General features: G+C 36.9%; 2 protein-coding genes across 2 annotated transcripts; one reads left to right on the top strand and one right to left on the bottom strand.

The window, feature by feature from the left end:
• The first annotated feature begins 6,580 nt into the window (after positions 1-6,580).
• Positions 6,581-6,946, top strand: LOC149181487 (uncharacterized). Its single transcript, XM_089414231.1, has one exon. The coding sequence runs from the start codon at positions 6,581-6,583 to the stop codon at positions 6,944-6,946; it is 366 nt and encodes a 121-aa protein (XP_089270357.1).
• Positions 6,947-40,170: 33,224 nt separating this feature from the next.
• On the bottom strand, positions 40,171-44,276 carry LOC149181486 (putative pectate lyase 5). Its single transcript, XM_089418325.1, has 5 exons — positions 43,751-44,276; positions 41,228-41,864; positions 41,029-41,132; positions 40,767-40,905; positions 40,171-40,674 (listed from the first exon to the last, which is right to left on the bottom strand). The coding sequence occupies exons 1-5, from the start codon at positions 43,951-43,953 to the stop codon at positions 40,453-40,455; spliced, it is 1,305 nt and encodes a 434-aa protein (XP_089274451.1). The 5' UTR covers positions 43,954-44,276; the 3' UTR covers positions 40,171-40,452.
• Between the last annotated feature and the right edge of the window lie 27,813 nt (positions 44,277-72,089).

The raw sequence follows: 72,089 nt of genomic DNA, 5'->3' as shown, positions 1-72,089 counted from the left end.
CATCTCTCTGATAGTTCTTGGTTCCACTTGGATATTTCATGATCTCTTACACATCCTTGGGCGAATTCAGGGAGGCAAGTGTCAAATGAGCAGCTTCTAGAAGATTCTCAGGGTCTCCACCTAGAAAACTGTTTGTGCCATTTGTCTGCTCTCACTCATCACACCCTACAGAAGGGCTTTCCAGTATGCATCATACTTTTTGCATGTGGCAAGTGAGATGAATCGCACCCTTAGCACTGGGCAGTCTGTATGATCCTGCTTTGACCAGTTCTGAGTAGTTTTTTATGGAGAACTTTTGGGAGATGATGTAATCAGCTGACCTTGCTCCTTTAGGGTATGAAACAACAATTTTAGGGACTTAGAAGCCCTTGTTTTATGGACATATGTGATTGGGGTTGCAGTGCCCAAATATGTCTATAACAACCTTGGTGTGGAAAATATATTAGTATTACTTTAAAAGTATTTTCACTAACCAAATATTTGATGGGATGTCCACTGGAATATTAGATTGTGCAATACCTATGTCATTCTTAAACAAATCATTATGATGCATGGGTTGTACAATCTTCTACTTACCCTAGAAAATCCCTAAGAGTCATTTTTCATGAATTACATGTCAATTTTTCCTTGCACCAAGCATGGTAACAATTGCGTGTTTGGGGTTATCGATTGATTTTCTAAGATGGTTATTTTGGAACCATGCAAGAAGAGTATAAGAGCCAAAGCCACTGCTAAAATATTTTTTGAGTATGTATGGGTTCATTTTAGGCTACCTCAGGTTGTTATTTCAAATAGGGTCAATAGGCTTCTCAATGACTTTTGGTCTATCATGTGGTCTTTGATGGATACCAAGTTGACCAAATTGACCACCTTTCATCCCCAAATAGATTAACAAGCATAAGTGGTCAATAAGATGTTTTTGCATGTCTTAAGATGTTTGTTTCTAAGATAGCTATCTGTCTTAGTGGGACTAGTAGCTCTGAATGGACACTAGTTTTCCTGATAACAACTACTCGTTTAACTAATGTACCAATATATATATCCTCTCTCTTGAGAATAAGGAAATAAAACATTAGATTCATGAGCTCATCTAAAAGTGCCACACTCGACTGAGTTCCTCACATTTTGGGAAACTAGTTGTGTTGGTGCAAAAGAAGGATGTTACACAGAGACTCTATATTGACTATACAACCCTAGAAAATAAAAAATAAAAACAAATAATAATAATAAATAATCGATTTATTTTTTATGGTCGACTAGAGAGACGAAAGGAGCCGGAGGAACAGAGCTAGGGTTTGAAGCAGAAGAGCAGTGTTGGGCACCATGGAGAGGCGAGAGGGGGGGAGTACCATTCCTTCCTACAGTCACGCAGTATCTAATAGATTCAAGAAACCTCTGGAGGCTGAAGAAGAGGTTTCCGGAGAAAGGAAACAGACAAACAAAGGCACTCAGGGGCAGGAAAATATGCAGGAAGGAGCTAGTAAAGGAAAGCATATAGAAGGAGAGAACCAGAATGTTGATACCAGAAAGCGGACTGGTCCTTGCAAACCTAAGGCAACCATCACACCCTGAGTGGTGTTAAGTGATCCAGCGATACAAGCGCATCGGGAACACATGGTGAACTATGCAGTAATTTGTAAATTCATGGGGTTATGGCCTACGGAGAAGGCTTTACAGGCATGGATGAAGAATCATTGGAAACCTAAGGGGGATATAGAGTTGCACCTTGGATCCAAGGGTTTCTTCACTGTAGTTTTTACAAACATTGAGGATAAAGACAAAGTGTTTGAAGGAGGGCCATACTTCTATGCAGCTGCAGGCCTCTATATGCGGCCTTGGGTAATGAATTTTGTTCCGGAGCGTGAAACATTCACATCGGTCCTGGTGTGGGTTAGGCTCTACTCCCTACCACTGGATTATTGGTAGCTAGAATCATTAAAAGCAATAGGAAATAAACTAGGGAATTTTGTGAAAATATCAGAGGCCACTATGCGGGGGAAGTATACCTCCTTTTCCCGCATATGTGTAGAGATGGACCTCTTTGGAGCGCTACTGGATGAAGTAATTCTGGAAGTTTTTGATGAAGAATGGGTGCAAGTGGTGGACTATGAGCATATCCCTTTCAGATGCCGAAAACGTCATGAACATGGGAATCTATACAGAGATTGCCCCTTAAACAGAATGGAATATAGAACTAAAGCTACCTCAGAGAAAGATACTGAAGGCTTTATCAAAGTGGGAAATAAAGGTAAAGAAGTAAGAAGGTATCAAAAAAATCCCAATGAGGAAAAACAGCTAAATCAAAATAGTTACAAGGTATTAGGAGAAGAAGAGGAGCAAAATAAAGCAAACCAGACTTTGGAGAACAACCCTGTAGAGAAGGAAAAGGAAGACAGCATGGAGGACACATAGGAAAACAATCAACAAAAGGAGGATCTGCTGAACACTTTGGAACTAGATAGGGACCAAGAGATGACCCCTAGCGAGGTGGGAACAGAGGACCATGAACTGCAAGATATTCTCGAAAGGGAGCATCTAGATTTGGAAAAGTTTCTGGAGCAAGGAACCACCAAAGGAATGGATTCACTACCACAAGAGGAGTTCAATAGGGTGCAACAACTATTTCTATGGAGAACCCAGGCGAAAGGTTCGGGAGTCAAAAGAAGCCATGAAAGTCAGAGCAATGAAGGAGTGAAAACAATGAAGGCAGCACCAGGATTAGCTCCTAGGAACCCAGGCAGGAAAAGAGGCAGGAAGAAACAGAATGAGCTGCTACTAGAGTGTGGAAAACTCATGATTGACTCAGGTAAGATGAAAGACCTAACCAGTTACTCATTTACAAATCTTTCTCAATGAAGCTTACAACATGGAATATCAGGGGTCTAGGAAATAAAAGGAAACAAAGAAATCTCAGCAATAGAATGAAAGAGGAAAAACCAAACATGATTTTCATCTAGGAAACAAAATGTTCAATTGGAAAAATAAGAGAAAAACATAGCAAATGGTTGATTAATTATGAATATCTAGAAGTTAAAGTAGATAAAACAGCAGGAGGAATTCTTACAGTCTGGAACCCTCTGAAAACAACAAGAAACTATCTCTCAATGGTTATTCAACCATTGGGGGACAAGGAAGTCTACTTGATCACAATTTTTTATGCACCACAGAAGCCTGAGGACAAACTTAGGCTTCTTACCTTACTTGAAGATCTAAGAAAGAGACATGCGGGCATTCCCTGGATTTTAGGAGGGGACTTTAATATGATCAGATCCCTTTCGGAAAAAAAAAGGAGGAACTAGATCTCTAGGCAGAGATTCCATAGAATTTTAAAATTATATAAACAATATGAGGCTAGTTGATACAGAAACAAGTAATTGAATCTTTACTTGGAATAATAAAAGGGGAGGCGAGTCCCAGGTGGCTTCAAAACTCGATAGATTTATCATCTCAGAGGACCTTTCCCTTACAAGTCTTGACCTGTCAGTAAGGATACTCCCTTTTGGTGGTTCAGATCATTGGCCTGTGCAACTTGAAGCATCCTCTGTAGGAACTCCAAGAAACAGACCTTTCAAGTTTGAAAACATTTGGCTTACCCATCCAGACTTTATCAGCAATATTGAAAAGTGGTGGACAGAGGATATACATGTTCAGGGCACTAAAATGTTCCTCCTACATAAAAGATTTAAACATATCAAATACAAGCTTAAAGATTGGAATAAGAATGAGTTTGGCAACATTTTTGAAACCAAAAAATTTGTTGAATAGAAGCTTCATGAAATCAACCAGATCCTAATTACAAATGGCTTCAACGAGGGAAGGAAGACACAAGCAGAACACCTTCAACAGGAATGGGAAGAATTATGCATGCAAGAGGAGATATTCTGGAAACATAAATCAAGGGTACAATGGTTAAAAGAAGGAGAAAGGAACACAAGGTTCTTTCACAAATCTACCATGGATCACAGGTCTCATAACAAAATCTCAGTCATCAAAGATGCTCAAGGAAAACAACTCAATACCCACAAAGAAATAGAAGCAGCGCTGGTTCAACATTTCCAAGGCATTGCCGAGGAGCCTCTCTTAGATAGATCACAGTTCATCAAGGACATAACAAAGCACATTCCGAAGCTTGTGACAAAGGAGGATAATTACAATCTTAACAAGCCTGTGAATGAAGAAGAGGTCAGTGAAGTTATTAAAGAGATGCAAAATGGGAAGGCGCCAGGTCCAGATGGATTCAATGTTGACTTCTTCAAAGCATGTTGGGGTATAGTCAAGTAGGATATTCTTGATGTGGTGGAGGATTCAAGGAAAAACAGAACTGTATTGAAGGCCCTCAATACCTCTTTCATATCCTTGATTCCCAAGCAGGATAATGCTATGACACCAGACAGATTCAGACCAATAGCATTATGCAATGTGGTGTACAAAATCATTTCCAAAATAATAGCCAATAGGCTGAAGCCCCTTCTTCCGACTCTTGTTTCTGTGGAACAAACTAGGTATGTGGAAGGCAGACAAATTCTCGACAACATCATTCAAGCTCACGAGGTGGTTCACTCACTTAAAAGCAAGAGGCAGGCAGGTATGATCATGCAACTTGACCTAGAAAAGGCTTATGATAAGCTAAGCTGGACTTACATCAAGAGTGTTCTTATAGCCTATGGCTTTGATCATAATTGGGTACGATGGGTTATGGCCCTAGTAACTACCTCAAGTTTTTTGATTCGGGTAAATGGCTCGCCTTCCAAATCCTTTATCCCTTCTAGAGGTCTCAGACAAGGGGATTCACTGTCACCATTCCTCTTTATTCTCATGATGGAAGGGCTTGGAAAAGCTATCAATTTAGCCAAAGCAGAAGGCAGAATCCAGGGTCTCAAACTCACCATGAATGGAGATGCTTTAACACATCAACAATTTGTGGATGATACCATGCTGCAGGGTATACCTACGGTGAAGGAAGCTCTAGCATTCAAACATATCCTGAAAGTCTTTGCATTGGCTACAGGCACCGAGGTAAGCCTTACCAAATCAAATATTTTCTTTTTTAACACTGACAATGCTATTCAGAGAAATATATCTAGAATTTTAGGCTTCCAAAGAGATTTGTTACCATCCAAATATTTGGGAGTACCGTTAATAGACAAACCCCTGAGCAAGACAGTTTGGGAATAGGAAACCAATAAGCTTCAGGACAAAGTTTGGAAATGGACTAATAGGTCTTTAAACTTAGCTAGAAGGCTAGTGTTCACAAAAGTTGTCCTACAAACTATCCCCATTTTTATGTTTTTAGCCCTTCTAGCTCCCAAAGGGATCATGCAGCAATGTAGAAATATCCAAAGAGACTTTATTTGGGGAAAAGGGGAGGAAAAAATAAAATGGGCCTTGGTGGCCTGGGAAAAGATTTGTAAACCCAAAACCCATGGTGGTTTGGGGTTGGATGACCCTGAAGTGCTAAACAGAGTTCTGGGGGCTAAACTATGGTGGAGATGGCCAAAAGATTCGGCTTCCCCTTGGGCCCAAATTTTGATGGAACAAAGCTTGGGAAAACAAAGCCATTATGCAGAAACATAGTTTCTGGGAAATCAAAGATGGAAACCTGGCTTGGTTCTGGGAAGATAACTGGTAACAGGAACCTAAACTGTTAACAGAAGAATTTGCCAATCTCAAGAATGATACTGATAACAAGGGGCTACATAGGGTAAAAGACTTCTGGGTTCCGAAAAGAAGGGAAGACAAATGGAGATCATGGAAGAACCTGGTTTACAGTGAGGACTCCCCGTTAAAGGCACAAGCAGAAGCTTTATTGGACATCCTGGAACAAAGAAAGATTTTGACTTCACCAGATACAGACCAGCTGAGATGGGGCAATAATAATGAAGGTAACTTTAACCTCAAAGAGGCCAAACTTAAAGCCCTAGGACTTGACATCCCAAACCGTGATGGGGTATGGAAAAACCAAAGTTGGATGAAAATCAAACTGTTCACGTGGTTAGTGCAGCATAAAAAGATTTTAACCTGGGAGAATCTCAGGAAAAGAGGGGTATATGGTCCATCCAGATGCCAACTATGTGAATCACAAGAAGAAACCATGAACCACCTACTCAACATCTGCCCATTCACTTCCACCTTGTGGAACGAAGTAGCTTCAATATTCAAACAAATAGATAGGGACTTGGGTAGCATAACCGGCACTCTGAAGAAGTGGAGGAGAAATTTCTCTGACAATGAAATAATCAACAAAGCTTGGGCATTAATTCTAGGCTTTCTGATATGGGATGTCTGGAAAGAACACAACAACAGAATTTTCAAGAACAGGAAAGATTCTCCCCAGAACATCATGGCTCAGATATTAAGACAGCTCAAGGAGACAGTAGGGACCATCATTAAAAACCCCCCTGATGAACAACCTAAAGATAAGGATGTACAGATCCTTCTGCAGTTGGGTCTTCAGGGGCTTATCCCATAGGGTAAAAACAGGAAGATAAGTCATATAATTTATGATAAGGAATTCTGGCAACCTCCCCCTCAGGGATTCTTAAAATTCAATATTGATGGGGCCTCTAAAGGAAACCCGGGTATGGCGGGATATGGAGGAGTGATAAGAGATGAAAATGGTTACATAAAAACCCTCTTTCATATCCATTTGGGAAAAGCCACTAAAAATATGGCAGAGCTTATGGTCTTTGACCAAAGTCTAGAAATATCGAAGAACTCAAATCTTCAGAATACCATAATTGAAGCTGACTCCGAATTGATTATTAATTCGGTTAAGAGAATTTGGTATGGTTCTGCTCCAGATAATGTCTCAAAACATTGGCGGCTTCTGCAAGTTTATCAATGGATTCATTCTCACTTGAAGAACATGAAGACTATAAGTTTTACTCATGTGCGCCGTACTACCAACAAAGTGGCAGACTTTCGTGCCAATGAGGGTGTGCGCTGAATGAAAAGTAATAAAATTTATGATTGGATAGAGATACCCCAAGGCAGATTGAGGGATGAGTGTCTCAGACAGATGAATGCAGACAGGGAGCTCTATCTAAGCAGGGAAAACTAAAAGTATGTTGTCGAGAGGTGTCAGGGGAAGTTCGATCTTCTATAGTGAAGCAGTGCATGGTTATCGGGGTTGCGGAAGGGAACTTGTAACCAGAAATTGTAATTCACACCTTACACTTTTTATGAAATCGGATTTCTCTACCGAAGATTTAGCTCTGCCGGGTTTTACTTTAACGTACTTGCAGTTAAGGAGATTAGCGACGATCCTAGTGATTTCGAAAGGCAAGTTGCAAGGTGGTTAGCTTGCATGTCGGACCTGAACTGAAACTAAACTATGGCAGTTTTTATATTCGGGTCTGGATAAAATGTTATCCTTCGTGCATGTCTCGCCTCGAGGTTGGAATCTGTGAATTTCAGGCGGTTTACATGCGTGAAGTTTATTCCCTAATTCGGACCTGAAATCCGTATAGGTTGGCTTCTATTTCCTCATCGGGTCCATTTTAAGCATCAAGGAATATACTCTTTTTTGCTCCAATATGTGCCTCATCCGTCAAATCTTTGAAGATGGATCGGACGGTCTAGGCTTCTATTTTATTTTTGAAGTTCTCGTAGTCATGTTTGTGCGCCCTTGGCCCATTTGTTTTGCCTTTGGATCGGCGCCCTAAGCCCTAAGCAGATATTTAAAGCTTTGACCCTCAGGTCCTTTGGGCTCTTTGTAACATATGTAATTTGGTTTTCTACTTCAATTGAATAGAAGGAATGACTCTTGCTTTAGCAAAAAAAATAATAATAATAAATAATAAAATAATAAAAATAAATAAAAGAAAATTTATTAAGAATAAATACCCAATCCCCTAGATGGAAAATCTTCTTAATCATCTTAAAGGTGCTAATTTATTTAGTAAGATCAATCTAAACTTACGATACCAATAGGTTCAAATTGAAAAAAATGATGTATGGAAGACAAACTTTAAGTATCAATTGGGCATTTTTGAGTGGTTGGTTGTGCCCTTTGGATTGAATAATTCTCTAGCAACATGCATGAGGATGATGGATAATATCTTGTATCCATTCACAAATTATTTTGTTCTTTTATATTTGGATAGCATCCTCATCTTCAACAAAATTGGGAAGATTATTTGCAACACATTGTATACGTCCTAAACACCCTGTGAAAACACAAGTTGTATGCCATCTAGAGAAGTTATCATTTTTCATGAAGAGAATTCAATATTTATGATACATTGTGGATGAGCATGGGGTTCTTGTGGACCCAAGCAAGATCCAAGTTATTTGGGATTAGCCAGCCTCATTGACTCTAAAAAATCTCCAAGGTTTGTTGGGCCTTACTAACTTCTATTGAAGGTTTGTGTTGGGGTTCTCTTATATTGCTTGACCCTTAAGTTAAATGACTAAGGGTGAAGCTAAAGAAAATTCTCCTAGTCTAAGTCACAACAAAAATCATTTGAAGATTTGAAACACTACCTATATTCCACACCAATACTCACCTTGATAGACCTACAACAACCATTTTATGTTGAGAAAATACCTCCAACTATGTTATCGATGTAGTTCTTACTCAACTGGGACATCTAATAGCCTATCATAGTGAAACACTCTCTGATACTATCTATATATATGCCACTTATGACAAGGAGATTTACTCCATCATGCAAGCATGACAACAATGGAAGAATTATATTATTGGGAAGAAAATTATCATCAACACTGACCACAAGCCTCTACAATTCATGTAGAGAAAAGGAAACTTACAAAATGATTGCGATAAAAAATGATCCGCATACCTACAACAGTTCAACTTGAACATCAATTATAAGAAGGGTTACACCAACCATGTTGCAAAATACCTTAGTCAAACCCAGTTGTGGTGTTAACCATAGTTCTTAACTCTCTTGGGCATGAAACCTATAACTAAGCATAATTATACAATAACTTTGAGTTCACTGCTACATACCAAATGTTGATTGCTAGAAAACAAGTTATAGACTTCCACATCTAGGATGTTCTCTTTTCCTACTTAGGCCACCTTTATGTTCCTTCTAGAGAGCTACCAAGCTAATATGTGAGGCATAATACAATTAGGTGATAGGGCACCTTTGTTATCGGGAAAACTAGTGTCTATTTAGAACTGCTAGTCCCACTAAGATGGGTAGCTATCTTAGAAACAAACAAACTAAAGTTACTTTTATTTTCCTTTACGAGAGATAGATGAGAAAGAAGCAGAGAGTACCAACCTCAGTCTTTCGCTTGGCTCCTTGCTTGTTTCCTTTCCCCTTTGACAGAATCTCGCCACTGCTTCCTTACTTGTCCCACTTCAAAGAGCACTTGTAGAATCACAGCAACATAATACCATCAAAGCATAGAGATCTATCACTGTAAACAATATAGGATCAGATATATATTGACCATACAAATGCATATATCAACACAATATTCAGAGATACACAAGAATATGGAGGAAAACTCAAATAGCTTTATTGATAAAAGTAGTAGAAGAGAGGATTACAACCACTTGGTCTGACCCAGCGCCATCCTCCCAGCTTGAAAGCCCTCTTCACCTCATACAAAGCAAGATCACCCAACAATGTCTTCAAAGAGAAACCAACAACACTTCTTTGCAAATTACCAAATTCCAACCTTTGGATCTCTGGGATGAGGGATCCATATATAGATATTTGCAGGGGGGTGAGTCAGCTTCTGGGATTTTGATTAGTGTCATCTCTCTGATAGTTCTTGGTTCCACTTGGATATTTCATGATCTCTTACTCATCCTTGGGCGAATTCAGGGAGGCAAGTGTCAAATGAGCAGCTTCTAGAAGATTCTCAGGGTCTCCACCTAGCAAACTGCTTGTGCCATTTGTCTGCTCTCGCTCATCGCACCCTACAAAAGGGATTTCTAGTATGCATCGCACTTTTTGCATGTGGCAGGTGAGATGCATCGCACCCTTAGCACTGGGCAGTCTGTATGGTCCTGCTTTGACCAGTTCTGAGTAGTTTTTTATGGAGAACTTCTGGGAGATGATGTAATCAGCTGACCTTGCTCCTTTAGGGTATGAAACAACACTTTTAGGGACTTAGAAGCCCTTGGTTTATGGACATATGTGATTGGGGTTGCAGTGCCCAAATATGTCTATAACAGTTGCCCCCTAAAGCATGAGGTCGTAAATCTTTTGATGTCGGGTGAAATGCTTTATAATGAGGATCCGAGGTTTTTCGAACTGGAAGGTGACCTGTAATAAGATACAATACAATACATTATCTTCATAATATTTTCATGATCTAGCCGAGGCGGGCATTCCCATGCTCAACCTGATAAATTCATTTTCATGTACATAGGACAGACAACCATTTGTGTGCAGACTGATGATTCTCGTAGAGCCATCATCCCTTAGTATGGATGATTATCTGTGCAGCAATGATGTACATTTGATGTCTTTATTTTCGTGAACATATCGCAGCCCGGATGGATGAAAATAGATCTGGGGTCTTCAAAACTCGTTCAATCTTCGCCCAAAAGTACAAGTCGATCCATGTGAAAAGATGTTTTGATGTCGAACATGGAAGGACATCGCCTGATTACCAGCCAATGATGTAAGTTGTTAACAGGTGCGAGAGGAATCACCGATGATGATGATGACCCTCAAGGTACTGTAGTACAATTCATGTGGTGTGAATACATGAGTTGATGTCGAACACCACGCAAAATCTTTCGGTCGAAGGCCATTAATGTAAACCTATCGCCAGAAGTGAGAAACTTGCCATTGAGGCATGCAAGCTTCAAAGTACTGAAAGGGTTGTTCCTAGGTCGACTTCTTGGATAATGAGCTGATGTCGACAAGAAGTGACCCGTCATAGGAGGGCATTAATGGATCCCACATCTACGACACAGAATGGAGCAAATGATTTTGTGGAGGTGAAAATGATCTGATGATACAAGGTTCAGGGTGGCGGTCATGAAAGAATGAAGCGTGAAGGTATTGCAGCGGATGAGACACAAGCTGGGTAGGTGAATTCTCTGAGCAACTTCTCTTGAACATATCGGCGACACTGAAATGGATTGGTAGCGTTAACCCCAAAAGTGGATGGTACGGTGGACCAATGGTGATATGACCGGTGAACGGAATAACCCAACCTGACTCAATCATGGTGATGGAGTGAAAGTGTCATGTTCAAGAGAGACCTGCTACCAATAAAGTTTCTTCAAGTTTTCTTCCCAATTTTCCCCAGTCATTTCTGACTAGTACCTCTTTATTTTTGTCAAGCTTGAGGAGGATAACATATGCTTGTTCTATAATTTTCCCTTCGGGAAAACCCGTCGCTATGTTTTAACGAGCCTAGCGATAGTGAAACTCGCTCTTGTCTGAATGGACAAGTTTGTCACTATTGTTTTAACGAGTTTAACGACAAGGATAACTCGGTCCTTTTCAATTTTAGAGAGTCTGAAAAGAGATGGAAAGGAAACTCCAATATTCCTTTTTTGTAGTATAATCCCTTAAGTCCGAAAAAGTATAAAACAATGCGAAAGGGATGACTTTTCGATAGTTTTAATGAGCCGAACAAGACAAACGCTCGATCTTTTTGTGTAATAATCCCTCAGGTCCAAAAAGATTAAAATCTAGAGGAGGGATGGCACTTCCAATCACTTTAACGAGCTGGAGAGGCCAATTGCTCGGCAATCTTTTCATATTTTACGAGTCAAATGAAAAGAGCTTAAAGGAGACTCGTTTTTGAGGAATGAGTGATATTTTGGGTAGCAGCTGGTTCCAGGTGAGGGTTGGAACTTTCCAATCATGGTAGTGTCAAGAAGATGGCTAACAGAATCACTCGTCGCAGCTGTTCCTCAAAAGGGTAAACAATCAAATGGAGGCGTATGATCGGCTAAAACAGAGTGGAGGTGATAATGAGAACACGACCAAGGCTCAAAAGCTGATGATAATGCGTTCGTAATGGTTATTTACTGGAGGTGGGTTCATTTTTTAGTGAGCTTAAACTTTGGTGGAACATATGCTCATTGCTAGGTTTAATTTTTAACAAGCTTGAACTTCGCGTAAAACTGCTCGTGCCAATCATATAATAAGGATGTCTCATCGATAGGTTCATTTTTTAGGGAGCTTGCACCATTCGAAATTATGCTCCGACTCCTTTTATTATGTAAGCTAGGAACGACCAATCCTACGAGTTTAAAGGGTTAAGAACCTACAAACTAAGAAAATAAATGGTCGCTTTTCACTTTCACGCAAAAAGGTTTGCATGCCCCCAGGTATAGCGAAGTAGAGTTTCCCAGGTTACCCTTCAATTTGCAGACAAAACATTTGTTCTGTCGGGAAAGGCATACCTTCTAACAGAGGTATCTTATTCTGGTCTAATCCCATTTTCCTAAACGGACAGGTTTGTCAGACTAGTCATATATCCCCCACGGAAACCTACCCTATACCTGAAGTTTTTCTGTCGAAGCAGACCAGGGTGCATGCCCCCTGGGTTTCAGTCACAACCACCAAATCACTCGCGTTCATCGCGTGGATGGACTGGAGATTGATGAGACATTCCTTGCGCAAAAAGACCTGTTAGGGATGGCATTTGACTATTAGCTATGTGTGACCGGGGAATGAAAGCTGGTCTATGAGCTGGACCACTCTTCCTTCATGTGGAAAACACATCACTCGAAAGAGTGAGGAAACAATAGCTCCCATGCTATAAATGTAGTCACACCCAAGGAGTAGATTGTAATCTAAAGGTCCTTGGACTACCATTACATTCAGATAAATGGTTTTCCTTCTCAAAGTTATAGGAAAATTTGGAAGGATCCCTAACGGTCGACTGGTTCCTTTGTCGAAGCCTGTCAGATTTCGCATCTCAGGCAAAAGCGATGGCAAACCAAGCGCTTTCCAAGCAGTTGAGGAAAGGATACTCACAGAAGCCCCTTCATCTATGATGGTACCAACCATGACCATTCTGTAAGTTTGCACTATGATTCGGAATGGTACATTAGATGGTAAACGGGGTCTGCCTAGTAGATTCCAATCGAAGGAGACAACTAGGTTGCTTGGAGGTGGGACCGAATAAACGGCTGGATACATCTCTGACAAACTTCCTTCTTGTGGTAAAGGGACGGTTAGATTGCCCCTATGTTCATCGGAGTCTGTGTTTATGAAAAGAATTTGAACGATGTCGTTCTCACTCTTTTTGGTGGCTGTATCATCTGAAGGTAAATCCTTTGAAGACAAGATGGGGTCGACTATTTTCTCGACCTATTGACTTTGGTCTGATGTGGACTCAGAGGGTTCATCTTCAATGATAGGTGCTTCGACCAACAACGGAGGTGCGTCAGTCGGATTTTCAACTAGCAATGGACTCGGAAAGAGTTTCTTGTATCCAGGAGGGAGTCGCTGTGGTGACGCAGGACGGTTATCCAATACTCTTTTAGCTTCGTCTAGCAAGGGACAATGGTGGAGGGCATGATCACCCTCGCACAGTCTGCAAGGAAATTTAGCTTTTCCTGTTTGTCCAGTGACTTTGTTTTCACTAGTTGACGGTGTACTCTCAACGTGATCGTCAGAGGTTGATGACATTGGATTGTGCAAGCGGGGAGACTAGTCCCTTAAGATCCGAGGGATGCAAGGACAATCTCGATGATAGTGGTCCCCTTTGCAGATGACACATGGAGATTTAGGTCTGGATGGTGCAGTGTGTGGATTTTCGCTAGACGATGTACGGTTGCCCGTTTTTTCCGTTGGCTCCTTCTTCTTCTTCTCCTTCCCTTTCTTCTTCTTCTTAGTTACTTGGTTTTTAGTTTTACTATCTTCACCAAGCGAAGAGGAAGAAGGAGAGGGAGAAACAAACGAAGTAGAAGGTTGGGGGGTAACTTTCGTATCATCTAGTTGCTGATTTGACTATTCAAGAATCACGGTTCTTTGAACGACAGAGGTTGAGAAAATCCATACCGGCAGGCCAATTGTCAGTCCTCGAAGGGACAATGTGGCCATATGAGGTGCACCAACATCTCCCCAAGAGGGGAAATCCTTGGTTGGTGGACTCCATTTTCTCAACCTAAGAACAACGAGGGAACAGTGACATTCTTCCGATTAAAATAAATTTTAGACGCTTTGACACAACTTGCTTTTTCAATTTTTAAGAGTCGAGAAAAAGCTAAAGATGACTCTAGTGGCCTTCTATTTTTAATGAGCCTGAAGTGACAAGTGCTCAGATGGACCTTTTCCTTTAAGGAGTCTGAAAAGGAACAAAAGAGACTACTCTGGAAATCTAGACAGAGGGATTATCGAACCAATCGTAAAACTGTAGAATAATTTTTACGGTACGACAGTCAATCTTCCCGAATGTTGTGGTCAGTGCATTGCGATCGATAGGGCGACAGACACATCTTCCTAAGGATAAAGGATGTAGCCTATTGTGGTCTCCCAATATATACTCGACGGTATGTGGGAGCACAAGTTCGTACTGGCACTTGTCGTCTCAAAGAGGAGGAATCACCCAACCTACGATGAAAGCAACAGTTACCAGGTTTTACGATGCCGGAATACGTCTCTAGCCTAGACTTCTAGATGTTGTGCGTTAGGTTCCAAAGCGTTTTTATGTTCATTGAATTTATTTTACAGTTGATCTTTCTTAAGAAGTTTGCCTTTAAGGTTCACCGCGTGATGTAGATATGCAATTCCTAAATATGCAATCTAAGATGATAAACAGTCGTTTACTCTTCTTTTTGCAATGGAAATCCTAGCTACTAGGGAAAAAGAAGCAAAATCCTTTCAACATAGAGCAGAGAACACACACTAGATGCACTATCCTAAATCAAAATCAACAAGCAGTCTAAATTCAAATGCACATGCATGTATTTTTTTTCTGCATTCTTAATGTGTGAATGACAAAAAGAATGTTAAGTACAAATCTGAATTATATCTTCTTTCAAAGCGACAGTACTAACGATTTTCTTTTCAAAAAACGAAAGGGAGACAAGATGAAACTTTGCAATTTTGAATTGAAAACTGCTTTCGACACTTGAAATACTATTAATTCAGATCAAATACAAGAGTAATAGTGTAATTGACTATCAAAAAGAAAAGGATTCTTTTCCTTGACTGAAAACGACACTTGCGACACTTTCAAATTAAAAGACGACAGTTCGATTAAGCTACTATTTTGTAAGTTAGAACTGTGAATGGTGAAAAATACACAAAAACATTCAAAAATCTTTGTACAATGGAGGTTGGATGATGCAAAGGAAGGGGGTTTCAATAGTGGTCTACTGATCACAGACAGCAAAACTCCTGAATAAAGCTGAAGACAGTGAAGAAAAAAACAAAATCTGGAGGCAGAAACAGTCTTATCTGATCATCGCACCTATAACACAGGGAAACAGGGATGCATCTCACCTACTGCACACGGGAGGTGCGATGCATCCAGATTGCCAAGAATAGAAGGTGCGATGGTCCAAGGATGAGACTTTAACTTGGTTTTTGGTCATAGTTTGCAGCTTAGTTCAGGGATTTAGGCCGAGTTAATGATAGTCAGTAAATACAAAGTATAGGGGCTGATCTAATGAGGTTACTTGAGCTACCTCTAGGGCATTTAGGATGTTTGCAAGTCAATTGTTCAGTTCATAAATAAACCCGGAGATTGACTGAAGCAGCGTTGATCTACTTTGCACTTGCATAGAAAATGCAGTTAGAAGGCTATCCGGCTTAACTTCAGGCTCCGTCTGTGGTTTACGAATCAAACAAATAGATACAAGAAATCAAACTAATTCTTCCCCAATGGAGTCACCATTTTGTTATCGGGAAAACTAGTGTCTATTCAGAACTGCTAGTCCCACTAAGACGGGTAGCTATCTTAGAAACAAACAAACTAAAGTTACTTGTATTTTCCTTTATGAGAGATAGATGAGAAAGAAGCAGAGAGTACCAACCTCAGTCTTTCTCTTGGCTCCTTGCTTTTTTCCTTTCCCCTTTGACAGAATCTCGCCACTACTTCCTTACTTGTCCCGCTTCAAAGAGCACCTTTAGAATCACAGCAACATAATGCCATCAAATCATAGAGATCTATCACTGTAAACAATATAGGGTCAGATATATATTGACCATACAAATGCATATATCAACACAATATTCAGAGATACACAAGAATATGGAGGAAAACTCAAATAGCTTTATTGATAAAAGTAGTAGAAGAGAGGATTACAACCACTTGGTTTGACCCAGCGCCATCCTCCCAGCTTGAAAGCCCTCTTTAGCTCATACAAAGCAAGATCACCCAACAATGTCTTCAAAGAGAAACCAACAGCACTTCTTTGCAAATTACCAAATTCCAACCTTTGGATCTCTGGGATGAGGGATCCATATATAGATATTTGTAGGGGGGTGAGTCAACTTCTGGGATTTTGATTAGTGTCATCTCTCTGATAGTTCTTGGTTCCACTTGGATATTTCATGATCTCTTACACATCCTTGGGCGAATTCAGGGAGGCAAGTGTCAAATGAGCAGCTTCTAGAAGATTCTCAGGGTCTCCACCTAGAAAACTGTTTGTGCCATTTGTCTGCTCTCACTCATCACACCCTACAGAAGGGCTTTCCAGTATGCATCATACTTTTTGCATGTGGCAAGTGAGATGCATCGCACCCTTAGCACTGGGCAGTCTGTATGGTCCTGCTTTGACCAGTTCTGAGTAGTTTTTTATGGAGAACTTTTGGGAGATGATGTAATCAACTGACCTTGCTCCTTTAGGGTATGAAACAACAATTTTAGGGACTTAGAAGCCCTTGTTTTATGGACATATGTGATTGGGGTTGCAGTGCCCAAATATGTCTATAACAACCTTGGTGTGGAAAATATATTAGTATTACTTTAAAAGTATTTTCACTAACCAAATATTTGATGGGATGTCCACTGGAATATTAGATTGTGCAATACCTATGTCATTCTTAAACAAATCATTATGATGCATGGGTTGTACAATCTTCTACTTACCCTAGAAAATCCCTAAGAGTCATTTTTCATGAATTACATGTCAATTTTTCCTTGCACCAAGCATGGTAACAATTGCGTGTTTGGGGTTATCGATTGATTTTCTAAGATGGTTATTTTGGAACCATGCAAGAAGAGTATAAGAGCCAAAGCCACTGCTAAAATATTTTTTGAGTATGTATGGGTTCATTTTAGGCTACCTCAGGTTGTTATTTCAAATAGGGTCAATAGGCTTCTCAATGACTTTTGGTCTATCATGTGGTCTTTGATGGATACCAAGTTGACCAAATTGACCACCTTTCATCCCCAAATAGATTAACAAGCATAAGTGGTCAATAAGATGTTTTTGCATGTGTTAAGCATGCACAACTCCAAGAATCCATGCTCAACCAAATTCAACTATGGACAACAAGCCTAAACCATACCCATTTATGCCTACCCATGGTTGATATGGTCATCCATGGTCAAACTTAATCCACCATAGTCTATCTTCTTCATCCTTAATCGACCATGTTATTTATGCTCAACAAAGTTGACCATAGTCAGTTAAGGTCAACCATCACCAACCAAGGTCAACCATAATTTATCCTCCTTATACTTGGTGATGTCAATATGGCCTTTCCAAAGCACCCTTTACTCCTATTATCTTACTCTGTTGTCAATGCAAGTCTAGAGAAATTTTAATTTCCCCTCTTTCATTTACAAATACGGTCTTTTTCTTTAACCAGGGCCAAAATTTTCCTAGATTCCACTTATAAAGCGATAAACCCTCATTATAATATAAACCCAATACAATTTTAGGATTTTATAAAGAAAAAAAATATAACGTAAAACCCACTTTACTTACTCCTGTGGAGTTTATGTTGATTTAGCCCATTCGAAGGTTTAATATGTCGAGAGGCTTGAGTATGTCAAGAGACCCCAATATGCTGAGATTAGGTCCTGCACCGATCTAGGTAAGTCAAGGTTAGGAATAAATTGTGACTTGCACATTTAAAAAAAGGGTCGAAAGGCCAAACTAGGCCTTTACTATTTGGTTTACTCATTAATTCGGGGTATAAACAATTTGAAATGGAAAAACCTTATCATTATGTTTCATCCTAGGTCCCAGACTTAATTTTTTTCCTTTGCATTTCAACGATTTCTCGACTCTGTCAAAGTCAAGTTGCATTGTAATTGAACAATGACTGGCCAACCCCCTGATAGATATCTCCCTGTAAATTTAACTCGATCAATAGATGAATTCAAACTAGGAAATCAACATGGTCTAGGATTTATGAAATATGATTCACACATTGTAGAAATTTAATTAACAAAAGAAAAGAAGGAAAGAGGAAGAAAAGAAGAAAAGAAGGAAGATCCTTCGGATCTCTATTATGACTAAGTCAAGCTCTTTACTTCAAGTGTTCTTTCAAGATTTTGAGTAGGATAGGAACATGTAGGAATAAAATAAAATTGCATGACTAGAAACATCTTCTAGAATCTAGAAGCATGAAGTACATAGAGTTCTAGATACTCATGAAGAAGTAGCATTTATAATGAGACCAAATGCATGGTTAAAAATATCTTCTAGAATATCAGAGCATGGTAGATATAGCTCAAGATATTCATGTAGAAGGAGCATACCTAGTATAAGACCTCATACACGATGAAAGAAAATTGATCATGATTAAGAATCTTAGAAGACCTCCATCATCAAAGGAAAAGAAACATCTACAGGGCAAGAGTCTTTAAGATCCTATGATCGAATATCCAAAAGAAGGTTCATGAACCAAAGCAGATGTCTCATCAGGAATCCCATTCATGGGATTCAAGAAAAGGATGATATGCATGCAAGCTAAGATGAAGAAAGAAGGGCCACACCAAGGACAACCTAATGAAGCTAAGATGATCAAAGGAGAATCAAGATGAGCTGTGTATGCATCAAAGTTTAGTCATGTTATCATGTGTATATTTTTGTGTCATGGGAATAGTTCTATAACATGATAAAATATGAAAGAATCTCTTTCACCGAGGACATGCTCGAAGGAATGTACTAGATTGTAATAAAGGTCAACAAAAGGATATGCTCACATAAGGAGTATAAGATTGTTGACTAAGAAGCAAGAAGAAATGTTGACTAGTCTAGGAAGCAAGCAATGAATAAGTGCTCTCAAGGAGCATAAGGTGGTTGACCAATTTATCCAAAGAGAAGAAATATATCAAGCATCTGAAGAACACCATGATCACCGAGAATCACTATCTGACTAGATACTTTGAAGATATCTCCCGAAAGAAGGCAGGACAACTCTGAAAAAGGAAGAAAGGACCCTTGACATTTATGAAGGCCTTGGAGATATGAAAGATACAAATAACTGATTCTAGTCTACAAAGATGTCATGATGAAGAAGCCATCCAACAAAAGAAAAAACAATGTTGAAGCAATATCAGGATGAAGTCATGATGGGCTACTAAGTCAAAGCATGTAAACAAGCAAGTACAATGAAGCATCAATGAGAAGAGCATTCTGAAGCATGGACAGATAACAAAGGAATAGCCAGATGACAAGAAAACCTTATGTATGGCAAGAAAGCCATTTTACATGAAGGAAGAAATGACATGACAAACCAAGAAGGAAATTGATCGATGGATGGTGCCCTACCTAGAAGAAGTTCGAAAAAAGATTGCATGACATCAAAGAAAGGAAAGAGATCAAGTAGCTGAAGAACCCACGAAGAAGAAGTTGTTGATGAATGAAAGTGTCCCTAGTTAAGAGGGAGCTCTGACAAGTCCCTGATCAAGAGGGATTTTTGGATCACCCCTGATTACAAAGGAGTGACAATTGTGTTTTTCCATTTCATGGGTCATTCACTAGACCAAGACTAATAGTCGTAAGTCTAGATGAAGGTCATGAATAGAAATGTAGACACAAGATAGACACAACATTCTTGTCTTCACTTAGGGAAGAAAGAATGGTAGGATTTGGTAATCATATGGCATCTGATACTCTTTGAGGATGTGTAGGGCATCCAAGACAAGAGTAGGCAAGAGGACCAATATTCTTTGAGGGTTGGGAATTCAAGACGAGAATATTCCTAGAAGGTCATACTCAGTGGACACCCAGCTGGGTATGTACCTTGAGAGACAATGACTAAGGTGTCTATAAGTCATTGATCTCGCCAACATTGTGCTTTGATCTATTGAGAGATAGAGTTGTCAGTCAAGGCCTTGATATGGAAACAATGTTGGTTATTATGATGCTATAACATATGGATTTCAAATCTGGTTTCTCTTATGTGAATTATTCAAGATTGAAACATAGTCAAACACCTTGTAATGTTGTATGAATACCTCCCTAGTTAAGAGGGAGTGTTGAAGGAAGTGTAACTAGGTTCGGTCTTCATAAATATAATTTTTACTTTTGTATTTATTCAAGAAAAGAGAAATTATTTTTATGATATTTGTCAGTGAGTTTCTTGCTCATTGAATTAGGTCAAGCACATGTTTAAGTGCTTCTAGGAAGTCAAAGAGTTAATGTATTTATGTAATACCCTTTGAGGGCATGTTACACAATGTATAAAATAGTATAAAGATCAAAGGAATACCTCCAAGCAAAGTCCAAGTCCTCTCCATGCAGCAACGTCATAAAAATGAAAAAAAATGAAGAAAACAGTGAAGATATGGTCAAGTCAGCTTGAAGACAGAATGTCGGCCTAGAGGAGGGACAACCCTCTATATATAGAAGTTTTCCACTCCCTAATAAAGAATACAACGCAAGCTTTGAAATCAGTGAAGGTGGAAGTCGAGAAAGCAAAAGGAAAAGGCAAGTATAAGGGTCTCCAAGACAAGCGAAGAAAGGAGGAAGAAGACCGAAGTGTAGGGGACTGTTTCTAGGGCTAGAAACAGTCACACGTGCGAAGAGGAGGACAAGTTGTGGATATAACAACAGTAGCATTTCAGTGCAATATTTGTTGGTGTTTGGGTTAGATATTAGACCTACAAGGCCTCCCAAGTCAGGCAAAGAACTCTCTCTCTCTAGCGAAGGTGAAAGGGCCCTCTAGGGCAGCAGAACAACAGTATAGTCATACACGCATATCTCAAGAACGATCTTGTTTGGTCAACAAAAGAAGAAGTATACTTGAGCAAAGGATAGAAGAGGAACATATCATCTAGAAGTCCCACTCAAGGAAGGTCTATCTCTAGACAAGAAACAAAGAAGGAGGACGAAATGCTAGTGAGAAAAGTGTCAGAAGGAGGAAGTCGATGTGTCAGGGAACCAAGTGCAGAAAAGAGGAAGGACTTGACTTGTTCTTGGAGGACATCCTATTCAAGGGTCTACGTTTGGAAGTGATCAACAAGAAGCTTTGATAAGAGAAACTTACCAAAGGGTTTTCCTCTCTAAGAGAGAGAGGTTTTAGCCCTGGCAGAGAACCAAAATTTGTGTTCTTGTCTTTATGTTTTTGGTAGCAGTTTGATGAAAACACACACACTAATAATAAGAAGAAGATCAAGCTAAGATAATTGTAAAAGTGCTTCAAAAATTGTTGTCAAGCCAAAGAAGCTCCTTGATTCTACAGAAGAGCATGGCTCTTCATCACCCCTTGGTTCCCAAATTTTTACTCCACAACAATGGTGATATAAAAAATGCTAGTACGAGTGAGGTTTCCAAATCGCCCCCCTCCTTTATAGCATCATAAGGTTCTCAAGGATATTGAAAACAACCCGGGGTCATTCAGAAAGATGGATTCTTAAAGAACAGAAAATGGGTTATTTATCGTTGCCAAGATCTGTGTAGAAATATACCTAAGTAAAGGTCTACCTAGCCACATTTAGTTGAAACATAAAACCTTTCAATGGACCCAAATTTTGGATTATGAAAATATGGCATTCGAATGTTTCTCATGCTACCAAACAAGACACTTGTAGAACACATGCGCTCTGATAAAAAGAACCCAAAAAAGAAAAAAGGGTCGGATCACAAAACAAAAGGATGACAACCTTTTGATCCCTTTATCATGAAGGATGAAGAAGGGGAAATCACATTTAACCCATCAAATCAATAAAATTGGACTACTTAGGACATGAGGGGAATGCAACCCATAGGAAAAATGGAACAAAATCAGAATTGATCCAAGAACTATAATAACATAAAAATGTGGCATATAAATAAGATGGGATGGTAGGCACAAAATGAGTTCATGTTTTAGAAATCTCTCATTCAAACAAATAACATCCACCAAAAATAATTGTGAGCAATTTGGAAATTATTCCAGTTGACCCTCGCCTAGGGGATGATAGAAGGTCCATAGAAAGAAAGGAAAGAAGGAGAAGTTAAGTGATTCTAGTATTATAACACTTAAATGATAGTTTTTTCATTATATTTTTAGTTTTTTCTTATGCACATAAATCGAAATGCTACTCTTACTAAATGTGGATAGCTTTTGTTAAATCTAGTTTTGTTCCTTTTTCAAAATCAGAATAAAATTAAGGGTTTTTCCCTTTGGAAAAAGTTGGTTATATTTTCATTTTCATGTCATATTTTATTATTTATTATTTTGAAAGGTATCAAGTTAGTAGGAAATGTATGGAATTTAAATGTGATATTTTAAATGTAATATATGCTTAATAATAATAATAATAATAATAAATTTTAATATTAGATTTAATATAATATTTTGATTTCTTATATAAAATGTTTCAACATCGTTTTGTATAATAAAAAAACAACAAATAAATAGATATGAGTAATTGAAATAAAATTGACATAGATTCATCTTAATCACATGTTTTAAGCAAGGTTGTCACTTCAAGAGATTTGGTCCCTCTTAAATCATGATAAATAAAAAGTTAAAATAATGGGAGACAAGAATACGATGCATTAAAACAATCTACCAGGGTATAAGAAAAAATATTGCATATTCTTTATCTTGGTGTTATATGTTGACGACATGTTTGTTGCAAGAAAAAACATGATTGATATCAACAAGTTAAACGCTCAACTTCTTAGAAATTTTTATATGAGGATCTAAGAGCAAGAAGACAAATTTTGGGCATATAAATATAGTCATGAAAAAATGGTAATCTCAGACTATCATAGTAGAAATATATGTGAATAAAATACCCATGAAATTAAGTAGAAATAATGTGAAACTTGTAAATATCCCTTTAGCTTCACATTTGAATCTTTCTTCAACTTTATGCCCTAGCAATGAAGAAGAAAGGGATTATATGCCTCATAAATGATAGGTTAGTGCAGTAGGAAATTTAATATATGCAATGGTATGTACTAGTTAAAGTATTTCACATGCAGTTGGCATTGTTAGTAGATACATTTCTCTAGGTGGATATCGATGATGCATTAGAGGAAATTCCAACGTAAAAGTGCTCATGAAATTTTAATGTAATTTTGATGTCATAATATGTAAACCAATCAAAATCCTTCAAATTTAAAAAGAGGTACATGTAAATATATTGGAGGGAAAAGAAAAAAAAAACTATTTTTTTAATTGTATTTTAAAAAGCATGTTCAAACATGATTTTTAATGTATATTCAATTTTTAAGTGTGTATTATCAAAACTATGCATAATGGGTACTTGTTGAATGTGGAATTTAATTCCACATCCAGCAAGTGTCTCCACTTGAAATTTGAGTAAATCTATAAGGAGATAAGCCAAAAATACAATTAACAAAAGTAGTTTTTTCTTTTCCCTCCAAAATTCATAACTCTTATTTTATTATTTTCACTATTATTTTATTATTTTTCCTTAGTAGACCACTTTTAGCCTCTAATGATCCACTTGTTCCAATGACTCAACAATTCTCTATTTTCTTGGTTCTTTTATGGTAGTTTTAGTCCCAAACTTTTGAGATTATTTTGAAGGCCTAAACATGTTTTTTGTACATTAAAAGGGACAAGGGTTTCCAAGGCATGCTTAGCCCTAGCCAAAAGTTACAATTATCAAATAATTCTTACCAATGAGCTACTATGTTTCCCAAATGTGATTTGTATGCAAAAGTTGTGCCCTTGGAAAGTTGGCATACAAACTCACCTTAGGGTCTACAATCCTTTTGGTGCTTCATATTCTAGGGTTAGGTTTTTGGATCTATATGGTTATTTATTTATGTTAAGAGGTCATTCATTTGGCCTCTTGTAATATATTTTTGCAAATGTGTGTAGCTTCTATATCTCTCTCTCTCTTCAAATATAGTCATTGCCCTTCTATCTAGTTTGTGTTCTTCAATATTCGACTATTTTATTTATTAATAGAAGTTGATATTTTATTATATGATTGTTCTCTTTTCTATACTTATCTTTGTACCTGTTTCATTTTCATTCTTTCCTTTCATTTCATTCTTCATACAACCTAGTTCAGTGGTATCAAAGGAATCTAGTCCATATTGTTTCTCGGTGCAGGTCCCTAATAAAGTCAGGGTACAAAGAGTTAGGTCTTGAGATAATTTCACTTGGAATGATCACTCTTTCTAAACCAACCAGTCTCCCACTGTGGAAGAAAAGAAAGATGATTATGTAAGATATGATATCAAGTTGTTTCTTAAAAAAGCAATCACATGATAGAGGGATGAGATGATGTACAATTTTTCCTAGCTCTTTAAACGACTACCAAAAATGGACGAGACATCTTGAACAAGAAATAATTTCATAGATGTGACATGCTTCATAGTATAATTTAAATTGGTTTCCCATTATTTGAAATCCAAATAGATGTTGATGCTTTGGGTAAATGGTTAAATATATTATAGTGTTATTACTCTGTCCAGAAAAATTCTAACAATGAAAAGATCACCTTCACATTCCTAAAAGCTCTTCCCCATGTCAAACATTGGTGGAAAAGTTACTAGGAGAGACATAGCGAAGACAATTCTACAATATTCAAGGCAAGACCCACTTAAGAAACTTTTATGGGGAACTATGATGATCATCAATTGAGATGCACAACTTTACGAGATGAGAGAGACTAGATGGTGCCAAAATATACCAATATTTTTCATACCTTGTGCTCAAAGTTGGATATCAAAGAAACTAAGTGGCCTACATAGGTTCATCCAATTGGATATGTATTTTTTATAAATATCCTCATTGGTAGTCACTTATTGATATGTTGTCAAAATTGAGTAGAAAATGAAGTAGATGAATAAGTAGAAGTTTAAGCCTATAAATTTGTTGCAACAAAATCCTGGAAGAGGTATCCCTAACTCATAGGGAAAGTGATCAATCAAGGAGAGGAAACAACTCAAGGCAACCAACCCAATTCATGAGAAAATAAGGGAAATAATAAATTGAAGAGGGAAATTAGAAAGTGGTGTGAGTTCTATAAAATCCCCTAGCATAGAATTTACGAATGCCACTTTAAAAAAACATTTTTTGAGCTTAAAGGAAAAGAAATTAAATTTGGCTCATATTTTGATTTAAAATAGGATAAAGGAAAGTATATCATTCATATAAAATCAAGTGATACCGTCATGACTACAAACATTCAACTAGAAGATTTAGAGGATCCTAATGAAGGGGAGTGCTTGTTCATTCCTAAATGAGGGTGAAGGGACCCCACTACATTTCATTGTTGATAGAAAAAGCTTGAAGAATTTGATCTCAACCGAGGTCATCAAGATATTGAATTTGTTGATATTTCCACACCCCCATCCATATACCATTGGTCAGTTGATCCAGGGATAAGAAATCCATGTTAACAAGCAATTTTTCTTGTCTTATGCCATCAAGCCCTTCAAAGGTCAGGTTCTCTATGATGTTTTCACACTTGAAATTTGATATATATATATATATATATATATATTTTAAAACCTTATATGTGGAAATTTCATTAAGTTTATGATTATCATCCCCATAGTGTCATTTTTACTCTAGGAGGTCAACTCTACAAGGCACTAGAGGTAGTTTCAACTATTACAATTTCATTTATCTCAGGAAAATAGTGCCAAATGGTAATCTATTATACTGCAAAGTTTATCCTCTTCATGGTTTAGCCAAAAGGTGAAATTAAGGTGATTACGACACCACAACCTCAACATAGTGCCTCTCTACAGAAAAAGAAGGTGGACAACATTATAGAGGCATATAGGGATATATTTTCTTAACCTATGGGGATGCCTCTACACTCCTAAGTTAAACACTCAATTGACTTGATACCTACTACTCCTTTAACTAATGTACCAATATATATCCTCTCTCTTGAGAATAAGGAAATAAAGCATTAAATTCTTGAGCTCATCTAAAAGTGCCACATTCGACTGAGCTCCTCACATTTTGGGAGCCTAGTTGTGTTGATGCAAAAGAAGGATGTTACATGGAGACTCTGTATTGACTATACAACCCTAAAAAAAAAAAAAAAAAAAAAAAAAAAAAAACATTATTAAGAACAAATACCCAATCCCCTAGATTCCTGTTCAGAATAAGGAAATAAAACATTAGATTCATGAGCTCATCTAAAAGTGCCACATTCGCTGAGATCCTCACATTTTGGGAGCCTAGTTGTGTTTATGCAAAAGAAGGATGTTACATGGAGACTCTGTATTGACTAAACAACTCTGAAGAAATAATAATCATAATAAATAAATAAATAAAATTAAAAAAAAAAAAAAAAAAAATTAAATTAAAAATTAAAAAATTAAAAAATTAAAAAAATTTAATATTAAATTAAATTAAAAAAATAAAAATAAAAATAGAAAAATAAATTTAAAAAAAAAAAAAAATCATTATTAAGAACAAATATCCAATCCCCTAGATTCCTCTTGAGAATAAGGAAATAAAACATTACCTTCATGAGCTCATCTAAAAGTTGCCACATTCCACTGAGCTCCTCACATTTTGGAAGCCTAGTTGTGTTGATGCAAAATAACGTTGTTACATGGAGACTTTGTAGTATATATATATATACCCAATCCCCTAGATGGAAAATATTCTTAATCATCTTAAAGGTTCTAATTTATTTTGTAATATTAATCTAAACTTACGATACCACTAGGTTCAAATTGAACAAAATGATGTATGGAAGACAAACTTTAATTATCAATAAGGAATTTTTGAGTGTTTTGTCATGCCCTTTGGATTGACTAATTCTCTAGCAACATCCATGAGGATGATGGATAATATTTTTTATCCATTCACACATTATTTTGTTCTTTTATATTTGGATATCATCCTCATCTTCAACAAAATAGGGAAGATCATTTGCAACACATTTAATAGGTCCTGAACACTGTGTGAAAACACAAGTTGTATACCATCTAGAGAAATTTTCATTTTTCATGAAGAGAATTCAATATTTAAGATACATTATGGATGAGCATGGGGTGCTTGTGGACCCAACCGAGGTCTAAGTCATTTGGGATTAGCCAGCCTGAATGACTCTAACAAATCTCCAAGGCTTGTTGGGCATTTCTAACTTCTATTGAAGGTTTGTGTTGGGGTTCTCTTATATTTCTTGGCCCTTAAGTCAAGTGACTAAGGGTGGAGCTAAAGAAAAATTCTTCTAGTATAAGTCACAACAAAAAGAATTTGAATATTTGAAATACTACCTCTATTCCAAACAATACTCACCTTGATAGACCTACAACAACCATTTTATGTTGAAACAAATACCTCCAACTATGTTATCGATGTATTTCTTACTCAACAAGGACATCTAATAGACTATCATAGTCAAACACTCGTTTCTACTATCTATATATATGCCACTTATGACAAGGAGATTTACTTCATCATGCAAGCATGACAACAATGGAAGAATTATATTATTGGGAAGGAAATGATCATCAACATTGACCACAAGCCTCTGCAATTCATATAGAGAAAAGGAAACTTACAAAATGACTGCCATAAAAAATGATCCACATACCTACAACAATTCAATTTGAACGTAAATTATAAGAAGGGTAACACCAACCATGTTGCAAAATACCTTAGTCAAACCCCAGTTGTGGTGTTAACCATAGTTCTTAACTCTTTTAGGCATGAAACCTATAACTAACCATAATTATACAACAACTTTGACTTCACTGCTATATACCAAATGTTGTTTCTGGAAAACAAGTTATAGACTTCCACATCTAGGATGTTCCCTTTTCCTACTTAGACCACCTTTGTGTTCCTTCAAGCGAGCTACCAAGCTAATATGGGAGGCATAATACAATTAGGTGATAGGGCACCTTGGTGTGGAAAAGATATTAGTATTACTTTAAAAGTATTTGCACTAGCCAAATATTTGATAGGATGTCCATTGGAATATTAGATTGTGAAATACTTGTGTCATTGTTAAACAAATCATTATGATGCATGGGTTGTACAATCTTCTACTTACCCTGAAATCCCTATGAGTCGTTTTTCATGGATTACATGTCAATTTTTCCTTGCACCGAGCATGGTAACAATTGTGTGTTTTTGGTTATCGATTGATTTTCTAATAAGGATATTTTGGCACCATGCAAGAAGAGTATAAGAGCCAAAGCCACTACTAAAATATTCTTTGAGTATGTATGGGTTCATTTTAGACTACCTCAAGTTGTTATTTAAAATAGGGTCAATAGGTTCCTCAGTGCCTTTTGGTCTAGACTGTGGTCTTTGATGGATACCAAGTTGACCAAATTGACCACCTTTCATCCCCAAATAGATGAACAAACATAAGTGGTCAACAAGATGTTTTTGCATGTCTTAAGCATGCACAACTCCCAGAATCCATGCTCAACCAAATTCAACTATGGACAACATGCCTAAACCATACCCATCGATGCCTACCTATGGTTGATATGGTCATCCATGGTCATACTTAATCCACCATAATCTATCTTCTTCATCCTTAATCAACCATGGTATTTATGGTCAATAAAGGTGACCATGGCCAGTTAAGGTCAACCACAACCAAACAAGGTCAACCATAATTTATCCTTTTTATCCTTGGTGATGTCAATCTGGCCTTTCCAAAGCACCCTTTACTCCTATTATCTTGCTTCGTTGTAAATGCAAGTCCAGATAAATTTTAATTTCCCCTCCTTTTACAAATGCGGTCTTTTGCTTTAACCAAGGCCAAAATTTGCCTAGATTCCACTTATAAAGCGATAAACCTCATTATAATATAAACCCAATACAATTGTAGGATTTTATAAAGAAAAAAAATATAACATAAAACCCGTTTTACTTACTCCCGTGGAGACCATATTGATTCGGCCCATTCAGAGGTCTAATATGTCAAGAGGCTTGAGTATGTCAAGAGACCCCAATATGGTGAGATTGGGTCTTGCATCGATCTAGGTAAGTCAAGGTGAGGAAGAAATTGTGACTTGTAGATTTAAAAAAAGGGTCGAATGACCAAACTAGGTCTTTACTATTTGGTTTACTCATTAATTTTGGGGATAAACAATTTGAAATGGAAAACCTTATAATTATGTTCCATCCTAAGTCCCAGACTTAATTGTTTTCCTTTGTATTTCAATGATTTCTCGACTCTGTCAACGTCGAGTTGCGTTGCAATTGAACAATGACTGGCCAACCTACTAATAGATCTCTCCATGTAAATTTAACTCCATCAATAGATGAATTCAAACAAGGAAATCAACATGGTCTGGGATTTATGAAATATGATTCACGCATTGTATAAATTTAATTAACAAAATATCACATTGGGCAAATACATTAATATAAATTTTGGAAATGAAGAGAGAAAACAAAATAAATTTGATTTTCTCAGTCTCTCATTCAATATACGCAAAGAAAACTCAGAACCCCAAAACCTATAAATTCTAAAACCTTTGAACCCCCTTCTTGAGTTACAAGCTCTACTTAAATACAAAAAGGATAATCTCTTAAGATCCAGTAATTATGGATCTAGTTCCTAATTATAGGAAAATATCTAACCTATTAAAACTAATTACAATGTCTTAGATACGAGCTACAATCGTTTCTTGTTTTATAGTAAAGAAATAGCATTTCAACTAATTAACCTAAATATTATCAATAAATAAATGAAACCCACTTCATGTAGTCAATGAAATTTATGACCATTGCAATCAAAATGAATTAATTGGTGATGATGCTCCTGCATCACTTGGTCAACCATGGTAATCATGGTGAACCTTGGTGAACCATGGTCTACCTCAATGAACAATGGTCAACTCTCTTCAAACATTAATGTAACCATTTTTTTAACATTAATGTAATATCAACCATGGTCAACATTAATGTAACATTGTTAGATTAATGTAACATAAATACATTGTTACATTAATGGTTGATTATGGTCAAACTTGGTCAATCATGGTCATCCATAATCAACCCACTTCAACCTTAGTCAACTTCATGAACCATGGTCAACCAAGGTCAACCATAATGTATCCTCTTATTCCTTGGTCAAACATGGTAACCATTGCCAATAATGGTCAACAATGGTCTACCTTAACCAACATTGGTCAACCTTGTCAACAATGGTCAACCTTGTTAACCGTATTCAACCATTTTTGTAACATTAATGTAATATTAACATTAACATTGATGTAATGTCAACCATGGTCCACCATGATTGGCAATGGTTAATTATGGTCCACATTAATTTGACATCGTTAGATTAATGTAACATAAATACATTGTCATATTAATGTTTGACCATAGTCAACCTTGTTCAACCATTTTCAACTCTTCAATATCGATCAACCTTGTTCAACCATTGGCAAGCTCATCAACCCTCTTCAACCATTTTCAAACTCATCAATCCTCTTCAACCTCGATCAATATTGTCAACCATGGTCAACATCATCAATCCTCTTCAACTGTTGAAAAATGCAACAAGAAATTGTCAATTTGATTTTTCCTTGATTAAATTGAGAAAATTCGAATCTCCACATCAGTAGACAACTTGGATTTTGTTAACTTATGTGACATGGCTTGTGTCACCCAATTTACTTAGTAAATTCGAGTTGGAGGAGTTAGAGTTCAGTTAAGCATGTGTGATTGCTAATTTGTAGAAATCAAGGTCAATTATCTCAAGTTTTTTCAGTTAAACTAGTTCCAACTATTGGAGGAATTAATGGAAGGTCTGTTTTACAGTGGGACTTCAGTCAAACTCAGTGATCATCTAGTTAACTGATCAATCATCCCAAAATAGCTAGTACATGTAGACAATTCGAGTTTCCCATTTGTGTGGAGATTCCAAGATAGTGTAACATCAGTTGTAGACTAGTCTTGAGTGTACTGGTGTTGCATGTAGTCAAATGATCAACCTTGGGAATTGTATAATCCGTTTTGGAGAAATTTCTAAATAATAGGGGCCTCATTTCTCAAGGAATTGCCCAAAGAAATAGGGGCTCAAGAAGAAGCATAAATTGACTAAGTCTAGTTCAAATCTTCTCAATGAGCAGAGAGATAGGTTATTCACTTGCAAGTTGTGCTCAGTTGAGCAAAGCAATTGTAATGCATATATATTCATCAAATTAATGCAAGCATACAAGATTCATTTAGCACATTTCTTTCCCCAGGAAAAGAAATTTGTGTGCATTTGTGTTATTTCTCATTGCATGTTTGTGATTGATGTTCTAAATTGTGAATTGAATTCCACGGAGCGGTAGAGTAGGGTTGTGTCTTGCGATTTTGATTAAAACTTCATGAGAAGCTGCAAATATACGTCATAATTTCTACATCAACCATTGTGAACCTCATCAACTCTCTTCAACCATGGTCAACCATCAACAATCTTGTTGAACATGGTCAATCCTCATGAGCGATTTTTAAGCATAATCAACAAATGTGAACCATAGTTAACCATGGTCAGTGAATCCACCCCACTCATGTCAGCTATTAACTAGCACAACCACATTAGTAAATGTCATTTATATATGTAGATCGAGAACATTTTCCTCATTTTGTATGTCAATTGACATATGAGAATGACGACCATCAATGTATATCAACCATATTTACTAATGTAATTGTGGTAGTTTATTTGTTTTATAAAAAAAAAAAAATTGTGGTAAAAAAAATTGCAAGTTTTATTTGTTTAAATTCAAAAGAGAAAGTAGGTTTTATATTATCAAATTATCTCATCAAAATATTTAAAAAACTACATTTTTAAGATGAAAGGTGTTTTCTTTGCCAGCTTTGGGTGAGCAAACACTTTTCATTGCGGCCAATCGAAAGTGTCTATTTTTGTCTCTCCTTCCACTTAAAAACTGACATTTGTCTCAAATCCTTGGGGCTGGTAGTGACATTAGCAGATGCAACAATGTATTTCCCTTCGCCAATTTCCCTTCATTATCAACGGCGTGAGTGGAAAAACCATTATACCTGACCCCCATTTTAACAAATCCATTTTTGACCTTTGTAATTTCTAATATTATAGAGGAATAATGGGGCTATGTCTCCACAACCCAAACCCCTGTAGCTCAAAAATATTTTTCACTCTAAACCCCCTTCTCTGATCTCGGCAATTTACCCTCTATGCTCTTGAGCATGCTAAGTCTCTTCGGGGAGCTCAAGGGTGGAGTCACCAATGCCCTAATCAAACCCCCGCCGTGAATCACCCTACCCAATGAAGACGCTAATGATGATGATGAGAGGTTCTTGATCCAGGGGATCAAAGAGTTCGTTGCCCCTGCTCCACCATGCTTGAATGATAACAAAGTTGGACTCGCAAAAGATGGTGACGCAGGACTGGACTAGTAGGAAGGTGCGGGGCTTGAATGATAAGAAGGCATCAGCCTCACGGAACTTGATTTTGCGACCTCTATGCACTCCTTTGGCTTGCTTCCCTACACAAAAAATAAAACCAAGGATCGTGACCACACAGTTGAAATGGGATGCCATCACCAAAACCTTACCATTCTCTATTTCTTATTCTACATAATTATCGTTATACTCTAGAGGTTGTGGAAGGAAATCAAGATGCGCCTGTTGTGAAAGAATCGTGCAGCATCTGTTTAGAAGCCAAAACCCCATCTGAAATTTTTGAAAGAATTTTTTGTGCACACAAGTTTTTTTCCACTTGCATAGTCCTACATATCAATAGAAAATTGTAAGAAAATTTGGTGACCATCCATTTCCCTGAGCCCAGTTGCAGTGAGCACTTGAGTCCTCAACAGTGTCAATTGAGTCTTCTGAAACAAACCCTTGAGGAATGGTGTTTGGCATTGGTGGAAGCAGAGATTCCTAGTTCCTAGAGGTTTATTTCCCTTTCATAGATTTCTTGGCACTTTTGTTGAAGGATGTGCGTGAAGAAGGAAGCTTAAGAGGGTAGTTGTTGTTGGTATTAAAAGCTCAAAATGCCCTAAATGAAAAAGGTTATTCGGTGCTCAATATCGTGTCCCAAGCAGCCAGTTAGATTTGATCCTGGGCCTGCTCAGGATAACTCTCACCAGTTACCGATTATCCTAGATCTAAAAAAGAATATCGTGTCCCATGGTATACAGGTTTGGATTACACTGACTTGGAGAAATTGTCGCATTTCAAGAAGGAAAAGATGATTTGATGTTATTTAGGCTCGCTAAAGAGAAAGACTGGTAATGGTGTGAGAAATGCGGAAAAGCTGTTGAAAAAACGTATGGATGTTGTCACATGATTTGCAAGTCGGTAAACTGGTAAAATTCATTCTTGTTTAACAAATGTAAATGCCTTCAAGTAGGGATTTTTTGACTTGTTTTTGATAAATATAGTTGTTTCCAATCGAAAAAATGGTGGTCCTCTATCCCTTACCATAATTGTTGTATTGTTCCAATCTGGAAAAGAGACCATTAACCTTAGCAGTAGGATTTGTTCTCTTTGATGTTTGTACATGGATAAATGATTATTTCCATTGAAGATCAAAGCTAATTACTAGTGGGCCATGGCTTAGAAAAGTTATTTTCTGAATTATGTCTAGCTTAGGCAAATTTGGTGTTTTGACAACCACTAATATGCTTTCTCTTTTCTAGGCATTAAATGAATCTTTCATTTCAATTTGTTGTTCATTGCAAGCAAGAAATCTATGGGGCATTGTTTATGTATTCAAAGCACAATCAGAGCTTAAACATGTTTTAGTTGTGTTATTTCAAATTTGGTTGAGTTTTGTTATAAATGTGGATCATAATGGAAGAATGCTAGAGTGCCCTGCAAATGCTCTGGGTGGGAGGAATGATAAAGGGAGTTGAGACTTCCCTAAATTTGGGATCTAAGAGGATGCCATCTTTTGAAAAATATATATTGGTTATAAAAATAAGTATCGTTTATGAAATTCCATTGTGAGTTATCTTTTTGATCATTTTTGTAATATAGCTATGATTCTCTTATACAGAAGAATTGTATATTTTAAGGTTGTATCGATGTTTAACAATTAATGTGCATTCATTTTTGAATATGTACTATAATGTTGTATCCAAGTATGTTTGCAATTTGATCTTATACTAGTACTTCTTCTTCATGAATATTTTTTTTTGTTTCATAGCACAGGCCATGAAGATTTCATTCTAGAGTTGACATACTAAGCCAAAAACAAAATTCAATGCAATGAGTTCAACTCCACACTTGTTTTGGATCTTTGGTTGTCATAGATGATTAGGTACAATCTCCATAACAATATTTTGAAATACAACAAGCCCAAGAACAGCGTTCCTTCATAATATTATAAATGTAATTCTTGGACAGATAGAAAATTACATTAACCTTCTACCGTCATCCATCTTCTTCAGTCAGTTCTTGAAATTTCTTGCAAATAAGAGCGGAACATAATGAAGATTCTCTATAATTTCCATCTATATTATTGGTAAGGAATGTGTGGATCTCTTCAGAGATAATTAGTACAATCTCCGGAGTAAATTTTTGAAGCACAATGATCCCAAGAACAGTTATCCTCATAATCTAAGGAAGGTAAGTCTTGGAGGTATAGAAAATTGAACCCTCTTATGGATTTTATCTCAATAATGGGAATTCCAAAAACACATTGTTAAACATTGAGACATGTTAATTATGACAGTCATCTTGATTTAACTCACTGGCCAAGCCTAATCATTGGTACTTTTCAACAATAAGCAATATCTATTACATAACTTGAATACATATTACTAGAAGCGAACAGTATGGAAATCGAATCAGGGGTGAAGAGGATTTCAAGTTCATTTATCCAAGTGCATGTGAAGAGCGTGTTCGGGCCAGCGAGGTAGTCACGTCTGAGCTGAAGAGCTAGTGAGCATTCTTACGAAAGATCCCCGCATACTCATAAGTGGAACTAAAATTAAAGATATGGGTTGTTCACAATACATCTTGCGATATCTGAACTCGATAACATTCTATTGATAGCGATGAAATGAGCCAAGTGAAAAACACAGATGAAACTGGGCATAAGCATTGTACTGGACAATACTTCAACTAATGGCATTGTGTTGACAAATGTGCTACACACAAAATATTCGAGAAAATAAAATGACGAGGCATGCAATTGGATTGAAAATTATAGAGATACTTTTTTAATTATTTAAATTCACATTAAAAAAATAATAAAAACTAAATACAATTCATAATTGTAAACTTTATATTTACGCCTTTTCTTTGCGAGTTTTGGGTGAGCAAACATTGTTCACCCTCGCCAATCGAAAGAGTCTAATTTCATCTCTCCCTCCACTTAAAAACTTACATCTATCTCAAGCACTCGGGACTGGTGGTGACATTTGAATCGCTCAAAGTTGAAATCCTACCATATCTAGTACTTCGATGCAGTTACCCATGTTGACGATATCCTTCGTCACCTACTTGCGCTTGGGAGAATGTCGGTGCTCAGGGCAGAGACATGAATTGGATACTTCGGCTTCCAAGCTTGCCCGTAGGAACATGTCACTCTGAATGGGACGCCATTGACTTTGAAGCATGTGTGGTGGTGTAGTAGTGTGAGGGATGCACCGAGATCGAACCCTGAAACCAATTTTCGAAACTAGAGGGGTTGTACAAGGCATACCTATGAAGTGCATTCCAAACAAAACCCAAATCAGTTTTTAGGATGTTTGTAAGCTTACTTTGTTGTCGGGCACTCTCAATGTTTCCTATAATAGCCTTTCAAGCCTAATTCTTTGAACTCTCGGTAAGTTTCCTCTAATTGTTTTCACTATATTTTCTTGTATGAAGAATTTTGTTTACATCTGTGAGAATCATTGGTTGAAATTATATGTGTATTCTGTGATGTGTATTTCCCATCAAAATTGTCTTTTGAATCTATGCATAGTTGCATGATTGTCATTTTATCTGCCTTATAGATTGCAGACCATAGGAAAGTTTGAAGCTATGTTTGAGAATTGAAAGGGCACCATGGACTATGCTCCTCCTAGTTGCACAAAAAATTTACTTGGCTCTTTGCGTTGGAAAGTGTGGGAAAATTTCATTGAAGAGATGAAATCGACTACCCAAGTTGTGAAGTCGGCGTGAATGATTCCAGTTAGAATTCTCATTTGAATTAGAATTTAGGCCTTCAGTAGATCATTTAGCTCTTGGTCAAATGATTGTGGATGTTATTTTTAGTATGGTGGTGCATATATGAAATTCAACCTTTGTTGAACTTCAAAATAGGCATGAACAACATGAATTGGGATTCAATTCCTTAATAATTGTGTCTTATAAATCGAGACTGAATGCAAATTCACCTAGCCACTCACAAACACCCTGCATATGGTAAATTGTGAGATTTGGGATTTTATTATTATAGTTTGAATTGACCCTGTGTTAAGTTGAATTGGGCAAACTTGACTCTGGAATCTCTAAACATATTGTGGATCTTCGCTCCAGTGTATGGTAGACCCATAGTGTAGCATGGGAAATTTCATTCGACGAAAATACATTAAGCATGGAAATTATGGGAGACATCATTTAATAAGAAAATGAAATTTGTATGTGAAAAGCGGTTTATCAAAGAAATAGGTTGAGTGTTTATTTCCTAAGAAAGTAAGTGGTATTATTTTATGTTGAATTGAAACATAAGTAGATGATCTTATGGAAGAGGAGATACTTAGTGGAAGGAGTGAGAATGAGTGGTGAGATAGTGAGTTCTTCCCATGAATTATATTATATTTTATTGAGTGAGTTCTTTTTATCAAGACGATCATGAAGTGTTGTGAATCGTTAAGGAATGAATTGAAATATGAATTTGAATTCACATAGGTTAATGGTGTAGAGAATGGGTAGTTGGTGCCAAGTTCATTTTGGTTGCATCACACCCACTATCAAAAATTGTGGATCCATCACTCCATGTGTTGTCTAGGAAAATCCTCTCTGCAGACAGAGATGATCCCTCTAGCCCAATGAGTGGGACTAGCAACCTATGTGACAATCTAGAAGACACTTTCCTAAACTACAATCGAAATGAGAGAAGAGGAAGATGGCCTATTTCGTTCTGATACTATAATGTCCTCCTTTGTTGAAGACCTCGAATCGCTTGCGCCTCGGGCTCAGTCCTACTACTCACAGCATTTGAATACCTACACAAGAAATCAAAGACACAACAAAGCATACAAATACAAATAACATAATCGAAAGTAATCCACTTAACAGATCAAGGAGCATTAAGATAAATGATGCATTAACACACACATTTATGGAAAGTGAACCAGCAGTTGTATATATTAATAGAATAAAGGAGGAATCATACAACCAAGCCTTGATGTTAATAAGCTCTCCTTGAGTGAATGTCTAAGTCCAAGCTCAAGCTCTCCAAGCACTCCTTCTCCAAGCCAAATGAGTAACATGTAGGCACTATCTCAGCATAAGGGTGCAAATAGCCAAAGACCAACCATTTGGGAATGGAAAAATATGAATATATAGGAAGGGAAAGGGAGTTAGAATCTCTCCAAAGATAGGAGAAGACCCTCATCTCAAGTGACAAGGAGGTAGCTCATAAGGATAAGACCAAAGGGCCAAGTTGAGAGAACTTGACCTCATCCACATCGAACAACCTCCAGCTCGTCGTTCTGGAAGCCTCTAGATCACGAAGCTTCTTGTCCTCTTTGGGAAAAATTTCCTTTTAGGGATCATCACAGGTATCCAAGCCAAAAGCGCATTGGCATCGCGAGGCTAGTATAGTGCAACTAGCGACCAACATGGGTTGCCAATGTCAGGGGAGCGATGATCCTCAAATTAGGGTTTTAGAGCTCTTTTCTTCAGGGGAAGCTTAAGGCATTTATTAATCAGTGATTCAGGGAGGATCTGAGCTACATAGCAAGATGAGTAAATTGCATGATTGCCAGGTTTTGAACACTTCTGGGTATGTCACAAGGAAGTGCGAGAGGTGCGACAAAATACTGTGTAACACCATGCCAAGATAAGTAATTGATGTATTTTATATTTAATATTTCTCTTGCATGTGTAGAAGAAAATCTTGATTTGCAGCCTAGGACGAAGAATATATTTGATTCTCTTGACACAACTGAGCTGCATCACAAAATTGAGAAGACTACTAAGCTATACAACTTGTTCATATTTTATGGGAGATATTGCTCCCAACTTTTGACTCATTATTATGTTGAGAGTCATATTCAAGTGTAGAATCCATGACATGCTTGACCTTCTCTCCATCTACTTTATTCCTGTATCTATAGGAAGAAATCTTTTGTTTCCTGTGGAGACCATTCAATGTTAAATTTAGGGTGCAGTTTAGTTCCTATTTTTATTAAAATGATATTTTAAGAGAATTTATTTATTTATAATGCAATTTTCAACTATTGTAGAGTAGCAATGTGCAAATTTTTACTTTAATACATATGTTTTATAATCTCATTTCATTTTGTATTAAAATTAGAGTACATGTTTTTCTTACTATTACTAACATGATGGCACTACATATCTCAAATCTATTTTGTATTAGAAACTTGAGATTTCTTCCATGAACTCTAATGACACTAATTGACAATATTGGAAAATTTGTAAGCTTGGATTTTGCACTGTGGTGGAAGGAATACCAAGGTAAAGTAATAAGGACAGGTTGATGCTCTCATTCGTATATTCTTTTTCTTAGTGAATTGATAGCAACTTTATGCCTCTGTATTGAAATTTTTTATCGAAAATTGCAAAGTATGTCCTTATAATGACATTGTCTTGATATGGGATTTTGTTCCCACTATACTCTCCTACACCTCTGAATCGCATAGCTTGTACACAAATTAGCCTTCATTATTATTTACTCATTCTAGAGATGTTTTAAACTCAATTTCTAGATGTTCCAAGTGCTCACTTTGAATGCAACCTATTGATAATAAAAGAGTGCCAAATCTTGTATATGAATTTTTGGATTACTAAGCAGTTAGTTGGATGATTGGCCAACTTGATATTATGTAGAACTTTAATCATGGTAATTTCTTACAAACACCTGAACTATGTGCAATCTACTTTTTTTGCCTTTTCATTACTGTGTAAATATTAATGTGATCCCCCCCTATAGATATAGTCATGGTATACAATGGCCAATAAAAATATCATTGGCTGCTCAAAGAGTATTACTTTTATGAGCTTCTTATTTTAACCTATGAAATGACTTGAGCATTGCTTGGTAACTTGTCTTTATACAATGAAAAAAGATACCTAAATTTCAAAGGAACTTCACATAGTAGCCAAATTTGGCTAGAGATGCGTGTGAGCCTAGTGTTATATTTAAACGAGTATCTCTTTCTCAAGTTTCCATTTTTTTCCAATTTTCTTTTCTTTCTCATTATTGGCAAGGAGCTCGATGATTTTTTTATTTGATCTAGTGTATGAAAGAGTTCATGGATGCATTTTCTATGCTTCTTGAGTGCAAAAGATTTCCTTTCCTTCATTTACTCTATTCATATTTGACATTGATTGATTCCTATCCCACCTTAGTACTTCTTCCATTTCTCAAATATCATATAGTAAAGTGTAGAATATAGAGGGAGCAGAAAAAGAAAAGATACCATCATTACTATGTCATTGTTCTAGGACATTTATGCTAATGTAATTTTTTTCCTTAAATTTAAATTTAAATTATATTTAATTATCCATAACATGATTATTTCCTTCTGCATTTCCCGATTCCTCTCATTGGCATTCCTTTACACCTCTCTCTCGATGCGATCGATAATCTTAACTCTATCCCATATTCAAATCCAAAAAGAAAATAACATACATACACTTCAGGCTAAGCAGAAAACCCATATACGGAAATATTTCATGCTAACGAGAAAGACCAAAAACGGAAATCTCGCACGTACGGATTGATTAAAATAAAATAAGCAAACTTGCTTGCCACTACAAACTGTTAAGGCAAACGACAATTTTACAGGCCGTCTTCACTGGCCCGTTAGCCTCCATCAAGAGGAGAAGGGGGGCCCATTCATGGAGTCCCAGGCTGGAAGTTAGAGGAGCTTCGTCACATCAATTGACCTAACATACTGTCAGACATCATCAGGACTGCTGTTATAACACAAAGAAGGAAAAGTCCAGCTAATTCAGAGAGGCAGGGAAATTTAAGGTGGCCGTCTGCACTGTGTTGATGGAATCAGCATGCAGAGCCTTTCTTGCATGTCAGAACGCCGGCGTTCCCTGTGAGGGAGGCGACGAGAGAGGAAGGCCGCGCTGAGAGACTGGAAGCCTTCGTATAGCTGGACGATGCGCCCGCGCCCGACGGAACAAAGAACGCCCCGTTCAACATCAAGTCTCCGTCTGACCTCCAATTCCACTGCTTCCATACACTCTCCGGTGTGTACTCGCGCTTCGTTACCTGTTCATTCATTTATATTCATCCACTCCATCTACTTACTATGTTAATGTTGACAATAATGAATTGATCAGAAATGAGGAAACAACGTTTACCTCCTTGGAAGAGTGATAGTCGGGTGCGAGGAATCGATTGCCTTGGCTGTTGATTGTGGGGTTCGCACTTCCACCGATTGCGTACATTTCCCAGTGGGTGTAATCGTTGTTCACCACATGAAAGTAGCCGTGTCGGCATCTGCGTTTCAGCATGAGTGCATTAAACTTGTTTCACAGATAAACTTATCAACTCTACTGATTAGTCGATTGCTAATACATGAAACACAAATGGAAAATGTGAATTCAGATCGCTCTGGGATACCTGGGCATGCGTTGCACAAGCCCTTCTCCGAAATGGTTAAAAGCAACTGTTACTTGCATGTTAACGTCCTGAGTATAATCGTCGTTGTGGCCCAACAGCATTACCTGCAACAATTAATATAACAAATAGATCAACTTGAGGAACATTGAGAGAAAAGTTTGAACAGGTATTGTTTCTAAGCTGCAGATCAGATTCAAACCTTATCATGGTGGGTCATAAAGTTGTTTGAAATAGTAATTGCAGTCGACCCCCTGATGGCATCGATAAGCCCATCGGTGCAGCTTGACAAGGAGCAATGGTCTACCCAGATATTGCTTGCCCCAAAGATGGAAACTCCATCTCCATCGCTGATCGTTCTCCACCCGTAATGTGTCGGGGAATCCCTCACCATGGCATTTCCTGCAGGCTTGCAGTCATGGATGTGAATCCCGTGAATGATAATGTGACTCACATACTGTACCGTAATGCAAGGGCCGTTTGCAATGTGGACATTGGCGCCTCTGCCGTCGATTGTCTTGTAGCTGTTCATGATAAGCTCTTCTTTGAGCTGGATGACCATGTCTCTCTCAAAGGTGATCCACAGAGGCTCCGTTTGAATAACGGCATGGCGCAGCGTGCCGGGCCGGGGATTGACCGCATCGTAGTCGTTGGGATCAGTAACCACATAGAATCTGCCATTCTGCCCTCCAATGGCATTCCTGCCGAACCCAATGGCGCAGTCTGCAAGCCTCTTTCTATTGTTTTCCCAATCTGGATCGCAGCGCCAGCAGTCGTCAATGGGGTTCCCGGTTCCGCAAGACAGATAACTTAGTTCCCTTTTCGAACTGCTAATGTTCCTGCAATTCATGCCATAAATAAAGTGTTAATGCTCCTGCCGTCCTTATTTCCATCGTGGAAAAATCTGAGGGACAGAAATTCTATAACATTCTGCCGGAACAGACAAGTGCATTACACAGATAACAATGGAAATTCCCGCACCGATTTTGAGAAAATATCACAAAATTGTTGGGAAATCCTTTGAAGTTTCAGGATTTTGGATTCCTCAAAAGTTATGGGTATTGCTATGTAACACTGGAAAATTTTGAGAAAATCTGGCAAAATTTTTTTTGGAAAACTTGTAAATTTCTAGTATTTTGGAATATGTAACAATGGAAATTCCAACACTAATTTTGAGAAAATCTCGTAAAAAAATTTAGAAATGTGGTGAAGTCTCAGAATTTTAAATTCCCAAAAATTATGGGTATTCATGCTGATACCATTTCCAACCCAGCCAGTCTGATTTTTTGAAAATTTTCTATCCAAGTTCCTACCAAAAATTGGTCGTCCAAAGAAAACTATCGCCTCATTAAACAATGCCTAATACAATGTTCTCTACAAAGCGCATCGCAATATATAATTGCCTAGACTGAGGCAAGGTTCTTTATAGAACGGTCGTGGATGTACAATTGTCTACAAAATGCATCGGAATATATAATTGCCTCGACTGAGTCAAGGTTCTATGCAGCACGGGCGTGGATATACAATTGCCTCAAAAGTGTGCAATCAGATGTAAAAGAATTTGAATTTGACCCCTATCAGCCGTCTATATATCGGCGTAAATTTGATCTCTTTCAGCGCTCTATATATCGGCGTAAATTTGATCCCTATCAACTATCGGCGTTGTCTAATACCTATCAGCGTCTATATATCGGCGTAAATTTGTTCCCTATCGGCTCTCTATATATTGGCGTAAATTCGATCCCTATCAGGGTTCTATATATCCGCGTTGTCTATAAACACAAATTTGATTTCTATCAGAGCTTTATATATCGAGGTTGTCTATGTTAGAAAATAGAAAACCTGGAGCAAGTCGTTGAAAATAGATTTTACAATATTTTTTCTTAATTCCAATCACAAAAATTTAAAGTAAAATATGACAGAATCCGCTTTGATACCATATTAAAAAATGGAAAATTTGAACAGAGATGCTACTCTTTTCTATATTATCAACAGTTAAATAGATTACATAGGAAACCTCAATAATAAATGACTGAATTAGAACTCAACTGAAGTGGACTAAACTCTAACTCAGTGTGACACTTGGATAGACAACTATAACACTTAACAAGTGGTTGGAATTAGATTTTCCAAAAATTTAAACCCAACATTAAAACTCAACTCAAATAAACTAAACTCTAACTCATTGTAACACTTGAATAACTCATTGTAACTCTTGAATGAACGATTATGACACCTAACAACAAGTAATTGAAATTAACCGACTTAAATTTCATCCCCATCCACCCCCTATTTATCAACATAAATTTAATCCCTATCAACCATCTCTATAACAGCATTGTCTAAATATAAACTTGAATTTGATCTCTAAATTCTATATATCAGCCATATAACTTTTTAGATTTCTTACCAAATTTTTTTTGGGTCATCTCTTTGTGTTATCTAAAATAAATATATCATCACCTTGAAAAGAATTTTAGACACTTGAATCATTGAAATTTCGCAACTGATTCCCACCCATCTTTTGCCTAACAATTCTAAGCAAATTAAACAGAAAATTAGCCGAAAAAACTTGTAACAAATAGACTACGGCTTTATCACTTGAAAATTCAATGAAATCTTTATTACAAACGATGATGAATCTGATCAACACATAGGTTAGCCATTACAGATCAACTCCCAGTATTAGAATAATTGTATTATGTACTGCATAAATAGCAATTACCTTTCGACCATTTCAACAACTCGTTCAGGCTCTTCCACGTATTTCGTTGCATGTTGTTGTCCACGTTTAGTCCCAGCTACCACCACCGGCCGTCCAGTGCCCGTCAATTTTTTGAAAATTCCAAAGCTCTTGCCTGCCTCGGATCCATTACAAAAAATCCAAAGCAGAACAAACAATGCGAGTGCACTTCGATAGCCAGGCATTTTGGTTACACAAGGGGTTCAACCGTTCAACGCTCTAATTAGTCCACAAACTGCAGGAAGTACGTTATCAAACTATGATCATATACATATAACTCATTAATAATACGGGATCTCTACTCAGTCTATTCTGCGAACAAGATCATAGATGAAATGCTGCTGGGTTAATTCCTACAATCTATAACAGCAGAAGGAATCTATTCTGCGAACAAGATCAGAGATGAAATGCTGCTGGGCTAATTCCTACAATCTATAACAGCAGAAGGAATCTCGCGTGCCAGTCGACTGCAAATGGAATGACCAAATATGAGCTGAACTTAGGTCGGGTGCACGGACCTGGGTGCACTAATCTGTATGAACACTTCGCCCCTTTATATAACAAATGACGAGTTCCTAGGAAGGAATAAAATAAGCAGAAATAGGAATTAGTCTTGATACCTAGTCAACTAAATTGGCCATCCAAGAGTTGCCACCATGTGGGTGACAGGACTGTACCAAGAAAAAGCGGCCCAAAATCATAACTGTTCGATGAATGAAATGGCCCAAAATCACGGCTGTGCAAAAACACCATCATTGATATGGGAAAATTCTCGACTCCACAAGGGCCAAAGCCTTAACTCCACCACTTTGGTCTAGTTTTATAGGTTTAGAAATTGGATCTAGTTTTATAGGTTTAGAAACTGTATCCAATTTCTTATTCACAAATTTTAGAAAAAAAACTTTACTCTCTAGTATTAAAGGTAGTAGATACTATTACAATTTCAATATGATCACAAAAATATTAGCATGTTTCACCTACTTATAGCATTGTCTTTAAAAATGTTTTAATATCAACATACACCTTTTGCTACACAAAATAGAATGTTCAAAATTGTGCTATTTGCAAACAAAAAATTTTGTTATCCTACTTTTGTTGCCCAAAAATCATTACAATTCCTATCCCTTTCCTAAGCACAACAAAACAAACAAAATTTTTGTTCTTTTCCTACACACAACAAAAGAAACAAAAAGTTCGTCTTTGCCATTATGAATAGTTGATAGTACTTACATTATCCATGCCTCCCTCAACAAAGGAAGAAAATAAAATTTACCTATTTCCCTTGTTATACCTCTCTTTGAAAGTAAATCAACAGTCCAGTTTTTTTCTCTACAGATATGGTCAAAGTAAAATTTCCATGTTTCCCTTGTTATACAGATACATACCTCTCTTTGAAAGTAAATCAACAGTCCTATTTTGTTCTCTATAGATATGGTCTAATTTTACCTACTGAAAGCTCATTTTCAAAGTTTGATATGATTCATCCAATTGATTAAAATTGGTGGATTGAAATCATTTTGTCCCTTCACCCATTCTATTATGCCCTTTATTCGTATCTTCTTAATCCCTAACCATTTTGTTGCAATCAATACTCCCCATAATGCAATGATTTCTACCCTACTATTGGTTCATTTTCCACCCTCCCACCAGAAATGATAGACTGTATCAGCCTTGATGAAAATAACTGCTCCACATCCACATGGGTTAGCACATGCACCATCAAAGAACCCCATTGGATATGAATGCCATATTTCTCTAATCTTAAAATTCTTACCACCTTTGCTTCCCTATATCGGCCCAATTTCATTGAAATAGGCTATTATCTTATTAATGTCCTCTTGCACCTCCAATCCTTTATGATCAAAGATGATGGCATTACGCCTTCTCCAAATAGTCCATATGATATATAAAGGTAGCACCCTCATCCAAATTCTGATACATGAACAACTCCCTTTGATGCAATTTTAAAAAATCCCAACACCCCAAATTGCTTGTGCATACAGACATTGTATGAAGAGATGATTATTATCCTCCTCACCCTCCCTACACATAAGGCAAATTACCGGTCTTGAAACCCTCTCCTTCGAAGATTCTGCCATGTCAATATCCTATTATGAATGGCTAACCAGCTAAAACATTTTATTTTATTCGGGATGTTCCATTTCCATATGATCTGAAAAATAAGTGGAAATCCATATCCCTTCTCCTCACTTGGCATATTCTTATATATGTCTTTTACCACCGGAATTCCTTTCTTAAGTGTTCCTACCCATCCCATCCCATCTCATCCTCATTATTGTTTAGTGTGATCCCAACATTTCCAAGAGTAAAGATATCTTCCCAATTTTTATTTTTTCTTTTTTGGACGACATAAACTTAATTTCAACTTTGATGATATCATACTGGCTATAGAATGAGCCTCTCGACTCAATGATTCAAGGGATTAATAAAATTTCTATGTTGGTAAAACCAGCATAGATCCATTTTAAATACGTATCTAGCATGAGCCCAAAAAAATAAAAAAAATTTAAAACCTTACCTATCATAATAAACTATAAAATAAACTTCTCGACTCAATTATTTTCCACAACTACCAACCATATTTTAAAAATATATATATATGACCTTGCCCACCATCCAAATCGCTCCTAAAGACTGCACATTATATATATTACTGGTGTGCCTCACATGCAACCCCAAAATAAACTGGGTTGTTCCCGTGTTTCAAGGTATTTATTTACTACGAGTTTGACACGATAGCCGCTATTCGCATGAAATTTGCTGACATGCTCCTCACAGATTTATCTTTTATCAAATTATTCGGAGCAAATGGGAATCCACTCAACTGTCCAACTCCGCGCACATTCTGAAGGGTTAAAGTCTACGGCCGACCCGTTATCAGAGGCGCCTTTTATCCATAAAATGGCTCATAACTCTGGAAAGTTTCTTCATATGAGTTGACTATTCAGGAGTTTTGCAACATGCAGTTGAAGTGCATAGGACGGTGTTATTCATTGTGTCGGAACAATGAATACGTGAGATGACGCTATTCAAAGAAACTTATGATTACCTGTGTCTTCTGGTTAGGATGCTTTTTTGGGGATGGGGTTAGGAAATGGCCTGAGAGCATCATTGTGTAACTCATCATATTTTTTCGGGTTGCATTGTGAGCACTTAGCATCACGGATGAAATTTGATGGGAGAATGTGTGTCATGGGTCAACTAGCTAAAAATGATTAAAATTTCTTTCAAACCAGGTAAAATTTTCAAGTTTTTATTAGAACCATCAGAATTGATATTAAAATTAACTATATCATGAGATTTAACTAGTTTTGATATTAAAAATGACTATATCATCAGATTTAACTGGTTTTAATGTAACTAGTTTTGATATTAAAAATGACTATATCATCAGATTTAACTGGTTTTAATGTAACTAGTTTTGATATTAAAAATAACTATATCATCAGATTTAACTAGGTTTAATTTCGATTTAATCAATTTATATTGAAATAGATTGTAAAAATTATATTTTTTAAAATATGTTAAATTATAAATAGTTAAAATTTAATAAGATGTAGAAATTTTATTTTTTTAAAATAAATCAAATTATAAATAGTTAAAATTTAATTTTGTAAAAAAAAATTTTAATATGTCAAATTATAAATAATTAAAATTTAATAATTTAAAAATATTTTTCATCTAATACATAATATTATAATATTATAAATATATATAATATATAAAAAAGATCATAAACAGATTTTCAGTTTCCACACATTGAAATAACATGAGTCAATTCCATCCCGTATGAATCATTTCAAATTGTTGTTGTTGAGACAGTAATAATGTGCATTTTTATTTTGTTTCACGAGGTTTTAATTTTATTCGTTTACTTTAGATTTTTATTCTGTTTCATGAGGTTTTATTGGTCTACTTTATGTTTTATTAGTTTATTACTTTAGGGTTTTATTCCGATTCATTTGCTTTTATTTGTTTACTTTAGGTTTTATTAGTTAATTACTTAGGGTTTTATTTTGATTCATGAGGTTTCATTAGGTTATTTTAGCTTTTATTACTTCTGTTGTATTATTTTAAGTTTTATTTGTTTATTATTTAGGTTTATTATTTTTAATAATTAAGTTTTAGATGTTATTTTATTATGTAGATTTATTATTTTTAATAATTAGGTTTTAGATTTTATTATTTAGGTTGGTTTATATTAGGTTTTATTATTTTAGGATTAATAATATTAGGTGTTATGTAGTTGTGTTAGGTTTTATAATAATAATTTTAGGACAATTATATTAGTAAATGTGGTTTATAAAAAATGGAAAATGATGTTTATCGAGGTATATCAATCACATTTATTAATATAATTGAGCAAGTTTTTAATTGTCTATATATAATATGATGATGTCATATGATGGTATTTGTGTAAAGTGATGGTGTAATTCATTGTGTCTTATATGTATCACGTAAAGAAACTAAGGGTGAATTATATATCTTTTTATATATAGATAACCATATCTGTACGGTGTAGTAAAATTTTATGTATAAAGTATTAATTTTAATTGATTGTGAGTATGAATGTTTATATGGAAATGATAATTAATTAATTTGTTTTTAATATTGTTTTTAACATTTCTATACATATTTAATGTATAGATAAGAAAATACATATTTAACATATAGATCATAAAAGGAGGTGTGTTATACATTAAAAAGTGTATTATATGTCTTTTGTTATAGGTCAAAAAGTGTGTTATATGTTTCCATATTTAACATATTGATCAGAAGAGAAGATGTGCTATATGTTAGAAAGTGTGATATATATATATATATATATAAATTAAAAAGTGTATTATATGTCTTTTGTTATACATTAAAAAGTTTGTTATATGTTTACATATTTAATATATTGATCAGAAGAGAAGATGTGTTATATGTTAGAAAGTGATATATATATATATATATATATATATACTTTAGATGTCTACATATTGATCAGAAAAGTATATATATATACTTTAGATGTCTACATATTGATCAGAAAAGAAGATATATTATATGTTAGAAAGTGTGATATATATATAAAAATAAATTAATTAATGTTATATGTTAAAAAGTGTGTTTTTCGTTTTATGTTGTATGGTAACAATTTTTTAATATTTTTTTGAGAAAAATCATAGAATAATTATATAAGAAAAATTGGTAATATATTTTGTATTATATTTTTGTAAAAAATTAAATTAATAATTAATATATTATTATTTTTATGTATGGAAAAATTAATTATTGTGCTAATTACATTTTCCTTATTTATAAATTAGATTTTTTAATTATCAATGATACACGAATATATTGTGTGCATGGCTTACATTATTCTAAATAGTGTATGTTAGGAATTCCCTGTTAATGTAGTGGTTTATGTCCTTGTGATATATGTGTTAATAGACTTTTATTAATTATTGTGAATTTTTTTAATTTTTTTTATATAAAAATAATATTTTATATTTTTATTTTCCTATTATGTTATTTTAAAAGTATTAAGTTTATAAGAAATGTATGGAATTGAAATGTGATACTTTAAATATAATATATATTTATTATTATATTTAATAATAAAAAATATTTAAGTAATTAATTAAATATAATATTTTGATTTTTTTATAAAATTGTTCAATTATAAAAATCAATAAATAAATTTCAATTATAAAAACCAAGAAATAAATAGATATAAGTAATTGAAAGCAAACTCGTATTGATTTATCTTAATCACATATCTATTGCACTTGAAACAAGGTTGTCATTTCAAGAGATTGACTCCCTATTAGTTCATGATAAATCAAAATTTAGAATTGTAACATACCTAACCCTTCAATTATTATTAGAAGAATCAAGTAAAGCATATATTATTATTATTATTACTATTTCTTATCCACATTCCACTTAGGCTTTCTAACTCGTCATAAGAGCCTCGCAATTGGAGTTTCCACTCTGCGTGTGTTTATGTATAATTATAGATATATACATTTTATTGGCCCCTGTCAAATGTAGCAACCTCCACCCTTTGCACCAACCTGGTGCCATTAGTCATGGCACCCGTATGCCTCCCAGGTGGGTGCCACCGGTCATGCCACCCCACTTAACTTCTCTCGGCAATTCCCAAAGTGCGCACCTTGGTTACCATTGGGTCTCTATACTTGGCTTTCGTGGACAATGGGCACCTCTACCGCCTCCACATTGGCCCAAAGCTCGCCCGTCGACTATCACTGCTACCTACTCACATCAACCTAGCCATATTATCCTAGTGTGTTTCCTCACTACTCCTTTCAATTTGTCTGGGTTCAACCTTTGGGATGACCTAGCAGGTGGGACCTCCTCTCCATTAATCAGGTGCACCCTCAGCAACGTGGTTGGATCACATCAACCGATAACCATTTCCCAAAACATATGTTTAAAGAGCTCTTTGCACCTTAGTGCTAAGACCTCTGAGTTTGTGTGGAATTCGTGGACCTCCCCCTTCTCACCTATCATTTCTCCAGTGGACCCACCTGGCTATGGTACCACATCATCCCAGTGCTCTCACCCAGTGCTCATGTCTTCATCTCCACACGTGCCATTTAATCTGTCTGGTGGGTCCCTCAGGGACATGTCACCTCGCTCTTTGGTGTCCCAATCCTTACAATTGACTCCTCCTTTTAACTTTTGGGATGAACTCATTGGGCTGACTGGTCATGTGGGCCAGTTTCCAGCCAATGGCACCACTACAATGGTGTGGGACCTACCGCACACCCACCTTATGCCATCCCACAAGGATTTTCTTGGCGCATTCAATTCTTCCGCCCCAATGTTCCTCCGGGGTGGGACTTCCGAGGTGACATGAGGTTACTTCATCCTGGTGCTTCCATTGCACCTTCCTTTAATCCCTTCAGCCTAAGCTTCCAGGCTTATGTGGATAGTGGGCCACCCCTCCAGCCAATGGCATAACCATTGGGCACATTCCATCTTACCGCATCATCTTGGCACCTCATCCCTCCGGTGCTCAACACAATTTTTTGAGGTGAAACTTCCGAGTCTGGGCCACGTTTGTACACTCGCGACCAATCCCGTTAGGGACAAATCAAGTGCATCAATCTGAGACTACAACGACTAGATTTTTTATTGGTGCAAGGATAAGGTTAGCCCAAATTATGTTATAAGGTTAAGTCTTAACCTCCTGCGAGGCTTCGATCTTTGCCCATGGCCTGACTAGGGAAACCTTGTTAACCTCTAAGTTATGAGTCTAATCTGGATTTTGACTGACATCATTAAAGCTTGCCCCAACTCTTCACCGATCGCTCCTCACTATTTGATCTAGCTAAATCTTTACTACATGGGTTCAATAACTATTACAAATGGCATCGTTTCTTGGCAGTGGTGATGGCGAAAGTGGCTTGCTAACACACCCAATGTTGCTACCCCTCCTAATATTGGGTGAAGGTCACTTTAGCGAGTTCCTAGACATTTTATATTCCCCATACCAAAGGAGGGAACTCCCCAGCATGCCGACATAGGTGCTCCTACAATCGTTATCTGTCGTCAGTCTGCAGTGAATCCTTGAAGGGCTTCACCTCTTCTACCACACGCCAGGGGTCTCTAACTTCAACGCAAGACAACAAGCAGCTTTATGGTACTATGCAAAACTGTCTGGTACCCTACTGATGACACTAAGAAGCTAGAAGAAGACATTTAGGTTTATCATCATGCAAGGCTGACTAATCCTAGATGCAAGGGATTCGAATATCCGTGTACTTAAAAGATAGGGTTATTCTTCTTTTGAGAAATACCTCCTATGTAAAAATCACAGGCTTGTAGCTAGATAGTTAATTACATGCATGCAACCATGGACCTGGCCAAGTAGACAATCTCCTTGTAATTTCTTCATATTAATAAAAGGTGGTCTATATGCCCAAGGTTTCCAAGTGTCATTCCAGATCCTTATGGATTTCATTGCATGTGGCAGGCATATATATATATATATATATATATATATATATATATATATATATATATATATATATATATATATATATATATATATATATATATATATGTATATATATATATATATATGTATATATATATATATATATATATATATATATATATATGTATATATATATATATATATATGTATATATATGTATATATATATATATATATATATATATATATATATATGTATATGTATATATATATATATATGTATATGTATATATATATATATATGTATATGTATATATATATATATATATGTATATATATATATATATCTATATATATATATATATATATATATATATATATATATATATATATATAGATATAATCAACACCAACATGCATATCACACAATACTTCATTTCTAGTTCAGAAGCACATACCAACTTAGTTTGTTTAACAACATCATTCATTTTCAAAGAAGAAACACACATGAAAAGGTATATTTAACATATCCATTAGTGCCATCTTCCCCACATGGGTACAGTCACATGTCCATACATTGATAGTATTCCTTTTTATCCATAGGTAAAACGCTAGTTCAACCATAATGCAATATAAATTCATTAATATTTATAACAAGTGCAGGGTCTACTTATCTTTAAATTTACAAAGCAATTGAGTTAGGAACAAGGACTCTCCACCCAACCATAGATAAAATTAGCCACACTTACTTGCAGATGTCACCTCCGAGCTAGATTTCAGAGTCTCGTGGGGGTGCTTTCTTAAGGGGATGGAACACCAGCTACCAACTGAAATAGGGAATTCCATAGGACCTCTTCCTCAATCCCATTAGCTAACAACGAACATCTTCTTCAACACATGAATTCTAGAGGCTCTCTACCTCACCCACCAATGCATACATAGTGATTCACTCCCTTCCGAGGATTCTAGAGTCAATTGTAATGATAATGCAGTAACCAGATATCTTCAATCAAGTCTTCCTTTGATGCTTCTTCAGGAGTGACCTCTTCCCAAGTTGTTAAGGGCTCCAGAGCCTATTATCTAAAACCACATCCTCTAGGGGACCCAAGCGATTACAGGTTTCCGGAGATTTCATCCCAACCGATAGCCTCTAGGGCCCTAAGCTGTTAAAAGGCTCCAAAGACGTTGTCTCAACCCACAGCCTCCAAGGACCCAAGGTGTTATAGGGTTCCACAGGTTCTACCTCAGCCCACAGCCTCTAGGGGCCTTAAGTTGTTACAGGGCTCCAAAGACTAGCAACTCAACCCACAAACTCCAGGGAAGCTAAGGACCACCCACCTTCTCTTCTCTTTTGTGTTTCTCCATCCATTTGAATCAAATTAATTTGTCTTTGGTTGCTCTCCTCTTTGTGTGTCTTCTCTCCTGCCCCCTACATCCATTCAAATACCATCCTTGGCTTCTTTTCCTAGCTTGCATTTACTACTTTGTCATTGCTTCCCTGCATGGTGCAACCTCTGCTAGATCTCTTGTCCTCTTTCCTTGTTACTATTTTCCAAGCAACATGGAATTTTTACCTTCTATTGTAGCCCATTTAATTTCAAGAACCATTTCATTAAATTCACGCACCAGCCATTGTTTTATATTTGTCCCAAACATTTCATGTTTTATACACAAGAAAACCTCAACATCCCAAGTAAGCAAACCTCCTCCTCATCTCTAGAATCTATGTCCCTTTAACTCATACCCCTTTTTTTTAATTTTCACATATTTGTAAAAATATTTACAATGCATTTTATGAGAGAACCATGGGTGGGATTGTCACACACCCCTCCCCCTTCAGGGAACATTTCCCTTAATGTTCATCTGCCCATATGCAACACCAGAAATAAAACACAATCACATACTATTTTATGGAGCTATATATACACAACTCTATATAATATTTACAATCATATACACACTTGCTTAAACCAACAAACAAGAAGGGATAAACATATTTCATGGCATCAGTCATTTCCCACGTGGCCTACTCTAGACCAAAGTGCTTCCATTGCACCTTGACTTGCTCTATGGCTTGATTTTGGAGCCTGAGACTCCTCCATTCTAGAATGCACATTGGCTCTAACTATAAATTTCTCTCTAGTTCCACCTATAGAACAAACCAATCAATCACATGATCATAATCTTGCACATATCTTTTAAGAAAAGAAATATGGAAAACATCATGAACTCTAAATTATGGAGGTAAAGCCAACCTATAAGCCACTGGTCCAATCCTTTCAAATATCTCAAAAGGACCACAATATCGTGGTTCCAACTTGGCACACAACCCAATCTTTAGGGAACTCCTCTTGGGTTTAATTCTTAGGTAAAAATGTTTCCCAACTTGGAACTCGTTGTGCACCCTATGTTGATATGCATAGCTATTTTGCCTATCTTATGTAACTATCATATTTTGTTTTATAATCTGAAATATTTGCTCCATTTCCTTGAGCATATTAGGTCTAACAAGGACCATATTCAATAGATCAATCCAGCTAGTAGGAGTGTTGCAGTTCCTGCCATATAATGCCTCAAATGGGCTCATCATTATGGATTATTGGTATCCATTATTGTATGTGAATTCAAGAAGTGGAAAATATTATTCCCACTTCTTAGGCTTATTCATTACATATAGCCTTAATATGTCCTCAAGGATATTTTTAGTCCTGTTTGTTTTCCCATCTATTTGGGGATGGTTTGTGGTACTCATGGGGGCTTCACTGGGGGAGAAATAACATACCACGTGGGTCAATATTGGGGGATATTTATTAAGGAAAAAACAACATAATATATTGGGGGATATATAGGGAGTAGAGGGTTTTTATATTGGTAGCTATAAAAAATGGAGGCCAAAGTTAATGAAAAGATATAAAGGGGTATAAAAAATGTTAATGAAAAAATGGATACCTACAATATCTAGTGAAAGTAGGGGTTCTTAAATTGGGAATTTGTATTGGGTTTGTATCGGTAAGGGGAGCCTAAATGATGTGATTTTTAGAGGTATTTTCCAGTATGTTGTCAAATGAAGGTCATTGTTTAATATGCCATGAATACACATGATACATTATAGGTTCATTGAGTGAAGGCTTCGTGTTGGTACTAAATGCCAGTTTTTTTCCCAATCCTGGAAACAAATCCTTCCAAAACTTGGAAGTGAACCAAGCATCTCTATCTGACATAATTTTCTTGGGGATACTATGTAGTCTCATGATCTCCTTTATGAAGATTTGTATTATGTCACTTGCATAATTAATGGACTTGACTACCACAAAATGAGTTACCTTTCTCATCTTACCAAGCACCACTATGATTACATCATGCTGCTTGGTGGTTCTAGGAAATCCAGTTATGAAATCCATAGAAAGTACCTCCTATTTCCATTCCAAAATGGTAATAGGTTGCAACAATCATGCCGGATGCTTGCTCTCAACCTTTTCTTGCTGGAATTCTATGTATTTTTCCACAAAATCAACCACTTCCTTCTTCAAATTCAGGCAGTAATAGTGTCTTTTGATGGTTGTAAGGGTCTTTTAAAACCCTAGGTGGCCTGAATGAGGCTTAACATGGAACTCCTTCAGGATCGGTGGTTTTATTTTATCATTGTTTGGCATGTAAATTTGGCTTTTAAACATGACTAGGTCATCCTCAATCAGGTGGTATTCTTCATCCTCATTGTCTTGTAGTAACCTTTTTCTCACCTGCTAGTATTTTTCATCTCGCTGTCCAGCACTTTTGACCCTTTCTACTAGGTCTATTTTGTAGGAATTTACAGTTGTCAAGTTATTCGCTTCAATCCTTCTCCTCAAGGCATCAACAACCTTGTTCTCCTTACCTTTTATGTACTTGATTTAGAAATCAAATTCGATAACCATAGTCAACCATCTTGATTTCATAGCATTTAACCTTGGTTGCCCAAACAAATACTTGAGCCCACTATTGTTTGTCATGAGTGTAAATCTCCTGCCAAGAAGATAATGCCTCCACATTTTCAAAGCATGAATGATGGCATCCAACTCTAAAACATGGGGTTACATAATTCACCTCATGTTCATTTAACTTCCTAAACTCATAAAATACCACTTGCCCTTCCTACATTAGGACTCCACGAAGCCCTTCCTTGCAGGCATCTGTACACACCATAAATTCCTTATCAGGGTTTGAAATTCTTAGCGTTGGTGCGTTGGTGAGCAACTTCTTTATCTACTCAAAGTTTTTTGCAAATTGTGTCGTCCACTCAAATATTTTTCCTTTTCTCTGAAAAGTTGTGATGGGATGGCCTATCTTGGAGAAATATATGTTGAATCTCATATAATATCGTGCCAATCCCATGAATGATCTAACATCATCCACATTATCTAGAGTTGGCCACTCCATTATGGCCTTGATATTTTTAGGGTAAACTGGAATTCCTTCCTTGGAGACATTATGCCCTAAATAATGTATCTATGATTAGAAGAAGTCACACTTACTGATCTTTGCACAAAGCTTGTCCTCCCTCAACAATACTAGCACTGCTTCCAGATGCTTTTCATTCTCTTCTTCTGTCTTAGAGTACACCAATATGTCATCAACAAAAACGATGACAAACTTATCCAAATAGGGAAACAACACATTGCTCATTAGGCACATGAAGGTGGCATGGGCATTAGTAAGCCAAAAGGGTACCACTATGAACTTAGAGTTCCCATATCTTGTTCTGAAATTCATTTTATGAATGTCCTTCTCCTTGATTCTTACTTGATGGTATCCTGACCTCAAGTCAATCTTGGGGAAAATTGTTGCTTCCATCAACTAATAAAAGATATCATCAATCCTTGGCAAAGGACACCTATTCTTGATGGTCACCTTATTTAATTGATTGTAATCAATTCATAGTCTAAGGCTTTTATCTTTCTTCTTAACGAACAATATAGGCACTCCCCATGGAGACACACTTGGACTTATGTAGACCTTGTCAAATATTTCTTTTAGTTGCAATTTCAGCTCAACCAACTTTGGGGTGTTCATCCTATACGATACCTTGGATGTTGTTGTTGCTCATAGTAACAACTCAATAGATAAATCTATATCTATGTGAGAAGGAAACCCAGGAACCTTTGTTGGGAAGACATCTGCATATTGTTGCAAAACAGGGTACCTCTTCAGCAGCTCAACTTCCTCATCTTCAATTTCACGGTCAACTTTCTTTTCCTTAGAACTTGCGTTGCAAACAACGTGCATATTTTTATGTTGTTTCATTTGGCTTGCTTAATAGTGATCAACCTTACTAAAATGGGATATTTCCTTTCCTCCACCACACATTTTTCTCCTTGCTCATCCGAGCATTCAATTTTTTCATAGAAATCTACCTTGGTCTAATGTGAATACAACCAGTCCATACCCAACAACATACCATATTCACCTAGTGGGAATACATTCATATGGGATATTGTGGGAATACCATTGAGCTCAAATGCATAGGACCTTACCCAATGGCTAACCTTCCTTTTTTTCCCAGTTACTAGCTGAACTGGCCATGGTTCTTCATGCAATTCCTTGACTGGTTTGCATTTGTAAACAAGCTATGGATTGACATAACTATAATTAGAACCTGAATCGATTAAAATGGGAACAATTTGATCATGTATCTTACCTTCTATCTTAATAATGGATTCCTGGTGATCTGTCTAGTGGTTTTATGCTACTACATAAATTCTTGCCATGCTTTGAGTCACCTCACCCACCGTGCAAGCCTGTTGAGCACTGTAAGCCTTTTGTCCCATATTTTTTTGATGTGGATAGTCCCTTCTTTTGTGGTTCTCACCACAAGTCCATGATCTTAGTGGCTTTCATCTTTCATACTTAGGTTGTGCTGACATTGGATGTTGCATTTTTTTCTTTCATTAACATTAGTTCTCTGCTGAGGTTTTCTTACATGAATTGGTTGCTTACGTTCTTTCTTTTCTGGGATTTTCTTGGGCCAATTCTTCTTATGTCCAATGCTGCCTTTGACATTCTAATTATTTTTTATTTTAGGTTTGTGTCTTGCCTGATCATAGCAGTGCTTTAGCTTTTTAATAGCATCCTTCATCATAGGTGACTTTAGCAACTCGATTTTATCTCTTAATGCCATAGGCATCATGTTGATAAACCTTTGAATTTTAGCTTTCTCATTCTTGAGATATGGTACATACCTCAGTAGACCTAGGAATTTGGTGACATATTCTTTGTCTGATAGTTGCCCCATCTTGATTTCATATAACTCCTTCACCTTGCTATCATAATAGCGCTTAGACAAGTATTTTTATCTAAATAGATTTTCAAACTCATCCCAGGTCGATTCTTTCTCGATAATGGTTCTAACGTTATTCAAACCCTCCCACCATATATCTGACTTCCCATTCAAGTTATAAGTGGTGATTCTAGCCTTCATATTGTCATAACAGACATGTGTTCTGAAGAAAAAAAATCTTCATGCCCAACAACCAAGCTTATGCATCCTCTTCGTTCTTCTTGTTTTAATAAAATGTGGGTGGCTTGGATTTCTTAAACTCTGCAGGCATGTAATCCTTTCCCTTGCTTCCTAGATGATGATGATGATGGTGGTGATAATTTTGATGCTACTTCTTGGAAGCAGAACTAGATGGTCTTCTAGAATGATGCACATGTGTGCTAGTCCCTCCTCTTGGGGTGCTCAACGATACATCCCTTGGCACAATTTCCTCACTTTCCTACCTGTGCCTCTTTTTGGACCTATTATCGTATACTCTATCAGTGTTCTCTTCTGACTCATGGTGGCTCTTTATGTCTATGTGATTGGCCCTCGTCTTAGATTTCCTCTTCTTCTGCCAATCCAAGAGACTTTGTAGGATAACTGCATTGACCTCATCTTTCCTTGGAGGTGTCAGCCTCTCGAATTAGATATAATCGATCACCTTTATGAACGCAACTTATTCAGCCTATAAGGTAACCATGTATGGTGTCAATGGTGTCATCACCGCCGTGCACATGACTCTGACTCTGCAACTATTGAAAAACCTCCTTAAAGTCCTCATTCTCCAAATATGCATTATGGGTGAATGGCTTCATGTGTATAAAAGTTCCCAAAGCTTTGAGATTTGATTTGGGTGGCCTTGAAGGCATGTCAGCCAACTTATTTTTATTTCCCTTTTTGTACTTGATCACTAAATGAAATTGTTATAGAAACCCCATCCACTTGTAATTATTGGTTTGTTGTAGCTTACTCTAGGGTTGAAGGCACTATAGTAGTTGGTGATCTATGTGTATTATTATCTCATTTTCCATCAAATAGTGGTTCCACTTCTTCATAGCTTGCATCATGGCATATATCTCCTATCCATAACTAGGGTAGTTAAGAACTTCCCCATGAAGTACTTTAGAATCGTAGAATACAAACCTTCCTCACTGCATTAATATTTCTCCCATAGAATACCCACTCACATCTGTCTCCACTTTGAAGGTTTGTTGCAAGTTAAATAATGCTAGAATTAGTGCTTGACTAGTCTTCTTCTTTAACTCCTCAAAGGCCATCTACTAACCCTTTCCCCACTGGAAACTCTAGCCACTTGTTCTTATGGCGTGGAGTGGTGTTGCTACCATTGACAATGAGGCTTTGAATTTTCTCAAGTATTGTTTCCCCTAAAAAAACTCCTAACCTTAGAAACATTAGTAAGCACCATCCATTTGATGATGGTCTCCATCTTGATAGGATGTATATTCATATCTCCTCCACCTATAACATACCCCAGATACACCAAAGACTACTATGAAAACTTACACTTTTTGAGATTTTCTAGCAACTTGTACTTCTTTAATGTCTCTAGTACCTACATCACATGTGAGATGTGCTCCTCCTAGGTAGCATTGTATACATGTATATAATCTAAATAGATAATAACAATTGAATCTATAAAAGGGTGCAATATATCATTCATTAAGCTCATAAATGTAGTTGGTACATTGTGTAGGCCAAATGGCATGACTAACCACTCATACAAACCTTGCCTAGTTTTGAAGGAAATTTTCTAGGTATCTTATTATTATTGTATTTATTTTTGTTCTTTAGGTTAAGATTTGGATGCAACTTCTAACACTTCTCCTCTATATGGTTGTCAATGTTACAATGGTTGCAGTAGTTGATGGGATCTTTTCACTGGTGTGTTGTGGCTATTGTCTTTTTATATTCTCCCCCTTTCCACTTCCTCTTCCCCTCCTGTTGATGGTGTTGGATACCGCCAACATACAAGGGGTCTCCTAGTTATGAGGTCCCAATTAGACCTCACACCATTTGGTGTATGAGTCCCATCCGGAATACGGCCCAGATGTTATTTTATTCAAGATTTTCCTTGGCTTAAGTGGTTAGAGCGAGAGAGATGCGCACATGTGCTTTTGAATGAGCAAGAGAGTGTGCCTTATGGAATGTTCAATTTCCGATGTATCAAGGTTCTCTAAAATATAAGTAATAGTACTAGTCTAATGGATACACACACACACACATAAATAATAAAGAATCGTTGAACATCAAGAGATATAGTTCACATATATGCCACGATCGTTAAACAATTACAAAACATTTCCAATAAGTTGAGCACCAAAGTCATCGAAATAGTTCAATTACTTTAGTACATATGAAAGCCAACATAAACCACAAACATCAGAAGAATAGTCTCAAAATATCTATTATTCATGCATGAAAATGTGTTGAACGAAAGGATTCAAGTATTAAGCAAAAATTCCAATATACACAAGTACAATGAACACCACTAACTCCAATAGTGGAGTGTTAGAGCCACTACTTTCTTCCCAAAAGTACTATCTCTATCTATCTAATGCCTATGGGAGAAGCCAAGGTTAAAAGTCCTTTGCATAGGAAATGGGGATCCTTTTATAACTTGAGGCATGACCTTTCATATCCTCACCACTCTTTGATTTCCAACTTCTAATTACCTTTGGACTTCAAAATGACTTTTGGAATCATATATGAATCTTGGCATTACATATATTTTAGACCTCTATACATGGATCTTTTGTCCATACATGGCTCTTAGACTTCCACTTCTTTGTATTTATAATGATTGCATGATTACATCATAACTTTCACATCATCGTGTGATAAGGACATGAAAAGTCACTACTATTGATGACTAGGACTTGTAGTGTCTAATTACATGGAATTTCTTCGAAGTTGGCATGGTTGCCACTGACGTCTTCCGATCGTTGATGTCTTCACCCTCCAAAGGGTCTTTGATCTTATGGAGTCTTCAGGGTAATTTGATCATCAAGACTTCAATGTGTTCTTTATTTTTGAATGCTTCCTTTATATGCCTTATTTGCCCAATCTTCTTCAAGCATCCTTGCCATGTTGTTCTTAAATTACCTATAACTGCAATCACTCATGACAAGCAAACATCAGCTTGAAAAATCTCCTATTCTAACATGTTTCATGCATATTTTATGTTTGTGTCTTAACAGTGCGCTTAGGAGGAGTAAGGAAAGCTTATGGATGTAAAGGTGCACTTTGAAAGGCTAAAGGGCCGAAGAGAAGAAGCTTCAGGATGCGCTCATGCACGCAATAGAGAGAGGCACTCAAACGAGGGCATAGGGCGCATATTTGAAGGATGAAGGATGAGGCTTCTGTCTTCCCAAGTACATTGTGCACTCAACTGAGACAATGAGGGAATAGGACGCATTCCTAAAGGTTAAAGGTAAAGGCTTCAAAGCTTCAAGGTGTGCTCATGCAGTCAAGAAGGCAAAGGAGGGTGGTGCATGGTGCAGTGTTGAAGGAAAAAGGATGGGGCTGCAGAGTGTGATCATGTGCTCAAAAGAGGCCAAGGAGGGCGCAGGGCGCATTGCTAAAAGTTGAAGGAGTTAAGCTTTGGGTCTTCGGGGTGCACTCATTCTCTCAAGGAGGGCTGAGTCCTTCAAGTTGAAGGAGTGCACTCAGAGGAAGACTTGGTTCTTCAAGGGCATAGTTCGGGACAAGGAAGTGGAAAGATGCTTAGGAGTGTGTTATGTGCTCTTGGAGGGTACAGGGCACACTTTCAAACAATGAAGGATTCCTGCTCAAGGCTTAAGAGTGCGCTTTTGTGCTCTTTGCCTTAATGGGTTCAAGTGAATAATCAAAATTTGTCTAAGTCTGGAGGATAGAACAAGGGCGAACTCAATGAGTTTAGACATAAGATCACGTGCGACACATACCAACTCATCAAGAAAATTTAGACAAGCTTGAAAAAAGATAAATAGGCATCAAAATGCCACTTTACACACATTCCCCAAGTACAACAAACAAAGTGTGTGCGACTACGACCCAAAAGTGTTGTTTTACAACAAAAAAATATGTTATGACCATCAAATACACTAGAGATTTTCTAATCAATGCGACAATGCATAAGAATGATCAAGAACACTTGAAACATTTAAAATGACTTGAAAAAACACTTGATGACCAAGGATAAACTTTATAGATGTAATAACCTCGGTAACTTGTAATTTCCGGTAATTGCTGTGGTAAAAACATTATGGTGACAACTTGTTTATTAAAAGACATTATTATTTTGTTAAAAGAAAATATAATGAACTATTTTGCACATGTGTTGAATGAAATGCTGGCAGCCTCCAAAAGGAGGCTTTTCTATTAAAAGAAATTAATCAGTTATGGAACTGAAAAGAAAGACAACTGCCTCTCACCCTGAAGAGGGTTTGGAAGGGAAAACCTCTGGGCTGTTTGGGAACAGGCAGAGGAGAGATTCCAAAAAGAGAGTTGCAGAGTGAAAGAAGGGGGTTAAGTCTGGTTGTGATCAGATGACCCAGCACCGTGGTGCATAAGTCTTGTTGAGGGCTGCAGGCCTGCAAGACGGCTCGGGGGGAGAATCCAGTGCAGTGGATCTCAAGGTTGGGAGGTTAAGAGCAAAAACTCTACAGGTGACTACTGAAAGTAAGAACTTCAGTGACAGAATACCAGGTACGCTTCTAACACTAGTTAGGGAAAGCTCAGGTATTGAAAGTACTCAGTTGTATCTTTTCTTTTAAAAGTTGTTGTGGTAGGATAAATAGAATAAGATTACTGTTTACTAGAAGAGATGGAATGGGAAATGTGACAGTGTCACCTGGGTGGAATACATTCACCAAGCTTACACAGTTAATCTGTGTATAGATAGTAATAGCGAGGAACTGCCTAAAGATAGTAAGCTACAGTACCTAGTAACAGTAGAAAGACTGATTGCTGAGATAACCAAGCCCATCATAGTACTCAGTGCTACAGAATAAAGACCTGAGTAGATAAGAGAAGCCGAGTTGGCTATTTAACCATAGTTTGACTCTGTAAACTGATAAAGAATTCAATATAAATATCGACCTGAAGATATAAACTCATTCTGTATGCATTCACTCAACAGAATAAACAAGAGTATGCTGAAGGACGAGATTATGAGAAAGGGGTTGATGCATGTTTAAATTCCGACTTACAAATGCTGTGCGAATATGAAACAATACATGGAATTACCAACTTTAAACTTACGCTATCTTTCCAAGTACGTCTGTATAGTAAACATTAACAGATAACAGTGACGGAAAGCAAAGTGTTCTTTTTACATGAATAATGATATACAGCAAACCCTAGCTTCAGGGGGTGGAAACGATATCTACCTTAGGCTACAAATCGAGCTATGAAACACCATACCGAAATAAGAATAAACCTGAACTAGATAACAAGTATTGATACAGGCGAGTGACCGCCGTAAAACTGTAGGTAGCACGTGGGCAAGTCTGTACGCAAGAGGATAGTCAATACATTCACGAGACGAATGCAAGACTACCCTCGTCGCTGCACAATATTATACAAGAACGAGAGCTGTGTCGTGGAAATCATTCGGTGAAGAAACTCATCGTTTCCATAACATTGAAACCCTGAAGTAAAAGATTGCCATAACTGTAATGCGATTGAACAATAGAAAACGGCAGCATAGTATACTGAAGATCAATTTGAACATAAAAACTCTTTGGCATAGAAATGTTATATTCTCAGATATTAACAGAATTAGAATTAGCGACGGAGAATGCATTAAATCACAAAGGTAAACGAAGTAACCTTGGTACATAACCATTGTGGTATCTATGTATGCTACCAAACAAAACAGAAGTAATAGCTGCAAACCCGGTATATTAACTGCGCATATATAAACCAGAACCAAGGATGAATGTCCATTAACCGGTGACGGCACTTACATATACAGATAAGGGAGAAAAGAAAACATTATGAACGCAGATGGTAAACCATTGACCATATAGAAATCCAGGCCGAGCCAAAACAGTAACAGTCCGAACAAGACAAATATTGCAGTGATTTATATAACAATGCAAACTTTACATAACTGCCGAAAGCAGAGGACTTTTCTAGACCAGGTAATGCTAAGAGAAACAGAGTCCTTAGCCAAGTCCAATAGAAAATAGAAACTAAGGCCCCGAGGCCATAACCTAGGCACAGCTGGACAGGCCGCCAAAGTAAGGCCGCCAAGCATAAATTGCATAAGGGTTTGGTCCGGTATTTAACCTGAGACAACAGGTAAAGGACAGGCCATCTCAGCTGTATAGCAAACCCTCAAATGCAATCAAATACAGTTAACAGAAAACGTAATGAAAACCGACTTACCTGGAACTGACATAGTAGCTAAACCCTCCGGCATTTGGTGCGGGCGAGCTATGGCCAGCATCAGAACCCTTCGAAAACTGTCAAGCCAACCCTGAGAAATGGTTAGAGTATATATAGCATAAACGGGAAATAATGAATCATAAACCAGCTGTGAGAATGGTGTAGAGGAGCGCAGCCAAACCTGAGTGAGGCAAAGGAGCGATGAACCAGAAGAGTGCAAAGAGCCCGAGAACTTGCAGATCGAACCATCGAAGGAGCTCGGTTCTGAGAAATGAGCAAATGAACCAAAGTCGAAACCAACTAAACTTTTATATGCAGGGTCAAACCCTAAGTGAGGATGAACCGTCCGATTAAGGTAAGTAATCTCCATCGTTGATTTAGGCGGGAGGCCGAGCGTGAACCCCGGAGCTAGTCAACTCTCTCAGATCACATGGCCAGCACGTGAAGAAGGGCCACATGGCTACGGAGGTTGGTGAGCTGGCGTACTCATTCTGCCATTTGGCAGCAGACATTCAAACGGATATAACAATCAACACACATATGTCATGTCACATAATTAATCGATGGTCAATGCAATAAGGGTTAAGTAGATACGTAGTGTTATATATGTATAACCAAAGGTTCTAGTATCTAAAATCTTAAGACAGCCACATTATGTGTTAGGCTATATGTGTTTAGGGTAGTAGGTGAGTAACGTTGGATAAAAGTTGGTGATATTGAGTTCCAACTGTAAAGGTATATATATAAAAAAAAAAATTATTTACTGTATTCTTTGGATTTTAGGAAAAGATCGTGACAATATAACAGTTAGGTAGGCTCCAAAATTTTAATGTAGTGAACATTTTAGAGGGTGTTGTAGCAGCGACAACACTTGGTGACACACTCAGTGGACTTCATCTTCTCTACTTAGGAATAGATTTTTAGTTTAAGAGTCATCCCTTCAGGAAGTATTGATTCACTGATCATATTGTGCTGATTTCCCCTTTCGACCCAGTTATATACATAGTACCTCACTTCCTTTCACTTTATTCACACACATAGAAGATATGCCAAATCACAATTGTTTCAATCTAATAATGGGTAATGTGCTCGGCGATTTTAAGATATCCATAGTATGAGTTTCATCTCTAGCGTTGCTCTGCTACCAACTGGCCTGGACAGTACCCCGACGGAGTCACTACAGGAGCACAAACATTGCTTTGCTACAAGAAGGACTGGACAATAACCCCGCAAAGTCACTTTCTTCACCTCCCTACGCAGCAAGCCTTTCTCTTCTTTCTCCCTTCATTTATTTGCTTAATAGGACTATGCTTCGGCACTTACTCTTTTCAATGGGATGAAGAGGGATCCCGACTTATTGAGAGCAGAAGAGGCTTCCCCTTTAGATAATCATCTATATAACCTTTGATATTGGTTTTCTCGCTTTAATTTTTCCCCTTATCCTTTATCTACTGGATTGGATAAGCATGTAACACACCAAGTAGATTTACACCAAGGTTCCTTCAAGGTTTTCCTTTTGGATGTATCATATTTTCCATACAGACTTAGCTCAACCTAAGGCATCTTCCCAAACAAAGAAGAAGAACAAACAGATAGCCAAGCATTGTGGTTTTCACATTTTATATTTTATTCCACCACAAAGTCCTTCCAAGCCATGCATTTTCACACCATGTCTTATTTATGTACAGTGACCAAAACACAAAAAACAAGACAGGACCTGACTTGACATGACACACATATGACTGACACATATAGAAAAGAAAACAAAATACAATATTGTACAAAAAATGTAGCTTAGAGCTACTATTTAAAATAATGCTTTAAATCTCAGCCATTTACAGGAAGAGGGTCAATCCTCCCATATAAATATTTTAGCTTAAGTGTTATGACTAAACTTCTCTTCAATGGTAAATGGGCCAATCCACAGAGGTTGGAATTCTGTGTGTTTTCCTTTCTTTTCTTGGGCTTTGTCCCACTTCAATATTACTAAGTCACCAACCTCTAAACTCTTGTTCCTTGCATATTTCTTATCAAACCAGCACTTAATGCAGTTTTCATGAACGACAAATATTTCTTTGGCTTTGAACCTTTCTTCCTCAAGTTTGAGTAAGGTATATATCCTACTTTGAACTAGAAGCCAAGGTCTACCTTGGGACACTTAGGAGAGTTGCAAATATAGGAGATACAATTTTGGAGGAAAGATAAATTCTTTACCATGAACCAAAAAGTATGGTGAGGTTTTGAGGGAAGGATTAGGAGTTACATGGTCGAGCCATAAAGAATTTGTCAAAGCATTGTGTCAGCTCCTTTGCTCAGATAATATGGTTTTGTTAATTATGCGGACGAGATTTTTGTTCGTTGATTCAGCTAAACCATTTCTAATGCAAATTCATAAAGTTTCAATGAACAAAAATAAGTCGCATTATCAAATACAAGGGATTTTGGAACACCAAACCTAGTTATAATATTATTCTTCAAGAAGTGGATGACTTCCTAGTTGTTAAATTGTCTTAAAGGAGTTTCTTTTATCCACCGAATAATATAATTGGTCAATGTTAGATTATATTAGTGTTTCTTCGAAGAATGTGGAAATAGCTCTCTAATAACATGCATTCCCCACTATTAAAATGGTTCCTTAATTGCTACGGGTAGTAGTGGGGCAATTGACTTATGATATTGATCGTCACATCTCTGATAAGTTTGGAACTTGCAAGCATAAGCGTGAGCATATTTGAATAAAGTGGGCCAGTAATAGCGAGCCCTCATTACCTTATGTGCATTTGTATCGTGCGCAGAGTGAGCACCTATCAATTTGTCTTGTAAATATTTTAGCACCTTCTTTGTACATTTTGGCTTGAGGCATCTTAGCAAGATATTGTTATGGTGCTTTCTGAAAAGCACTCAATGAACAAGCTAGTAGGATGGAGATTTAAGGTAGATTTCCCTCTTTTATTTGTTCAATCACTGCATGGGAAAGGTTTCATTCTCTAGGAATCATTATATATCAAAATACCATGGCATTGTAGATTTTGTATGGGGAACATGTTCAACATTGTACATTTCCATTTCCTGCTCATAACTTGAAAAATATTACTCGGGAGCATCTCTCGCTTCGGTTGCAAGTTGACAGAGGCCATGACCCTTAATGGTATGAACTGGATTAAACTCCAGATCATATTCTTGTAAACAAATCATCCAATTTTCCCTCTTCTCACCTAGCTTCTATTGCACGAAGAATGTTTTCACCGTTGTATGAAGCAAAAATATGATCGTGTGAATTTTAAGAAGATAGGTCCTGAAGTATTTCACTACCTTATACACAAGATAAGCTTGTTTATTGATGGTGGGATAATTTAGCTCTGACCCCTGTAAGACAACAATCATGAAATAAATAGGTCATTTTTTTCCTTCTGCATCCTTCTGAGTCAACACAGCCGCAATAGATGAAACTGAAGAAAACGTGTAAAGCAATAAATATTTTCCATAATCAAGACTAAATAATGGAGTCACATCAGCAATAGCTTGTTTAATTTGAGTGAAAGCATCCTTCTCCCTTTTGTCTCATTTGTAAGTAGCATCTTTCTTAATCATCTCTTGAAGAGTTTCAACTATTTGAGCATAGTCAGAGATGAATTTTTGCAGGAAATTAATCTTCCCTGAGAAAGATTGCATAGCCTTCTTATTCACCAGGAACAGGATATGAGTAATAGCTTTGACCCTTTCAGGACTTTGATTACATGTTTTTGCAATGATGTGTCCTATGAGAGTGCTCTCTCACACACCAAAAATTATTTTCTTGGGATTGCGAGAAATCCCATATTTACGACACCGCTTAAATATTTTCTTTAGATGACTTGCATGATCTAATCTTATTTTCAAAAACATAGTAACATCATCTATATAAACAATTACACTTTGGCCAATGTAACACCCTCCTCCCACACTTTCCCAAGCTAATCATTCCACCAGTGTAAATATGTGACAAAGAGTTACTATGATATTATTAAACTCCCCAAGTATAGTTAACGAAGTGGAATTGACAAACCAAAACCAAACTAGCCTTCCTCAAGAGCTACAGGACCCCCATGGGTTAACCCACCACTCCAAGTGCCCAACCCCTGATTTAACATGATTTTTAACTAAACTAAACGCCCAATCACTCCCATGACAAGACCTCCATGTGATTGTAACCCTCAAGTCACTCCCACAACAAGGCCTCCATGCAAATGTAGACTTTTTTCACCCATTTTTGTGCCAGCGACTGCAAGATTTAAGCCACTTTTTTAGGCTAGTCTCCAAACCACTGCCTAGAACTTCACGAAACTTTCTAGAATAATGAATGCCACCAAGACAAATGATTTCACACAAAACTTATACAACAATTTGACCTAACCATGCCTATCCATGACATACATTTCATCAAACACATCATGAACATGTAATCTACAAGTCATAATTACATATCTAATCACAGGGGTCTCATACTTATCTGAGAATCATCAATGAGGTGTGATTCCCTCTCACAATAGATTCATTATCATATATTTGGTCATTCATTCATTAACATTTCATATACTAACCAAAACATGATGAGATCCATAACTCAAGACTGTCATAAAACCATGCTTATAACCAACATATAACCAAATAAACAACAATAATAAAACAACCATCATAGCCACATAACAGCAAGTAAGGGACTTCCATGTACCACCCGACCATATATTGGGGTGAACCAAATATCTCTTTCAACAAATCATCCCCACACCATATTCTAAGCATGAATGTGGGATCTCATGAAATAAATCAATCAAAACCAAACCATGGATTCCATAGGCCAAACCACTCAACCCTCAACCAGTGATTCGACCTCAGACATCACTAACCATCACCACATCGGTCTCTACTTAAGTTGTTCAGGGCTCTAGAGCATTTGTTCCAACACAGCTCCAGGACTAGTAACTCAATCCACATCTGCCATAGGGCTCCAAAGTGTTTGTCCAACCAAGACTCAGGACTAGTAACTCAAACCACGAAGGGCTCCAGAGCGTTTATCCAACTAAGGTTTCCAGGACTAGTAACTCAACCCAAGTTGTTCTAGGGCTTCCAGAGTGTTTGTTCAACCAAGGCTTCCAAGACTAGTAACTCAACTCAAGATGTTCCAAGTCTTCCAGAGCATTTTTCCAACCAAGGATCTAGGAACTAATAAATCAACCCACATCCATAAGGAACATGAGCACCAATCAAAAAACAAATGGTAAAACCCACAACACCATGGCTATCCAAGAAATGGCAAGGCTAAAACCACTCTCAATCCAGGAAATCCTCCATGCCAATGAAAAATCATAACCAAATAACCACATGCATACAACATGCATGCCAAAACTAGAAAGAAAAGCATACATGCAACTCAACACCTGTAAAGCAAACCCATTGTAGTTTTTGATCTCGTTATCCTCTTGCGCTTTCCTTATTTTCCTTTGCCTTCATTCTCCAACTCCAAGGTATGCCAAAATCCTCCAAGAGTGATCCAAAAAAACTCTAAGTGTGCAAGAGTATGAGAGAGAGAGAATAAAAGAGAGCTCCAAGTTGAAATTAACAAAAGCTAACGCTAAAGCCATGAACTAATCTTCATAAGCATTTTTATCATTGAGGCTTCTATTTTTTTCATTTTATTCTATTTTTCTTATATTTTCTCCTCATACAAATCAATGACCTTTCATATCCCTTTTCTCCTATTTTCCTTTATTTTCATAAATAAATGAAAATTAATTCATCTTTGTCTTTGCCAATTCCTTTGCCAATTTCCATAGCCATTAATTAACCAAATGAACACCCATTAGGATGTTTTTCCCACCATTCAGGTTGGAATATGTATCCCATGACCTTGGTATTATATTATTTTACATGGAAATTCAACTAGGGGTTGTTACATAACCCTCCCACTTGGGGAAATATTGTCCTCGGTGTTCTATGACACCTACAACTAACAAGACCATTGAAAGAAAAAAACATACTGCCTATGGAGCGTTATAACCCAGCTCGTTGCAGTATTACAATGACCTCTACTTAAAACATGACAAATATACTATGTACTGAAGCTTTATAACACAACTCATTACGGTATTTACAATAACAACCACATATACTAATGCACATTTGCTTCAACTAGAAAATAACCATACATCTATGGATCTTTATAATACATCTCGATATAGTATTTAAAATAATATATGCATATACACATATGCACATTTTCTCTAACCTGAAAATAAAAGGATACGATGCTTGCATCAGTAACAAGTAAATCTAGAGGTTCACACTTCCACCATTAAAGTAGTACCATGATTCACCTCCTTCCCAGGAAGTCCAGAATCGATTGCAAAAATCAAAGTTCACATCCAATGTTCAGCGCTACGATCCTATGCCACTTGTTCTGTTATGTCCCAAATGAAGAAAATTTGGAACAAACCCTTGAATATAAATTTTTTCATTCATAAACAGAAGATTGCCATGTAAAAACCCAAACACTGGAAATTCGATAGAAACAATAAACCCATAAATGGCACATAAAATCTCATTAAAATATCACAACATGCAGAACCATGAGAAATGCAACAACAAAATCTAGCTTTATTATATAGAAATAAATGCCAATACAATAGCTGGGGTTGGCCCTCCAAGATATATAATAATGCCAATGTCGGCCTCCAAACTGACACAGGAAATCAATCACTACACTTGTGGATTTTGAATGAATCCACCAAGGGGAGATGGGTTCTCACCCAATCTTTCTAAATCACTCGAGGGTTTTCATCCTGGGGCTACCAGTGGAGTAGAGAATCAGGTTCTCAACCTCTCATACAATAAACAATATCAAAACCAAGATCCAAGATGTCTCCAAATGACCTCCTCCTCCCCTTTTATAGATCTGATGGACAAATCTCCAAGCCTCTAGAAGCATCTTATTTTATTATTTAATTATTATTCTAGAATCTCCTCCATTGACTTTATCTTAAGTGACCTTTAATTTTATTTTATTTCACTTAAGTCACTTTTGGCCCTTTTTCTCCATTTAATTATTTTTCCTTAATTGAATGAATAATTAAAGCCATTTTTAACTAAGGAAAATGGAAAAACGCCCACCATACTCTCTTTGGACACTGGAAGTCTCTTCTCAGGATCCCATCCTGTAGATCTTCTCATTTTGGTTCCAATGAGCTATTACATGAAGGTGTTCCATCAATTAATCTCCCCAGAATTCCACCTCGAGCATAATTAATTAAGTTATGTCCAATAATAATGTTGATTTCTGAAAGTTGTCAGAATGCAACAGAACGAAAGGCCGACTATGTGAATGATGGAATATGCCAAGCGAATGCCATCAAATCCCATTAAAACTCCTCAAAACTCCATCGGGACCCATGATGACATAACCTGCTCCACTGACTTGGCCAACTCTTGCCCTGGAAATACACCCTGGTTGTATTATGAAGAAGAATAGAAATGGGGACATGACAGTCCTCCCACCCCAATATTTATTGCCCTTAAGAAATCCAAATCTATGGACTAATCTGGTGGCTAATGCAACTGAGACCCAATGCGAGATCTCATATGAACTAGTGGGTGATGCTCTGCTCCTGTGTCAACCCACCATCAACG

This window comes from Pinus tabuliformis, chromosome 3_2 (genome assembly GCF_031772625.1).
Source record: "Pinus tabuliformis cultivar Carrire ecotype Pingquan chromosome 3_2, CPIR1, whole genome shotgun sequence".
NCBI lineage: Eukaryota > Viridiplantae > Streptophyta > Pinopsida > Pinales > Pinaceae > Pinus > Pinus tabuliformis.
Note: the sequence above shows the minus strand (reverse complement) of the source record. Positions and strands in the feature narration are given on the sequence as shown.

What these genes read in the sequence shown, in the direction of transcription:
- LOC149181487 (XM_089414231.1), top strand. Translation starts at nt 6,581, where the DNA reads ATGGCGGGATATGGAGGAGTGATAAGAGATGAAAATGGTTACATAAAA.
- LOC149181486 (XM_089418325.1), bottom strand. Translation starts at nt 43,953, where the DNA reads ATGCCTGGCTATCGAAGTGCACTCGCATTGTTTGTTCTGCTTTGGATT. An exon ending in GTTGTTGAAATGGTCGAAAG is followed by an intron (nt 41,865 to 43,750) that starts GTAATTGCTATT and finishes CATGAATTGCAG; the next exon opens with GAACATTAGCAGTTCGAAAA. An exon ending in CTTGTGCAACGCATGCCCAG is followed by an intron (nt 40,906 to 41,028) that starts GTATCCCAGAGC and finishes GCTGAAACGCAG; the next exon opens with ATGCCGACACGGCTACTTTC.